General features: G+C 46.8%; 3 protein-coding genes across 5 annotated transcripts; 1 reads left to right on the top strand and 2 right to left on the bottom strand.

Annotated features, from left to right (window-relative positions):
• Positions 1-13,486: 13,486 nt before the first annotated feature.
• Positions 13,487-15,793, bottom strand: ADAT3 (adenosine deaminase tRNA specific 3). Of its 3 annotated transcripts, none has more exons than XM_083471181.1 (2): positions 15,630-15,793; positions 13,487-14,835 (listed from the first exon to the last, which is right to left on the bottom strand). In XM_083471181.1, the coding sequence occupies exons 1-2, from the start codon at positions 15,662-15,664 to the stop codon at positions 13,755-13,757; spliced, it is 1,116 nt and encodes a 371-aa protein (XP_083327307.1). In that variant the 5' UTR covers positions 15,665-15,793; the 3' UTR covers positions 13,487-13,754. The 3 variants fall into 3 exon arrangements, with proteins under 3 accessions (XP_083327307.1, XP_083327309.1, XP_083327308.1); XM_083471183.1 differs by having other exon boundaries at positions 15,578-15,660; XM_083471182.1 differs by having other exon boundaries at positions 15,564-15,647.
• Positions 15,794-15,844: 51 nt separating this feature from the next.
• On the top strand, positions 15,845-27,686 carry LOC310691380 (dnaJ homolog subfamily C member 3-like). The gene is made up of 12 exons (XM_083471158.1): positions 15,845-16,079; positions 17,632-17,742; positions 18,145-18,269; positions 19,034-19,108; positions 19,832-19,975; positions 21,266-21,447; positions 21,664-21,783; positions 22,958-23,063; positions 23,694-23,814; positions 24,331-24,463; positions 25,376-25,524; positions 26,238-27,686. The coding sequence occupies exons 1-12, from the start codon at positions 15,860-15,862 to the stop codon at positions 26,378-26,380; spliced, it is 1,629 nt and encodes a 542-aa protein (XP_083327284.1). The 5' UTR covers positions 15,845-15,859; the 3' UTR covers positions 26,381-27,686.
• Positions 27,687-28,893: 1,207 nt separating this feature from the next.
• On the bottom strand, positions 28,894-45,654 carry CLDN15 (claudin 15). Its single transcript, XM_083471264.1, has 5 exons — positions 44,864-45,654; positions 34,969-35,133; positions 33,198-33,279; positions 32,388-32,498; positions 28,894-31,209 (listed from the first exon to the last, which is right to left on the bottom strand). Exons 1-5 carry the CDS (start codon positions 45,078-45,080, stop codon positions 31,086-31,088), a joined length of 699 nt encoding a protein of 232 aa, XP_083327390.1. The 5' UTR covers positions 45,081-45,654; the 3' UTR covers positions 28,894-31,085.
• Positions 45,655-60,948: the final 15,294 nt, after the last annotated feature.

The raw sequence follows: 60,948 nt of genomic DNA, 5'->3' as shown, positions 1-60,948 counted from the left end.
CCTTTCACAGGTACTGTTGTCAAGCCAAGTGTCCCCCACCTGTGCATTTCATTTTTTCTATCCAGGTGCAGTACCTTACATTTCTCCCTATTGAACTCCATATTGTTGGTTTTGGCCCAGCTCTCTAGGCTATTCAGGTCATTTTGAATTCTGACCCTGTCCTCTGGTGTATTAGCAACCCCTCCCAGTTTGCAGTCATTTGCAAATTTGATTAGCACACCCTCTATTCCATCACCCAAATCATTTATAAAAATATTGAATAGCACCAGGCCCAGGACAGAACCTTGTGGAACCCCAGTAGTCATTTTTTTCCAGGATGAAGGTGAGCCACTGATGAGCACTCTTTGGGTTCAGCCCATCAACCAATTACAAATCCACCTAACAGTAGCTTTGTCTAGCCCACATTTTACTAGTTGTTTTGCAATAATATCATGGGGGACCTTTTCAAAGGCCTTACTGAAGTCAAGGTAAGCTGGTACAAGGGAAAGCAGGATTGTAATTACCGTAAAAATTACTGATTACTTTGGATCAGCAGTCTCAACCTAACCCGCTATGTGGGGAGAGCCACGTGTTCCTTTGGAAGGCAAGTGGAATACAGTGTGATATACTGACAGCTGTTTTAAAAGGTGTAACTGTAACTTAAAATCCAGTATCAGGGAAAAAAAACAAAAATAGATGGTCCCTGTGCGGATAGTCATGTTTGCATGATGGGGCCACCTCCAGTGACCATGTGGCCTGATATAAGAGGGTTCTAAAATCAGTCCTGAAAGTAGACTGATTGAGAATGACACACGCATAGCTTTTGCTCTGCCATTAACAAGGTGAGCTGAAGCAAATTCTTGCCTCCCTTTGGGCTTAGCAATATTTCCTACAGCATTCTTGTTGAAGGGCATTGGAGAGTTAGGTGAGGGTCACTTTTCTGTTTTTCCATCAAGCCCCCAGACAAGAATGCTACAGCATCAGCCCCAAACACTCAGTCTCATAACAAAAAATACTCAACGGAGTTAGGGCTGAGGGTAGGGGAAGTACAATTATGATCTTTCCAGTCCTCTAGAAGCTGACCCTTTTGGTCATTTTGGTCATGGAGCCAAATATCTGTTTCCAAGTTTAAAGAGTCTAAACAAGTAAAGAACAAGCATGCCCTTTACATGCAAAAGCCCTGAAATTCAGCCCATTGGGCAATGATAGGCTGGGAGGAGGGAGATAAGGACTAGCACCTTCTCTGCCCTCCACCTCCAACAGCTACACCTGAAAGTTTCATGATGGGGTTCGATTTGAGAAGCTGAATGTTTATAAAGGCACTTAGCCAATTTCTGCCACGGAAATTCTGAACAGAAACACTCTGCAGGTTCAGCCCCCAAAAGAAACTGCTCTATGGTCTCTGTGTTGGGAAATGGGAACAGATCTTGCTCATCACCAACCTTCCCTCCACAAATCAGTATCACTATGAGGCTGAACTGAACAGCTTGCTCCAGAGTTTTAAGAGATACGTTTCTGTGGTGTAGTAGTTAAGAGCGGTGGACTCTAATCTGGTGAGCTGGGTTCGCTTCCCCGCTCCTCCACATGCAGCTGCTGGGTGACCTTGGGCCAGTCACACTTCTCTCTGAACTCTCTCAGCCCCACCTACCTCACAAGGTGTCTGTTGTGGGGGTGGAAGGGAAAGGAGATTTTTAGCCACTTTGAGACTCCTTCAAGTAGAGAAAAGCAGGATATAAAAACTAACTCCATAAATAAGAATTCTATGGAAAAGGACCATCCCTGCCATGATGATGAAAACTATATGTTTGGATTTTGCTGTATTATACCAACCTGTGGAATATGACAGTTCGCAGTTTCAAAATCTATTTGGCCACAGTGGATTGACAGTCTGGACACACAAAAACCTCTGGAAGATCTTTTGAATCAATGCCTATGCGAAAGCAGTGGTACCAGTCCTTGCAGTTTCCTTCACAGTAAGCCATAGTTAGGTCACCACTGGGCCTCCTGCACCCTTCCTTCAAGAAACATAGTGACCAGCAGCCTTCAAACAAGGATATCTGAGCAATAGGTTAGTGTATCCTTCCATCCCTCTGGGCATGATCGAGACACAGTAATGTAACTCTCGTTCAAGATTTGTCTCTTCTTGGGAGGAACAGCATCAATTTCCACTTGAAAATATTTGTCTTGTCCTTCAAAATAGGTTTTCCCACAGTACTGTATTATTTCTTTTGCAATCCAGGGTCTAATGGCAGCCATATCCTTTTGTATGAACTGTAATTGGGCAGCAGAAGCAATCAGATGGGCAATGGTACATGTGAAAGGACCGTAGTCACTGGAATTACGGTACCTTGCCTGGGTATATCAGTTGGTGCAAAAAATGATCAGCCGCAAAACTAAAGGGATATTTTGAATCCATCTCATACAGACATGCTAAGAAGGATGTTATTGCATCAATCACAGAGTGGTTCAATCCATGTTTGGAATCTAGATAGAGCATGGTCTTCCTTTTAAAAATGATTACTATCAGTTTCCAGTGGACTTCTCTGTCATTTACTGGAATAATCAAAACATCTTTCTTTAGCACTCCAAATCTCAAACAGTTCTTCAGAGCTTGCACTGGCAATCTTTGACATATCTGCATGAAGTGGCAAGTACGGTAAGTGGGAAAATTTTTCCATTGTGACCTAGCTCTTTGGCCATGATCACCCTGGAGGCAAGAAAGGCATCTATTATGCGATCATTTATCCAGTTTGATCCTTTCAGTGTGTTTATGTCATAGTCATACACACAGATGTTGCCAACTGAACCAAAGTCCCATGGTTTGTAGACTGAGTGTGGGGAAGGTACAGTTGTGCCATGGGGGAACTGATGTACAAATCAGTGATTTGTCCAAACACTTCTCACTTTGTGTTGAGAATATGGGGCTGCTATCAAAATAATCAATATCGGTCACTGTCAAATCCTCTTTCCCACCTTTTGGAGTGGAGGTCATCTGAGGCTGAGTGCTTTCCAGGTGTCTCATAGTCAGCTGGTGATCTTAAGGAGTCAAACCCCTCAGCAGCCTGCACTGAATCAGATGCTGGAGCTACTGTTATCTTTTCCTGCAGTCTGGGGAACTTTCTTCCCGATCTACTCTTCTGTCTTTTATTTCACTTCAACTGTGTGAGCTGCAACTGGCAAGGCTTCCCTGGTTCTGGTGGCATGCCGATAGATTTTGTGGCAGCTATAATATGGTAACAAGTCCTAGATGATGTCCTGTACAGACTGTGCATGCATGGCTGCCCGTATGGTCGCCAGGAGAGCGGCTGCCCATACAGCCTGTACGGCCGCCGTGAGAGAAGCTGCCTGTACGGACGCTACGTGAGCAGCAGCCTGTACAGTCGCCGCGAGAGCAGCTGCCCGTATGGCCCATACGGCCACTGCGAAAGGGGCTGCCTGTACAGTTGCCGCAAGAGCGGCAGCCAGTACAGCGACCTTACTGTCACTCTCCCCCCAGCATGGCACCCTGGGGCACCATCACCCCGCTGCCCCTTCATATGCCCCTGTAGTCAATCAAATGTACTATGAACAATCTGAAGTCATGCTGGGCACAATTCACCACTAATCCTGTTCTTTTTCTAAAAACATGTGGTGGACTCCAGGAAAGCTGTCAGCAGGCAACATGATTCCCATGGGCACCACGTTGGAAACCCCCTATTTCAAAGTTTGCACTGACAAAATCTGTTCTCAAAAAAACTTGCAGTTAAACCTCCATTTATAATTACTACCCCTGCAAAGCAACCAACTTTTGTCCCAAAACCATTAGTAGCTGAATTGACGCAAGACAGGTGATTGTTTTTCATGGTTACTTTGGTGGTCTCCATCTAGTTGGTTTGATAATTTACATTCACAGGTAAGATCATCACAATCTCTGCCTTGGACATTCTTGAGGTTTAGCAGTGTCAAAAATTTCCAGGTGCAGTTCTTCACAGTGGAAGCTATGAATATGAATGTCATTTTATTTCAATGTTCTTGCTAATGCAGAACCATTTCAGATAGCGTTTGTATTTCGGTCATTCCATGGACTTTGGTGTGATCTTACAATATAATTTGGTGGAGTCCATTTAACAATCATGCCAATCCATGAGGATTAAAGTATTTAATATAGTGTTTGTTCCTTGGCTGTGCTCTGTGGTTTTTGTGGTTCGTTCTGTGGTCATATACATCATGTGTGATTTGATAGTGATTTCAGGGTGACCAAACATAAAAAAACCTAAGGATCCATGGGGATCTGTGCTTCATGAGAATCTTTTTACAGCATGGCAGTGCCCCAAAGTGATCTGGCCATGAGCAGCATAGGTGGTTGGGTAATGAATATGGGGCGACCCAGAAAACTGTGGAGCCGTAAATTTTAAATATATATATATATATATTCAATTTTATAAGGATAAGGAAGTACAGAAAGGGAAACGGGGGAGGGGATAGATAGATAGATAGATAGATAGATAGATAGATAGATAGATTAGAAATTTAAAAGACCTATAAAGATTATCAAATCCTACAAAGTACTACTACTACTACTACTACTACTACTACTACTACTACTACTACAAATATATTTGTACCCTGCCCATCTGGCTGGGTTTCCCCAGCCACTCTGGGTGGCTTCCCAAAAAATGAAATAAAAATACATTAAAAAGTCACACATTAAAAACGTCCCTAAACAGGGCTGTCGTCAGATGTCTTCTAAATGTCAGGTAGTTGTTTATCTCTTTGACATCTAATGGGAGGACATTCCACAGGGCGGGCGCCACAACCAAGAAGGCCCTCTGCCTGGTTCCTTGTCACTTTGCTTCTCACAGTGAGGGAACCACCAGAAGGCCCTTGGTGCTGGACATCAGTGTCTGGGCAGAATGATGGGCGTGGAGATGCTCCTTCAGGTATACTGCATCGAGGCCGTTTAGGGCTTTAAAGGTCAGCACCAACACTTTGAATTGTGCTCAGAAATGTACTGGGAGCCAATGTAAGTCTTTCAGGACATGTGTTATATGGTCTTGGTGGCCACTCCCAGTCACCAGACTAGCTGCTGCGTTCTGGATTAGTTGTAGTTTCTTGGTCACCTTCAAAGGTAGCCCCACGTAGAGGACATTGCAGTAGTCAAAGCGGAAGATAACAAGAGCATGCACCACTCTAGTGAGGCAGTCTCCGGGCAGGTAGGGTCTCAGCCTGTGTACCAGATGGAGCTGGTAGACAGCTGCCCTGGATACAGAATTGACCTGTGCGTCCATGGACAGCTGTGAGTCCAAAATGACTCCCAGGCTGTGCACCTGGCCCTTCAGGGGCACAGTTACCCCATTCTGGACCAGGGAGTCCTTCACACCAGCCCACCCCCTGTCCCCCAAGAACAGAACTTCATTATTGTCAGGATTCAACCTCAATCCACTAGCTGCCATCCATCCTCCAACCGCCTCCAAGCACTCACACAGGACCTTCACCACCTTCACTGGTTCTGAGTTGAAAGAGAGGTAGAGTTGGGTATCATCCGCATATTGATGGACACCAAGCCCAAACCCCCTGATGATCTCTCCCAGCAGCTTCCTGTAGATGTTAAAAAGCATGGAGGGGAGGACGGAATCCCGAGGCACCCCACAAGTAAGTCTGAACACTCATCCCCAGCCCAGGAGGAAGGAGCAGAACCACTGTATAACAGTGCCCTCAGCTCCCAGCTCCTCTAGACGGTCCAGAAGGATGTTATGATCGATTGTCGCGACCAAGGCAGTTTCAGTCCCATGAGGAGACCTGAATCCCAATCGGAAGGGATCCAAATGGTCTGCATCCTCCAGGCGTGCCTGGGGTTGTTCAGCAACCACCCGCTCAATCACCTTGCCCAAGAATGGAAGATTTGAGGCTGGGCGATAGTTGGCCATACTGGCCGGGTCTGAAGATGTTTTTTTAAGAAGCGGTTTAATGACCGCCTCTTTCAGCTGGTCTGGGAATGCCCCCTCACAGAGGGAAGCATTCACCACCCCGCAGAGCCCATTGCCCAGCCCTTCCCGGCTTGCTTTTATTAGCCAGGATGGGCAAGGATCAAGGAGACAGGTGGTTGGTTTCACGCATCCAAGCAGCCTGTCCACATTCTCGGGGGTAACGGATTGAAATTGATTCCATGCAACTTGACCAGACAGGGATCTAGCACTCTCTCGCCCCGACCCTGCTCCCACGGTGGTGTCTACCTCCTTCTGAATATGAGCAACTTTATCTGCATAAAAATTTGAAAAATCGTTGCAGGAGGTCTTGGGGTCTTTACAAGGCCCCGGTGGTAAAGGTGGTTCCATTAAATTGCAAACCACCTGAAAGAGTCTCCTGCTACTATTTTCTGTAGATGCTATAGAGGCGGTGAAGAAAGTCTTCTTCGCCATTGCTATCGCCACTTGGTAGGCTCGACATTGAGCTCTAACCTGTGTCCGGTCCAATTCAGAATGAGTTTTCTGCCACTGGCACTCGAGCCGTCTCAGCGATTGTTTCCTCACCCGCAGCTCCAAAGAAAACCACGGGGCTGTCAGGGCTCCATGCAGTCGGAGAGGGCGCTTCGGAGCCAGACAGTCGATAGCCCTGGTCAACTCCACATTCCAGCGGGCCACCAGGGAATCAGCTGAAAGGCCATCAACATGGGATAAAGCATGCCCTACCACTCTCTGGAAACCATTTGGATTCATTAAGTGGCGGGGGCAGACCATCCGCATTGGTCCCACCTCCCTGCAGAGGAGAAGGGTCACGGAGAAGTCCAGTTGCACCAGGAAGTGATCTGACCATGGCACTTATTTTGTTTCACTTTTACCTAGTGTCATATCACCCATGTCACTATTGGTGAACACTAGGTCTAAGGCATGTCCGTGACTATGAGTTGGGCCAAACTTATTCAGGGACAGCCCCATGGAGGCCATGCTTTCCACGAAGTCCCAAGCAGCCCCTTGTAAGGTCATGTTGGCATGGATGTTAAAATCCCCTAGGACAACCAAACTAGGTATCTCCAGGAGAACATCTGCGATGACCTGAAGCAGCTCGGGCAGGGAATCCTTGGTGCAGCGGGGAGGTCAGTACACCAAAAGGAATCCTGTACTGCCCCTATTGCCCAGCTTCCAGAACATGCACTCAGAGAACTGGGTCTTTCATATGCGCAGAAGCGCCAAATTGCACCAGTGCCTGTGCAGACGTGGCGCTTCAGGATGCGAATGCTGTGGGTTGCGGACGTGCCTCAGTCACGGGTTATGTCTGCAACCCGAGGTTCCACTGTACCAATTTTGTTTTAGGGCTTAATTTGCAGTAAATTTTATTCCTTTATTCATAATTGTTCTCACTGTTCTACTGTGAACTGCTCTTAAAATTTTTGCATCCATTTTGTCATATAAGGTTTTGCTTGTTCGGGCTTGGTGTCATATTTGAGTAATAGTTTATAAATTTTACCCAGAAGGTAGAACTCTGTTATGGTGGACTCAGATTCCATCTTTTCACTGATTTTCACTGTATGTTTGCCATACAGTCTTTCTTGAATCTGGATATTAGTAGACAGTATGTAAGCAGTTTCATATTTTTTCTCCTCTTTAATACTTTGGCATGTATTTGATCTGTTCTTGAAGATGAACCATATCTTGGTACAATATATACCGTATTTTTCACTCTATAGGACGCACCGAACCATAGGAGGGGGAGAACAAGGAAAAAAAAATTCCCCCCTCTCCGCTCAGCGCCCCTTCAGCGAAGCGGGATGAGAAACGGAGCCCCTTCCATTTCTCCTCCAGCTTCACTGAAGGGGCACTGCGCAGAGAGGGAAAACAGTGCAGCGCCTCTCCAGCAAAGCAAAGCCTGGAGAGCAAGAGAGATCGGTGTGCACCGACCCCTCTCGTTCTCCAGGCTTCAGGCGGCTTACCACAAGCCTTCGGAGATCAGCAGGAACTTGCGCTGTGCTCCAAAGGCTTCAGGCGGCTATCCCTGAAGCCTGGACAGCGAGAGGTTGGCCCAATGCAAAAAGCGTGAGGATCCATGAGGATCCGTGCTTCAAAACCACGTTTTTGGGCCTTGGATTGGCCAGGAAGCAGTGGATCCAAGTTTTTTGTGGTGCAGGCTGTGCCCCTGGACATGATGTGTGATTTGACGGTGAGTTTGGGGTGGCCCAATGCAAAAAGCGTGAGGATCCATGAGGATCCGTGCTTCAAAACCACGTTTTTGGGCCTTGGATTGGCCAGGAAGCCGTGGATCCGAGTTTTTTGTGGTGCAGGCTGTGCCCCTGGACATGATGTGTGATTTGACAGTGAGTTTGGGTTGGCCCAATGCAAAAAGAGTGAGGATCCATGAGGATCCGTGCTTCAAAACCACGTTTTTGGGCCACGGTATGGTCAGGAAGCCATGGATCCGAGTTTTTTGTGGTGCAGGCTGTGCCCCTGGACATGATGTGTGATTTGACGGTGAGTTTGGGGTGGCCCAATGCAAAAAGTGTGAGGATCCATGAGGATCCGTGCTTTAAAACCAGGTTTTTGGGCCATGGAGTGGCCAGGAAGCCGTGGATCCGAGTTTTTTGTGGTGCAGGCTGTGCCCCTGGGAATGATGTGTGATTTGACAGTGAGTTTGGGGTGGCCCAATGCAAAAAGCGTGAGGATCCATGAGGATCCGTGCTTCAAAACCACGTTTTTGGGCTTTGGAGTGGCCAGGAAGCCGTGGATCCGAGTTTTTTGTGGTGCAGGCTGTGCCCCTGGACATGATGTGTGATTTGACAGTGAGTTTGGGTTGGCCCAATGCAAAAAGCATTAGGACCCATGAGGATCCGTGCTTCAAAACCACATTTTTGGGCCATGGAGTGGTCAGGAAGCCGTGGATCCGTGATTTTTGTGGTGCAGGCTGTGCCCCTGGGAATGATGTGTGATTTGACGGTGAGTTTGGGTTGGCCCAATGCAAAAAGCGTGAGGATCCATGAGGATCCGTGCTTTAAAACCAGGTTTTTGGGCCATGGAGTGGCCAGGAAGCCGTGGATCCGAGTTTTTTGTGGTGCAGGCTGTGCCCCTGGGAATGATGTGTGATTTGACGGTGAGTTTGAGCTGATCTAGTGCAAAAAGCGTGAGGATCCATGAGGATCCGTGCTTTGGAACCACGTTTTTGGGCCTTGGAGTGGCCAGGAAGCCGTGGATCCGAGTTTTCTGTGGTGCAGGCGCTGCCCCTGGACATGATGTGTGATTTGACGGTGAGTTTGGGTTGGCCCAATGCAAAAAGCATGAGGACCCATGAGGATCCGTGCTTCAAAACCACGTTTTTGGGCCACGGTATGGTCAGGAAGCCGTGGATCCGTGATTTTTGTGGTGCAGGCTGTGCCTCTGGACATGATGTGTGATTTGACAGTGAGTTTGGGGTGGCCCGATGCAAAAAGAGTGAGGATCCATGAGGATCCGTGCTTCAAAACCACGTTTTTGGGCCACGGTATGGTCAGGAAGCCGTGGATCCGTGATTTTTGTAGTGCAGGCTGTGCCCCTGGCTATGATGTGTGATTTGATGGTGAGTTTGGGGTGGCCTGATGCAAAAAGCGTGAGGATCCATGAAGATCCGTTCTTGAAAACCATGTTTTTGGGCCACGGTTTCGCCAGGAAGCCGTGGATCCGTGATTTTTGTGGTGGATGCTGTGCCCATGGCCATGATGTTTGATCTGATGGTGACTTTGGGTTGATCTAGTGCAAAAATCATAAGGATTCATGAGGATCCGTGCTTCGGAACCACGTTTTTGGGCCAGGGCGTGGTCAGGCTGGCGTGGATCTGAGTTTTTTGTGGTGTAGGTTGTGCCCCTGGCTATGATGTGTGATTTGACAGTGAGTTTGGGTTGGTCCAATGCAAAAAGTGTGAGGATCCATGAGGATCTGTTCTTGAAAACCACGTTTTTGGGCCATGGTATGGCCAGGAAGCCATGGATCCGTGATTTCTGTGGTGGATGTTGTGCCCCTGGACATGATGTGTAATTTGAAAGTGAGTTTGGGCTGATCTAGTGCAAAAATCATGAGGATTCATGAGGATCCGTGTTTTTTAACCATGTTTTTGCGCCATTGCGGCACCACGAAACAGTGGATGCGTGATTTTTTTGGTTCCTCCTACAGACTAAGATGTGGTCTACAGTAGCATGGTGTTTTTATTTTGTTTCAATATAAAAATCATATGAATTCATGAGGATCCGTGCCTCGGATCTATGTTTTTATGGTACTGCAGCGCGGCAAAGTGTTGGATCCACGTTTTTTATAGTCCAGTTTGTAGGCGTGCCTTCTAGGTGTGATTTGACACTGCATTTGTTGGAATTATTTTTAAAAAAGTGGAGGATCCATGAGGATCCGTGTAGATCCGCCTTTTATGCAGACCCGACCCTGATATAACCCATTGATTGGCGTCTTCCTTTCCCTGAAGGAGAAACAGAGTTATTTAAACAAAAGACTTCTGTCTCCTGAAATCTAAACTGGAAGGTATTGCAGCTATTTGAGACTCGAATTGCCTGCATATTGATTTAAAGGAGGGATTTGTCTTCTTTCACATTGCTACCAAATAAAAATGTCACCCTAAAAAAAAAAATTAAACTTAGCAGAGGATGGTTTCGATCCATCGACCTCTGGGTTATGGGCCCAGCACGCTTCCGCTGCGCCACTCTGCTCCACGAGGGCAGATGTTGCATTACATTCCTAAATAGTCGCTGCTGTGTATTACAAAGCAATGGAAATCTACCCATTGAAATGGACCGTGGATTCGAAACGATGCGGTGCATTTTAGAGCCAGTGAATTTTGACGAGCAATTCTGGGTCTAAAAAGATATTGATTTCCTCACCTTTTCATACTGATGGGCATTGGGAGCGGGAAGGTTGTCTTCGCAATGGGGTGTGTTGAATTTTTTAACTTGCAAATTCCCAAAACTAGAGGTGCTAAAAAGTTGAAACGAGACTTGGCAATTCAAAAGATATTTTGGTTATATTAATATAATTTAAGGTTTTTTTCTTGGTAAGTAAAATGCATGTAAAATTGCATAGAAATATTTAAAAATGATTGCCCAAAATATGCAGTTATATTATATATTAATATTTTTTTTAATTTTAATTATTTAGTATTACCTGACATTTTCAGAAGTTAAAATTAAAATTCTTTGGTTCTCCAAAAGCAGTTTATATTCCTCCTCATCATTTACCCAACTAAATGCTGCCCAATAGCAGATTTGATTTCTTCACAAGCAAAAACATATTTTTAAGACCCCCTCAATGACGAAACTTGCGAAAATTAAGTTTCACCCCCTAAAATGGCATGGCCTAGGCCAGGGGTCTGCAACCTTTAAGACAAAAAGAGCCACTTGGACCCGTTTCTGAAGAAAAAAAACATGGGAGCCGCAAAACTCCTCATTATAAAAATAACTTTTATGTCACTTTTTTTTTATTTCTTTGTTTGACCTCTCAGAATTACTCCTCCTCATAGAAATAAACGTTAAATTAACAAGTTACCTTTTTGTGTGTGTGTGTTCTTCACTCCCCTTCAAAACAGTGGCCAGCGTACATGCCCCCTTTCAATGCAGTGACCAGCGTACTTGCCCCTTACAATGTAGCGGGAAGGGGAAGGTGACGTCGGGACGGTGCGTGACTAACGCACGCACCACCCCCATGCGACATCACAGCCAGTACAGTGCCCACCACAGTGGGGAGTGTTGGGGCACACAATGCGCCTCCTCCCCTCGCTAGTATCCGCCCTGGAGCCACGGTAAAGGTGTAAAAGAGCCACATGCGGCTCCGGAGCCGCGGGTTGCAGACCCCTGGCCTAGGCTCACAGTCCATTGGCACCACTCTTGAATGCAGCCGCCGTCACTGCCAGTGCTGGTTTTCTGTATCCATACAAGGCAACAGCACAGTGGCGAACTCAAAAGTGTTGGGTCCCTTCATGAGAATTGCAGCCACAGCTGTTCTAATATCATACAATAATCTTCTAATTATACATTTAATAAAAATTAGGGGTGTGTTGCAACAATCAAGGCAGATCTCCATGTGTTGCCCTTCAGCTATTTGCTGTGCGCATACATGATTTGGAGTGCTCCAGTATCTTATTTTGGAGTGACTTTAAGTTGTTTTCCGTAAATCTCCACTGCACGTAACAGATCTTGAAGTACCTTCTTCTGAAACTGAAGCACCTTGTGTGTTCCCAAATGCTTAGCTTTAGAGCATATAGTGGTTAAAAAGATCCCTTTTCATGCTGACTGGTAGGATGCTAGAGTCAGGAATACAATGAAATATGTGTAGTATTCCCCACATGAAGTGTACATTGGGGTCATCAACATGGTGGTGAATTGCCTGAATTTTCCAAGTACGAATCCCTATGTAGCAGGGGGAAAATAATCCACAAAGGAGGTATCAGCAGGCTCAATTGAAATCCCAGGTACGTAGATGTACAAAACAACTTTAGAGGAGGGGAGAGACTTCATCAGGCAAGGCCTCCTTCCACCTGCCTTGCTCCACCCTCTATTCTCTGCTTCTCAATTTGTATATTATTTCATGTACTGTGGCTTGCCATTGTTTCATTGATTATAGTTTAGAAATTATTTATTGTAACTGTTGAGTGGATTTGTGTTTAACTTTTATGTGTTGATATTATTATTTTATATTATCCTAATGATTGTTGAATGTTACTTTTGTGATGTAGGCTGCTTATTTTAAAGTTACGTTTTGTGTTGTTTTTATGGTGTTAGCCGCTCTGAGCCTGGCCTCGGCCGGGGAGGTTGAGATACAAATAAAAAATTATTATTATTTTTATTATTATTAGAAAGAAAAACTGAGGGGACCACAAAACACCAATGAAGACTAGACATGCTCAGTAGCTGTGGAAAGTTGACCAACTGCTGCAGATCAAGCGAAGGGAGGTACTAGCTGCCTAACATCCTGAACAAGGGCTTTCCGCACTGCAACATTTTCTTGCAGGTCCCACTCATGAAGCTCAAAACTGCACATAGGACCATTTATAAGCAGAGGTTTTCCCTAGTCATCATTTCTCACAATGCACAAAAAATTATCACAAGTGCCAAAAATCTGTAGAGGGTCACTGCTCAGTTTCAGGTACTCCAAATTCCCAGTTATCACAGACACATGAATGTTCTTTAAATAATGTATTTCAAAAGAAAAAAAAGAGAACAGTAAAAAGGGTAAAAATGAGAGACAACCCCCCCCACACACAAATACAGTGGTACCTCAGGTTACATACGCTTCAGGTTACATACACTTCAGGTTACAGACTCCGCTAACCCAGAAATAGTACCTTAGGTTAAGAACTTTGCTTCAGGATGAGAACAGAAATCGTGGTCCTGCGGCGCGGCGGCAGCAGGAGGCCCCATTAGCTAAAGTGGTGCTTCAAGTTAAGAACAGTTTCAGGTTAAGAACGGACCTCTGGAACAAATTAAGTACAGTGGTACCTCAGGTGAAGTACTTAATTCATTCCGGAGGTCCGTACTTAACTTGAAACTGTTCTTAACCTGAAGCACCACTTTAGCTAATGGGGCCTCCTGCTGCCGCCGCACCGCCGGAGCCTGATTTCTGTTCTCATCCTGAAGCAAAGTTCTTAACCTGAAGCACTATTTCTGGGTTAGTAGAGTCTTTAACCTGAAGCGTATGTAACCTGAGGTACCACTGTACTTAACCTGAGGTACCACTGTACACATTCCAAAGCACCGCAGACACGGTACTTCTCTTAAAATAAGACATACATAATATATATTATAAAAAGTTTAAAAGGAAGCATAACAAGAAATATCCTCCTCAAGGACTGTCTTTCCGTGATTCCCCGGGCACCGAAATATGCGCCAAGCTGCGGCACTGGTCTTCCAGAACGCCGCGGAACACCTCAAAGCGGTGGTTCAGGTCCTTGCGGCGGTGGATGTGGTAGTTGGTCCCCAGGGCGCCGTGAGCGGACGGCACACCGTAGAAAACCCGTCCGATGCGCGAGTGCACCAGAGCCATGGCGCACATCACGCACGGCTCCCGCGTCAAGTACATATCGTAGCCGGTGCAGATGTAGGGGAGCCCGTCGCCCGACGAAGAGGAATGGCCTGAGTCACCGTCCGGCTGAAGGAAGCTGCAAGCAGGGTAATCTTTATAACCGTACGCCCCACCTCCCTGGCCGCAGGCCACCAGGTCAATGCAAACCATAGCGGCGTGCAGCAGTGGGTTGAAGCCTTTCCTGCAGTCATGCGCCACCGCCAGAACTCTCCCAGAAGCTTGATCAACCACCACGGCCCCCACCGGCTCCATGCTGAGCTGCGCACCTTCTCGCGCCGCTCGGATAGCCAGCTCCATATGGCTCTGCATGGCGGCCTTTTCCGAGGGAGTGAAGAGGCAGCCGCTGAGAGCCCGGCTGATGCGCTTGTTCTCATGGAAAGAGACAGGCCAGTGCGAGGAGGCTTCCTCATACTGGGGGCGGGTCAAGGGCGGGAAGGCTGGCACCAGGGTCAGAAAAGGCTCCCCTAAGCCACGCGGGTCGACCTGGCCATCGGGGAAAAGGGCAGCAAGGGACTGCGAGCCATCCTGCTTGGGTCTGGGGCTGGCCAGGCACAGGATCATCTCCAGTGGGTGGGCGCTCTCCGCGGAGACGCAGGAACGGACGCGTTTCAAGTGCGGGTGGTCCCCCAGTGGGTAGGCGGCAGAGACCTCCCTCACCAGGCGGCAGGCCTCCTTCTTGTCCAGGATGGGTGCGGCAAAGGCGGGGATTAGAACCACACTCTGGGATTCCCTCTCTGAAAGAACAGGAAGCACGTCCCATGTGGAGGCCCCATTCAGCTCCACCGTTTTCCGGCGCTTGCAGTCTGGCTCCATTAGGATGGGCGCATCCCTGGCATGCTCTCTGGATGGCGGGGTGAAGGAAGAGGAGAGCCGGTTATCAAAAATGCACAACACAAGTCTACACCACCTGTGCATTTGCTTCAGTCTTCCCCTCCCTCTTTGCAATAAGAGGCTGCATGCCATTATCATTATTATGTATGACTTCTAAAGGGCTGTAAGTGGGAAGCCTGACCTAACTATGCCTGCGAGCTCACAATCAAATAACTAGATGACTGAAAATGAGTCTGAAGCTATTGTTCTTGAAAGATAAACATTGGGAAATATCAATGCATTGCTAGAGCTCATCGAGTTACCAAACGCTGGCACAGGCTCTCTTAGTCAAACCTGTTAAAATAACTATAAGCACAACAAGTTCTGCCCATTTCAACACACAGGCAAACACACACGCAGTGTTTTATTTTATAACCAGGCTGATACTAGGACTTCAGGTTCTCAAATGTGGTGGGAAGGATTGTGATGATTCCGCCAAGGAAATAAGTCGCTCTGCACATGCTCAGAGGTACTCTTTAGGATTGAACCGCATGAGCCAGAGCGGGGGGAGAAGCTGAGCCCATGTGCACCTCTTTTCTTGTTCCACTTCACCCACTGAAGAAATTCACAAGTGCTGAATTCAATAATTCCTAATTATTACATTTATGACAAGCAAGTATTATTATTATTATTATTATTATTATTATTATTATTATTATTAGGACGATGACGACCGGTCATCATTAGAATTTTCATTACCATCATAATCCCACCCTGCAAAAGTATCCCTCCATTATCGTATCCACACGTGCATCGGAATCTCACCCCCGGCTTGGCTCTGCAAAGACCACGAAGCCCATCCGCCCACGTGGTGCGCCGGGACTTCATCTGACGCTGATTGGCTAACTAAGTTCCACGACATCCACGATGTGGAAGCTGATTGGCCAGCAGCTCCTCTTTCCCCTTTCCCCTGTCCTTCTTCCCTTTCCCTGACGCTTTGGAGGAGTAAGGAGGCCGAGTCGGCACGTTGACGTAGCCTAGAAGAAGAGACAAGTATGAGGCTAGAGCGGCCGGAAATGGTTTTCGCCGACGAGGAAGCGGAAGTGAGTTGGGTCCGGAGCTGGGACATGGAGTCCGGGCAGCAGCCGGTGTGGCGCGGCCTGGGGCTGCTCGGCAGAGGCGGGGACAACCCCGGGCTGGGCCCTGGGGGCTGCGAGAGGCGGCTGCTGTGGGTCGCGTCCTTGCTGTGCGTTTTGCTGGACCTGCAGTTGCCAGGTAACCATGGTAACCGGGAGGCGAGGGGTCGTTTCCTCTTCGCCCTCAGGGACAGGGCTTTTTCTGGCCCCGCCCCCTGCGTAGCCGGTCGCCCCGCCCCTTTCTTCCCCCCTGCCTCCTGTGTTGCCGGCTCCTCCGCCGCAGGGTTCGCTCTGATGCCCCCAACCCACCTTCTAAGCCCCGCCCGCCACGGGCCCCGCCCTCTCACGTTGACGCGCCTTGCAGCCCCGCCCACATGCTTATAGCCCCGCCCCCTTTTCATTGCCACTCTCACTTAGCATGTTTCTAGTCCTTAGTGTTCTCCTCCATCTTCCGCAACTCATGCTTCTGATCTTTTGCATCCGCTGGAAGGTTCCTGCCGGCTGCCAGTCAATATCTTGCAGCTGAGGTAGTCGCTCCCTCCGCTCTATTCCCAGCTGTCTCCACTGGGAGTTCGCTTATTATTTACCCAAACAGAGGTAGGACTGTACAGGACCTGTCGGATAACCTAATTGAAGGGAACATTCCTTGATTATAAAACCATACGCGTGTTTTCCTAATGTATCTTTAACATTACATGCCGTACACAAGCAACGATAGCAGCTAGTATGTCGTTTCTTGTGGAAAGGCATAACGGTACAGTAGTTTGAAGTTGGAACCGTTGTTGGAATAAGTTTGTGATGCATATTGAAGTCTCTAGTCCAATAGATCGCTCCAGATGTTTCCACGGGTCTGGGGAGATTGTGTTGATTGCTCATATGGGAGACAACGATAAATGACAGGATGCAGCTGTTTTTGAGCACGATGGATTTAGTTTTAAAAATAATTTCATTGTCTGTTGAATTTATAAAAACAGCAAACCAGTTCTAGAGCTACTTGCCCTTCAAGCTTACTTCTGCAGTACACACCTTCTGGGTTTGCAGAAAGCTATGCAATGTGAACAAAACTGAGATTGGCAGGATACCTGGTTCTGGAACCAGTAACTGAATGGAGTTTCCAGAAGTGATCTTTCACATCTCATTCTACTTGATTCTCTCCCTGCCCCCTGGAAATGCTAAGGAGTTTTTAACAGAGTCACTTCAATAGCAGAGAGTCCAGAGAGAAAAGAAACTAATAATGCTTTAATGTGTGACCTGAACAAAAGCAATACATAAATATGAGGAGAAATAAACAGGTTTTTGTGTTTCGTAATTAAGGCCTTGTTCACAACAGGAAGATGTACAACTGCATGTATAAGGGGAAACTCTCAGAACTACATAGCCAGTCAGAGCAGGAGTTACTTCAGCAAGCACCATGCCCTTCTGACTGGGTGCTAGGCAAAACCTCCACCATTCTCTTGGTTAGCTGGCTAACTGTAAATAGAATTAACCCTTAGGTTGCCAACTTAATTATCCCTGCTGTTATACTTCCAACAGGCTTGACCCTAAGATCATCTTATGCAGAGCAGGTATCCTGCCATTTTGCTTGGGCCCCCCCTTTCCTTAAAACATGCATATGTCCTCTGCTCACAGCTCTCTTTCTCCTGCTCTGTTACAATGGCTATTGGTCTCACAAACCATTTCATACCTTGCAGGTTTGCTGGCTGCTGGGCAAGCTGAGATAGAAAACCACCTGGAAATGGGGCGGAAGCTATTGGCCGCTGGGCAGCTGGCTGAGGCACTATCACACTACCACTCTGCAGTGGGTGAGTAATATAGCCTGTTTTGACTGTCATCCCTGAGGCATCTAACTGACAGGTGTCTTACGGGCTTATGCTGCCCTCTTAATGTCGGTGTGTCACTCGACTTCTGAGCACTCTAAGGGTATAAGTTAGAGGGCCCTTGGAAGGTAATGGTTCCACTAACTGATCTGTTGTTCTTTGTATAATTTTAAATCATAAATATAGCTTCAGCTGGTTTAGAGAAATGCATGTGAAAGAGCTAAACCACAGCAATTCCAGTCTGTCCCTATAATTATTAGTTTATGTTGCTACTCATGAGGAGGACAGGGTGCAGATGCAGAACGTAAGCATCTCACACAGTATACGTTCTGTTAAGCATACTGACATTTATTTCTGTTTGGTTCCCCCCCCCCTCGACTCTCCTAGAAAGTGATCCCAAAAACTACCTTACCTACTACAAACGGGCAACTATCTACTTAGCCATGGGCAAGTTCAAATCGGCGCTCCCTGACCTCTCAAAGGCTATTGAGCTCAAGCCGGATTTCATGGCTGTAAGTCGTGTGTGTGTGTGTGTTCTCCCCCTCCCCCCTAAGACCTTCTTAATGGGAAAGGGTGCAGGGAGAAGGGTTTGTTTCCAGCTCAGAGAACCTGTTTGAATTATTCAAATCAGTCCCCTGCTTCCTCTTTCAGTGCCTCTTGCATGGGTGGAGAATAATTCTGAATAGCATGGGCATGCTGGCAGATGCCATTGATACAGGTTATAACTAATCTGCAGCCATTATTTGTTTTATTTTTAAAGATGTTCTATCCTGTCCTCTGATCAGCTGATTTCAGAGATAGCTTGCAACACATTAGATCCATACAGTTTTGTTATTTTAAATTGCCTATCAGCCCTTGTGTTTCTTCCCCTCAATACTGCTGTCCCAAGGCAAGTGGCACAGAGCAAGTTCCCTTTTTTTTGGCAAGGTGGCAAGCTGCAGGGAGATAGTAAGGTCCTTGCAGCTGCTCAACTTGTACTGATGTCTGAGGCCAGGCTGGTCTTCCCTTTGCTATGGTGTCCTTCTAAGGAATCAGGATGCATGAGCAGCTTCGTGCAGTGGGTATATTTGTGAAGTTCCCTGTTTTACTATATAATCGGGGCCCTGCAGATTCTTACTCTATCCTTCCTTGCGTGTGTTTGCAAATGTGCACAAGCGCAAACAGTTTGTGCACAAGCAGTTTGTGCAACCCAATGGATAAGCTTCCTGTTTCCAAGCCTACTTCCCTGTCACACTTGTCTTAAATGATCTGGGGGGGGGGGTGTTCTGTCCCACAGGCCCGATTACAGCGAGGCAACATCCTCCTGAAACAAGGCAGCATGCAGGAAGCCAAGCAGGACTTTGAAGCTGTGGTAAGCAACCTGCCCACATCCACATCACAGGGGCAGGAGCCTCATCTAGCGATGCACACTCATTTTCATGTCTGGCAATGGACCGCTGGTGAAATATATTCTCTTGCCTCCTTAGAATTCCATTTCAGGGCCATCAGAAAGACTGTGTAGCTCAGCATCAGTAGCCTGCAGCACCAGTCTCCGCTCAACACTGGCTGCGTACACACCATCCATTAAAATCTTCCCACAAAGAACTCTGGGAATTGTAGTTTAAGAGTCTAGTTTAGTTCTGGGGGGGGTAAACTACAGTTCTCAGGATTCTTTGGGCTTGCACGTTCTAGCCAGTTAGGAAGTTGCGGCAGCACACATTGCATTCAAACCTTGCAGTTATGCAAAATATTGCTTTCACTGTGTGCAAATAATACCACGTATGATGCACTGGTGGGAAATATGGGGGGGTGTAGTTCTTTGGGAAAGTTTGCTTTGTAACAAGCAGGAATGGTCCAGGAATGGTGGGATATCTGCCCAGCTGAGCACCTTGGGAAATAACCTTTCTCATAATTTCTAATCTCCAAATACATTGCAACACCGTTGTTCTTTCTGTATTGGCCCCCATCTTTTCTCCCTGTGTCAACTACATGGACATTTTCAGACCTGCTCAGAGATTTGGATCAACATCTTAAAATATTGAGTGACCTAATACATGCGTTCTGTTTTATTTTATTGAAAAAATGATCTCATCAGCTCCAAAGTAATCCGGAAAATACAGAGGCCCAAAGGCAGCTTGCGCGTGTCTCTGAGCTCGAATTTTCCATGCAAGAAGCCCGTACCGCCTTCCAGAGGAAGAACTACCTGGGAGCAATCAGTATTTTGGATCAAGCAATTGAGGTATGTTGTCGTCAGCTCTTCCTGGCTTTATATTCTTATTTGAGCAGCGCCATGGGTCAGGTTAACGGGCCTCAGGAACTTGCCTTCCTGTCCTTATAATGGGGTAGTTGGTATGAGAGTTCTATGAAGTCTACAAAAGTCATTCAGCTGTGTTGAAGTACAGTCACACAGCAAGCACCTCTTGGGCCAACATGTGGGGGTGTTTAACTCGTCAGTTGTTTGGAATGGCTGGGAAGAAGTGGTGTCTGTGTGAGCGAGAGGACAAACCCTCTTTTTAACCTGCGTTGTTAGAACATTGAGACCAGAACCTGGAAGACCAGCATTCCAAACCCCATTCAGCTGTGAAGCTCATTGCTTGACCTCGGGCCAGGCACTCTCTCTCACCCTCACACACCTCATAAGGTTGTTGTGAGGATGAAGTGGAAGAGGAGAAAAGCATGTACACCACCGTGTAGGAAAAATGGAAGTGGAATAAATAGCATGATCCTTGTCGCCTTCTGTCTCTTCCAAAGGGAGTGAGGGGTGCTGTCGTCTAAACCACTGAGCCTCTTGAGCTTGCTGATTGGAAGGTCAGCGGTTTGATGGGGTGAGCTCCCGTTGCTCTGTCCCAGTTCCTGCCAACCTAGCAGTTCGAAAGCACACCAGCACAAGTAGATAAATAGGTACCACTGTGGTGGGAAAGTAAATGGCATTTCCGTGTGCTCTGGTTTCCGTCATGGTGTTCCGTTGCGCCAGAAGCAGTTTAGTCATGCTGGCCACATGGACCTGGAAAGCTGTATGTGGACTTAACTGCCCAGAGGTCCTTTGCCTTTTTACCTTTTACCTCTGTCTCTTCCCTCATCTCCACCCACCCCGGTCACCTAAAGCTGGAAAAGAGCAGTGAAAATCTAATGGGCTTGGCACACTATCAAGTCCCGGGGAGGGGAATAATAAATAAATTTTATTTATACAGACACACAAAACTCTGAATAAATATAGCAGAAATGAGTTTTTGGGTTGGGAGGGCCATAGCTGAGCATTAGAGCACCTCCATGCAATGAGGCCCAGGTGCATGTTGGGATTCCTGCTCCTGACAGTGTAATCCCTGGCATTTCCAGGTAGGGTGGAAAGAGACTCCCTGGCTGAAACCCTTGAGAGCCAGGGTGGACAAGTCAGGGTGGACTATCCTGAGCTAGATGGACCAGCCACCCAACTCTGTGTAAGGCAACTTCCTCTGCTACCAACCAAGGTTCTAAAATAAAAACAGCACTAGGCTTTGAGGATATTAACTTCCTCTCCTCTGTGCCCCAGATCTCCCCCTGGGACCCAGAAGCAAAAGAGCTGCGTGCTGAGTGCTACCTGTACCTCGGCGACTACAACAAGGCCATCATGGACCTGAAACCCACCACCAAGCTGCGTAACGATAACAGGGCGGCCTTCCTGAAGCTCAGCAAACTCTATTACAACTTGGGGGAACATGAGGAGTCCTTAAAGTGAGTGGTGCGTGCATGCATATGATGTGCGGTGTGTTACAGACACGTGCGGGGGGCGCCATTCTATATTTTTTATCCTAGGCACTGTGTCTGGATTTAATAATAAAGCAGCTGGGGAACAGCATTGGGCAGGCAGGGAGTTTCTGCACCCCCTGGCCTTTCCAGTGTCTTGGATCCCTCCTGTTGCATCTAGACCCGGTCTCTTTTCCTCCACAGCCAAGTGCGGGAGTGCTTGAAGCTGGATCAGGACGACAAGGACTGCTTCTCCCACTACAAGCAAGTGAAGAAGCTCGCCAAGCAGCTGGAATCTGCCGAGGAGCACATCAGATCTCAGAGGTGCGCTGAGTACCTCCCTATGTCCACCCGCCTTAACCTTCCTGGGTTACTTGTTTGCATGGGTGGGTGGCTAGAAGTCGGCAGTGCACATCGAGTGCCTTCTGTGCACATCGTTACGCTCTCAGCATGTGCAAAGGGTGCACAGAGGAATGCTCTGTTCTGTGGCATTTTATGAGCTTGCGGGTTGAACCCATATGCATATATTTGTTCAGTGTGTATCATCGCTTCTGTTTCTGCTGTTCACAGACAGGGGAGGACACCTGTGCAAGACTCTGTTAAGTACATAAACAGTTTCTGAGACTTCAACAGGCGGCATATTTACAGTACATCAAGTCTAGAAAATGTAAACTGATATTCTTGAGATAAAAAAATAAGAACCAAGTTGCGGGTTCAGACCAAGGATTCATCTAGGCAGGCATCCCACATGAAACGTGTTTCTGGGAAGTTCAATCCCAAGCCATAGGTATCCTTCATGAATCTGTCTGCTCCCTTTTTTTTTAGAAGGTCACATGAAGCTGCCTTTTATCCTGAGTCAGACCGCTAGCCCAGAACTGGTTCTCTGAGGTCAGGTCAGAGGGTCTTTTCCCAGCTGTGAAGCCCATGGTTGCTTTAACTGGAGATAGACAGTACTGAAAATGGTGCTTTGCTGGCTGAGAACACCCGGCTCTCTAACAAGGCAGATTCATGTGACTTTAAAAGGGGAACTATCAGACAACTTTGTGGCAAACGGGTCTTAGCAGCTACCCATGGAGCCATCTAAGTTGGTCACCATTTCTTGTAGTAGTGAGTTTTGTAAGATAATCATGTGTTGCGAAGTGCTCCTTCACCTATTGTCCATCTTGTTTGTTTCATTTCTCCAGTGCTGTGAGAAAAGAAAGCTCTCTCTTCTGTACTATTGATAATTTAATAGATGTCTATCATGTGGTTTTGTTTGTGAAAACACAATGTTGCTGCACCCTGGGGCCCGGTAGCAATCTCTGCACTTGAGTAGAGTGATAGCAGAATAATCACAGCCTTCCTGTTACACAGATGGACCACAAAACCAGACCGATCACGTTCAGTTCTTTGGCTGCTCATTATCCCTTTGTTGATGAGAGCATTGTGCAGCCTCGAGGTTCGCATGCTCCTTTCCTTTCCATCTACAGTTGTCTTCTCTGTCATTTCCCGGGGACAGGTACGAAGATGCCATTGAGAAGTATAAAGCAGCCATGAAAACTGAGCCCAACGTGGAGATCTATACCAGTAAGGCAAAAGGACGCATCTGCCACTGTTTATCCAAGGTAAGGCAGTGTGGTCCAGGCCATCTGAGGAGATGAATAGGAACTGAAACAAACTTGGCTTTGTTTTGTTGTTTAATTAAAGGAGTAAACAATCAAATGCAACTACAAGAGTATTTGACAGAAATGAATCAAAATTCATAACACTTGTATTGCAATTTTGTCCATTTTAGAATGAACTCTGACAGCCTTAGAAGTAAGAGAGATGTCAGTTTTGAAATCTAGGGATCTGCATTTGGTTTCCTGCTCTGCCGCCGGTATCCTATCTGTGCCTGGTCATGTTCTCAGCCTTCTCATGCTTCTTCCTTCCTGTAGAAATGAAACTTGTTGGCCTACAATCAGAGTAGCCAACAGGGTGACCTCCAGTTGGTGTTGGACTCCCTAACAGCCATCAGTCCCCACCACCAGCACGGCTAATGAACAGGTTGACCGGGATCATCCATCAAGCATCTAGAGGACACCCTGTTAGCTGCAACTGGCCTGTATCTCAGGAAAGATTTGAACCGCCATCTCTCTACTCTATAACAGTGATCCACTGGATCAGAATAGATAATGGGGCAGATATGGTGGGGGGACATGATTGCTGGGAAACAAGTAGCAAAAAAATTCCCTCCCCCTTTTTGTGTGCCACAGAGCAAACAGCCTCATGAAGCTATAGACATCTGCACAGAAGCCCACCAACTCGACCCCAGGAACATCTTCATCTTGCGTGACAGAGCTGAAGCCTATATCCTGAACGAGGAGTTTGAAAAAGGTAAAAGCGTTGGTGATGCAGAGGACCATGTCAGGACCGCGGCTCAGTGGTAGAGCATCTGCTTTGCCTGCAGAATCATAGAGTTGGAAGGTACTCTGGTTCAGGGTTTTCCCATACTTGGGTCTCCAGCTGTTTTGGGACTGCAGTTCCCATCATCCCTGACCACTGGTCCTGCCAGCTAGGGATGATGGGAATTTGTAGTCCAAAAACAGAAGGAGACCCAAGTTAAGAAGCCTTGATCTAGTCCAGCCCCCCCTGCTCACTGGACCAAGCGCAGGGTCATTGCTTGAAAATTTTCCAAAATTTTCATTTTATTTTATTACACTAATAAAGGGTTAGGCATGTGGCTTCTTCTTTTTTTAAGGAATATTTTATTTTCTCTGGATTTCATGCATTTCGGTCAGATTCCAGGTGTGCAGACCTGCGAGATAATGACATTAAGAGACAAAAGTTGAAAAAAGTGGCTGCAAAAAAGTCACTTTTCCTGCTGTATTAAAGCCAACTCTTTCCTTGTAGCGGTTGAAGACTATCAAGAGGCCAAAGAGTTTGATGGTGAAAATGAGGAATTAAAAGAAGGGTTGGAGAGGGCACAGAAACTGCTGAAGCAATCGAAGAAACGGGACTATTACAAAATCCTTGGGATTCGGAGGTATGGCATGCACTTTCCATAACTCTTTCCTGGTCCAGAATTGGACCTGGAAACAAATTGTGAGACAATACAGCTGATACAGCATTGGTTTAATAGAGTCAAGAAACTGAGCTCACAACCTCCTCATTTCTTTTGAACCCATTGATGCTTGTGGACAGTTTTCAAGGGCAGCCCCATGTAGTATGCATTGCAGTAGTCTAATCCAAATGTGACCTCTATGTGTAACTGTGGTAAGTTCAGCCTGTACCAGAGAAGGCTGCAATTGAGACACACCAGCCCAAGCCAGGCAGAAGTATTTCTGACCACAGCCACCACCTATCTATTCTTGAATTCAATGGGACTTGACTTGACTGAATCAGACCTTAAGTCATAGCTTTGCCAGAGCATGGTTTTAAACTTTTCAACTCTTGCCCTCCCCACCCAGCCACCCGGTGCTCACAAAAGGATATAAATATTGGAATGACTTCAATAGTTTTAAAGACAAAGTCAGCCTGGCCAGGTTTCGGGTAAATATTTGATGCGGCAAAGTAGATGTACTGGTTGGTTGGCAGAGTGTTTTTATGAGGTGGCAATGGGGGGGAAAAACTCTCTTGCGGCTCTAATTAGGTTGCTGCAGGAATATGCAAGCCTTTGGGTTTGCACAGGAATCTCTGGTAGACGTGAAAGATTTCTGTATATCTCCAGAGCTTGCATACACTGAATGCTGAGCTCAGTTGACCAAACATAGCAAGGTTTTTTTACTTACCTACTTTGCTTCTCCTATTCTTCTGAAACCCATGGCACTGGAACCCATGTCCGAGCTCTGCAGTCTGTGGAAACTTTCATGCTTAAATTTGTTGTCATTCACGTCACTGAAGAAAATGCAGGAAAAAACTTAGTTTCTGTTTCCCCCCCCCCCGTCCCCCACTCTAGGAATGCAAATAAGCAGGAAATCATCAAAGCCTACCGGAAGCTAGCTCAGCAATGGCACCCTGACAATTTCCAGTCCGAAGATGAGAAAAAAGAGGCTGAGAAGAAATTCATTGACATTGCAGCTGCTAAAGAGGTCCTGACAGATCCAGGTAAGGCCTTCCTGATTAAATTCAGGTTTGTGTGTGCTTCACTGTAGACGATAAATTGGTTGTTTTGCACAACGAGTGCAAGAGTACATATTTGGCATGTGTTGTTCTTTGCTAAGATAGCCTGCCCCTTAACCACTATAATTTTGGGAGTATGCAATGGGTTACAACTGTACCAGTAGAATGGTGATTGCATCTAATTTCCCTGTACTTGCTAGCATTTAAACTCCAAATTTCCTCCAAGGAGCTCAGGATGCTGTGCATGGTACTTTAACCTTGCAACAGTCCTGTGTGGGCAGATCAAGCTGTGAGTTGGTGATAGTCCCATCATCACCTTTGTAACCCTGGTGAATGGGTGTGATTTGAATCTGTAACTCTCTCCTAGTCTAACCTCTGCATCTCACTGATTCACACAGACAGGGACCACGTAGGGTTGTGGGGGGTTTTGTGTCAGGAGCTTTTGTCTACACTATCTAGAACACAATAAGTATTTAAATGGGTCTAGAAACATCCACGTATGGAGGGGATGAGATCTTTCAGATTTGAAAATAACAAGGAGTGCTTGAGAGATACGAAGACCAGAGCTGGCTCCCTCCTTTTCTCCCACCCACGTGTGTCCACCTAGATAGGCCTTGCACCTCTTTTGATCCAGGGGCTGTCTCAGCAACCTCTTTCCCACCCTACGTTTTTGTTCTCTGTTTTCTTCCCCCTTCCAGAAATGCGGCAGAAGTTTGACTCCGGCGAGGACCCCCTGGACCCAGAGAACCAGCAGGGAGGGGCAGGACACCAGCACCAGTGGCCCTTCGAATTCAACCCTTTTGGTTCTGGGAACTTCCACTTCAAATTCCACTTCAATTAACTTGGAACCGAGCCTTGGAACAGGAAGGCAAAAAAAAAAAAAAAGACCCTGTGGCTAGCAAGCAGGTGCCTGGACCTCTGGGCTGTGCTTTGTCCATGCAGACACTGCAAAAGTTACCAGCCCCCATCAGAAAACAACCGCTATGCAATGGGGGTGGGTGGAGGTGGCCTCCCCGCTGCATCCAGACATCCCCGGTCCAGATGTCCAGATGCTCTTTCCGACTAGAGCTGAGGCCTGAAGAAAGATGGTGTCGTCTTGTCTCTGGTTGTGGTTCCCAAGCAATGGGGGGCTGCAAGGTGAGATGTAACCATGCATGCAGGGCCTTGCATACCTTTCTGAATATTCCTGCCTTTCATGGGAGTCCTTGCAACTCTGAGTTTATGTACGCGGCTCGACTTAGTTGGACGATGGGCTGTACCTCTCGTGTCTGCTGAGATTCATTTTTTTAAAGCTGGTGGTAAGGAAACTGATTCCTCCTTCCCTGCCCTCACTCCCATCTATTCTTAAATAAATCCTTCACTGCCATATAACTACAAACCCGTTTAAATTGTAAAAAGAAAAGAAAAGTAGGCAGGAGATTATACCTGTTGGCATGCATTTGAGTTTGCCTACCTGAGAAAATATTTGCGTAATGTGAAGTGTGGGGTAATCTCTGCTGATGGCAGAAAGCACCGCTGAGTGCTGCAACGGCCTTCCTCCGTTGCAACACCCTTAATTTTGTTGATGCAGCTATTCATCTTGAAAAGGCAGTGAGAAGCGCCTCTTTATCAACACCCATCAGGTTTTGCAGTGGTTTGGGCCACCCTATGAAGTGGCAAGATTCATCTCTTCTTTTGATGGGGTGGATTCTGGTATTGCACATTTGACTTCTCCCTTCCCCCAAATACAAAGGGAATAATGGTCAAGAACCCAGTCTGGATTTGGGGGAGAGGAGCTTAGGTCATACACCTTGCCCTAAAGTTAATACCTGTGAAATCCCCCTCCTTCCTTGCTACCGTTTGACTGTTACAGTGTGTGAATTGCGAGTCTGATATTCTACCATCTAAATGAGGGATTCTTGCCTCCCTCAATTTACTCCAGTTAGGCAAATTTTTAACTTTTCTTCCTCCTGCTCCAGGGCAAAAGGGGGAGGCACTGCTGTCCCCTTACCCCACCCACCCACCCACCCCAAGACAGCACAGTACTTCTATAAAGCCTGAACCTGCTCTAGCCGTTGCCCAGGGGCCGAGGGAAGGAACGTTAAGGAGGGGGTGTTAAACCACCACCTATTACCAAAAGTGTCAAGATTAAACGTTTGTATTGCAAAGCTCTCGCTTGTCTTTCTGTCTTGCTGCTTCAAGAAACGAGGGTTGGCCATGTCTGGAGGATCTGTCTCATCACAGCCCCACAAATTCTCTTGTACTTGGAAGCAGAAAAAGGGCGCAAAAAGAGCCCTGGTTTATCAGATCAAAGACCCATCTAATCCCATCGTCTTCTTTTCACTGTGACCAATCAGCTGCCTGTAGGAAGCTTGCAAGCATGACTTCATTTTACCCTAAATGTCTCATCTTTTGAAGCCATTCCCCCTTTGCTTGGGGGGGGGGCATATTAAGTCATACGAAAGCAAGGCTTTCTGCAACAAAGACCTTTATCTAGCATTACTGAGCTGACCTGGCCTATTAAGGGAGGAATCCTTTGTGACACCCGCACTCCCCTCCCGAAAACGATTTACTAATGCCTTCTGCACAGGTTTGCAAGGAGAGAGGTGAGTTGCATGTACAAGCCTATACGGTTCCCTAGAACTTGGTGGGGCATGCATGGCAGGATGCGGACCTGTGGCCCTCAGGTGTCAGATAAGTCTCATCCATCATCACCCGTGGTGAGGGATGATGGGAGTTGTAGTTCAACATATGGACACCCACAGGTTCTTCACCTTTGCCTTCAGTGTGTTCCATGTTAGGGAGAGCAAGCTACTTTAACCATGCCTTTCTCTGGTCTCTTTTGTGTATCAACGAACCCAGAACAACTTGCAAGGCTTTGCCAAATCCAGTATGTTATGCCTTGGGAGCAAACATAAGTGGATTCAGTACACCACGCTGCTGAAAGGACTTCTTTCCAGAGCCCCCCGGGCACTATCGGGACTGGGGCACAGGAGTCTTTTGCAAGAGGATAAATAGAGGGTTTTTCAGCCCTCCTGTAATTAGGGATGGGGAGATGAATGATAGGACCTCGCAAGGTTGTCATGACTATGGAGCTCCCTGTACCATTGTCCTTAAATGCTAAGGGCCTTTTTTGGTTAGTGTGTGTGTGTCAGTGTGTTAAGAGTTGGGGTTGTGATGAGCAGCTGCTGAATGAAAAGATCGGAGCATGGAGCATTGCCATTGAAGTCTGGTCCGAAGTCATTTCAAAGCACTTGGTTGTAGGACGTTGCCATCAGTCCTGCCTGGGTTGCCCTACTTTAGTTCTGTTTAAGAATCCTGCTTTTATTTTAGTTGGGTTCCTGCAGCTGGTTGTAAACAGCAGACACCAGTCAATTGTCATTGAAAACAATGTTCATTTTTTATATATATAATATATAAATCTGAAATGTACAAGGTAGTGCTTCTAGCGCACAGGTCATGTGCTCCCAGAGTTGTTTTTCTCAGCATTGAGTGAGCAAAGACTCGGTTCAAAGTCAAAGCAAATTTCGCGTTTTCTTATCTATAGGAGTCCAGTTGCTCCTCTTCTCAGATGGAGGGAGGCCAAGTTACCCCAGGCTGCCATGTCTCCGCGTTGAGTATCTTTGAGTAATACTTATCACAAAGAGGAGCTGTTGAACGTTCTGTACAGGTCCAGAGTCCAGGTGCTATTATTAACCTCCTTATGTGTAATTGTCAGAAGTAGAGATCCCTTTCAACCAGAGCTTTTGGAGGGCTTTCAAGTCACCAGCTTGGTGTGTCATATCCTGAAATGCAAAACTTTTCAATATGCACCTCCAGCTGCATTTGAACTTCCTGCCCGCCGGGAGGAAGGCTGACACGGCCCTTTCAGCAGAAATATCCAAACCAGCAACACTGCATGAAAGGGTGACCTCAGTTTTCTTACACACCCTGTTTCAGGAGCCAAGCCAGGAGGTGTTATTTCAGAACAAAGGCTTATCCTTGGTTGCCAACTTTTCAACCAGCCCATGTTGCTGTGCCTTTCACAGGGTGATTTGTAACTCTGCAGAGATTATAACATTGACCCCTGCTGTGGAGCCACTTTCCCTAACCTGATGGCCTTCAAATGATGCTGGACTCTCATCTCTGGTCAGCTCCAGCCATCATGGCCAGCAATCAGGGAAGATGGGAGTTGTAGTTCAACCACATTTGGAGAGCACCAGAGTGGGAGAGGCTGCTGTGGAATAAACCAGGGCATAGCAGCTAGCGCTAATCTGAAAGGTGGCAGAGGTGTGCTCTAAGCAGTAGGTAATAATTGGGGGGGGGGAGCGACTCCTAGCGGAACCAGAAAGTACCCAAAACTGTATTTTCAGCTGTGAATTGCTGGAGATAATATATACATCCAATGCCATGCTTGATGAATGATGACAAAGCACTGGATCTTTTGATCTAACTGATCCCCATCTTCAAATACAAAAGGGCAATCAAAAAACCCTAAGGCTAGTAAGAGAGGGATGAGATACAGAAGCAACGCTGGTTTGCTTTACAACAAAAGACCTGATAGTTATTGTAAAAGCTAAAATTTCTACAGGATTTCTAGGCTTTTTGACATTTTGAAGCCACTTTGCTACTTCAGGGAGTGGGAATCAGAGGTCTTCTGTCTATGGTTGGACTTCCTATTACCCCAGACCAAGCTGGCTGGGGCTGATAGGAGTGGAAGTCCAATGGGGAGGGCACCTTTAAAAAGCCACATCTTAAAAGTTTGTCTTACGAATCCCCGAAGCAATCCTATTCTGTATCAGCAAGCCTTATTCAGTACTGTCATCCTGATTCAATATCATTTCTCTCCCCCGCCCCCCATCCAGAAAACTCAATCATTGTGGGTGTTGTCGGGGTGTGCAGAGATAAGAGGTACAAAACCTACAGAAAATACTATTTTGTTGCTATTTACAAGGGAATTTGAATTCAGACTACTTCTTTCCCCATAGAGACCAATCCAAGTATTTGGCGCTTTGGGCTGTAGGAAGTAAGGATAAAAACCAGTTCTTCTGAGCACGTTCAAAATCTTTTTTGGCCTCTCTCCCGATCACCAAGCGCATATGACCTGTGCAAGTGTCTGGAACAGACGAGAAGTTATTTCTCCCAAGAGAAATGGTCTGATTTCATCCCCTGCCTCTGTCGTTTTAAGAAGCCATCTGCTCCCAACGACAGGCTAGCCAAAACCTAGCAAGCCAGGGTTAACTGACCAACAGGGAACCGTCTTCATTCAGAGGAGAAGGAAGGCAAAATCATTTCATGTAGACAGCTCTCCTCCGCATTGAAGAACTGAACACCATTCAGCATTTTCCAGGGTCGGTTGTGGATTCAGCGTCTCTGTCCAGTTCCTGTTACCACCATCATCACCAGAAATGTCCAAAGGAATTGGAGCAGAGAGTGGGATATGAGAGAGAGAAAGAGAGCCCTTCCTACCATGGCTTGCGAGCTCCGTAAAAAAAGCCTTTGGGTTCCTGTGCAACCAGGAAAGCATCTGAAAACGTCTTTTTTGGAAAAATGCAAACAGAAAGGGGTGGTCACCCCACTGCAAAGGCTTAGACGTAAGCGTTCTTCCCATACTTTCCGTTGCTGCTGGCGTTAGACTCCCTGTGGGGGCGAGGGGCTGTGTTGGTGGGGGCTGACAGGACACTCTTGGGGGCCTTGTATGGGTAAGTGTAGCTGTGAAGACACAAAAACAGATGATAAATTTGATAAATTTCGTCGTGGCTTCGGCCTTGTTTGCTTCCTCTCAGAATTGCCCCCACCCCTTTCCTTGCTGTTTTCATAACCATCCCACTTTGTAAGGGAACCTGTGGCCTTCCATAGATTTGTGAGACTACAACTGCCATCATCCCTGACCATTGGTCATGCTGGCTGGAGCTGATGGGAGTTGGAGTCCAGCAACCTCTGGACTCCCTGTCCCTGGAGAAGACAATTCTAAGCTAAATGGACAAATAGCCAAAAGGCAGGAAGTCATGACAACCTCTCATTGCCTTCCCTTTTCTTTCTGGGTAATAATAATAATAATAATAATAATAACAATAATAATTTATTACTTATACCCCATACATCTGGCCAGGCCTCCGCAGCCACTCTGGGTGGCTCCCAACAGGATATTAAAAACACAATAAAACATCAAACATTAAAAGCTTCCCTAAACAGGGCTGCCTTCAGATGTCTTCTAAAAGTCAGGTGGTTGTTTATTTCCTTGACATTTGATGGGAGGGTGTTCCACAGGGCAGGCACCACCACTGAAAAGGCCCTCTGCCTGGTTCCCTGTAACCTCACTTCATGCAGTGAGGCAACCGCCAGAAGGCCCTCAGAGCTGGACCTCGATGTCCAGGCAGAACGATGGGGGTGGAGACGCTCCTTCAGGTATACTGGGCCAAGGCCGTTTAGGGCTTTAAAGGTCAGCACCAACACTTTGAATTGTACTCGGAAACGTACTAGGAGCCAATGTAGGTCTTTTAGGACCAGTGTTATATGGTCTTGGCGCCCACTTCCAGTCACCAGTCTAGCTGCCGCATTCTGGATTAGTTGTAGTTTCCAGGTCACCTTCAAAGGTAGCCCCACGTAAACCGCATTGCAGTAGTCCAAGTGGGAGATAACTAGAGCATGCACCACTCTGGCAAGACAGTTTGCAGGCAGATAGGGTCTCAGCCTGCATACCAGATGGAGCTGGTAGACAGCTGCCCTGTACACAGAATTGACCTGCGCCTCCATGGACAGCTGTGAGTCCAAAATGACTCCCAGGCTGTGCACCTGGTCCTTCAGCTAGGACCCAGAGGGGAAAAGGGAGGAAGGCATAAGTCCCTCTACCCACCCCACGAAAAGTCTGGAGCTAGCACTGCTCTCACCTCTTGTCCTGGGACAAATGGGTCTTACACGAACTGAACAGGCATCCTCCTCCAATTATCACAAGCAGCGAGGCGCTCCAGCCCAGGTAGAGGGCAGGTCCAATTTCATACCTGTATGTTGGAAACCATCCCAAAGGAATCTTGGTTAAAATCCTTTCATCACATTTTGTCATCCAAAAGGAATTGAGTTTGCAAAAGCAAACATGAAGAAAAAAAACATGTTTGCAAAAAACATGGCATGCCAGTGATGATGCGGTTGGACTCCCTATCCCATCAGCCCCTGCGGCCAGCAAGCCCAATGGTCAGGGATGTTGGGAGTTGTAGTCCAACGCCATCTGCAGGGCAACAGGCACCTTGTGCTGAGGTCAACTAAACCACGTGGATAATAAAACTCTTTACTCTCGACTCTTACGATATGCAAAAGCAGTCAAGGGCATGTTCTGTAAAACACCGGTCAGGAACTGCAGGCCCAGGGGCCAAATGCAGCCCACCCAGTCCTCTCTAATTGGCCCATGAGACTCTCCCCAGGCCACTCCCACTCTCCCCAGGCAACGCCTCCTCTTTTCAGGCTACACCCCCTCTCTGGTTCCACCAGGCACCCTAAATGCTTTTGCCTGGGTGAAATGTGTCCTTGCTAATGCTAATTTATTTAAGTATCATATATATGACAGTAAAGTCATTGTAAAGAAAGACCCAGTCATTAAGACAGTCTAGAAAGAAGACCTGCTTCTCTTTCCCTGTTTCATTGTTGTTCGGGGTCCTTTGATCTGACACTCCACCCCCACCCCTCCTGCCGCTCGGCAGACTTACTTTGTGCCGACAAAGAGGGGGTTAAAGAAATCCCGGGTAATATTGAAGGCATACCAGGAGATGGTCACCATCCCACAGATACCTGAGCAAGGAGAAAAAGAAAGGTTGTTTAGGACAGGACGAAGCCCTGGCACATCTCTGAGTACTAAAGAGGGACACTTTTGGTAGCTCAAGCAGACTGTCAACAATCGCCAGCAGAGGAGAACAAGACTTACTTGGGAAAGAACCAGGGGTCAAATGCGGCCCTTAAGTTTCTTCAGTCCGGCCCTTGAGATTCTCCACAAGTCACAGCCTTCCTCTGCCCCCTCCTTGAATGTTTTTGCATGGCTGGAATGTGTCCCTGAACTGTGATGATGCCCAGATGGAGAGGTTTGTTTGGGTGTGGGTGTGGGTGTGTAAGCACATCCATGTATGTAGAAACTTCTGGTGTTTGTGTGGCTGGGCATATGGTCCCCACAACATTGTTTATTAAGGAGATGAGGCCCTCAGGCTGAGAAAGGTTCCTCCCCCAGTTTTATTAAATCTCCCAATGTGGCAGGAGATAAAATAATGACAACCTTCCCGGCTTGTTCTGTGTCTCCTGCACCGCTGGGAGACTCCAAGCAGGGGTGGAGAACCACTTTCAGATGGAGGGCCAGGTTCCCATCTGTCGGACCTTCCAAGAGACACATGGCAATGTTGGGTGGAGCCAGAGGGAAAAAATGGGCATGAGCAGCTGGTGTCCATTTTGCATCTAGCTTCCTACAGTTGGCTAGTTCCTCCACACACCCCTCTGTGCACACAGCACTTCTTTTGCCTTTAGAGCAGCAGTTTTAGGGAGAAAGGTTTGTAGGGTTGATAGTTAAAATGCTTCCGAGCAACAGACTCTTATGACAGAATGCCTGGTTTTAAGAAATAGTTTGGCTGTGCAATGCATTTAATTCTGTTTTATGTATTTTGTTTTTTCAGTGGCTTCAGCTACACAAATAAATAACATCTGTACATAATGTTCATACCCTCCCCTTTCTTATTCTCCATCCAAGCAAGCAAGAGGCCGTGTCAGAATTCAAGGACCCATTGCAGCCAAGCAAAAACACTCTGGGAAGGATAGGTAAGCGTCAGGGACTGAGCCGAAGAGGAATGGTGGAGACTGCCTCCCCATCCTGACCCTTCCAGGGAGGAGGAAGAGGAAGAGGAAGACAGTATAGATTTACAACAGGGGTTTGAGGGAGGTCACAGCTCAGAGGCAGAGGAGAGGAAAAGCTGGCAAATCATAGGGGAGCCAGAGCAACACCTGGCTGACATGTAGTCATTAGAAAGCATTCCAGACCCTCCCTTGACCAGAACCCAGCGAGCCTTAAAAGTAGGAGAGCAAAGAGCTCAAAGACAGAGGCACCCATAGAGAAGACGATGAGAATGACGAATGAGGAAGTGAGAGAGATTAATTTAGGACAATGACATTATCCAACAGGCTGGGTTCTATAGCCTCTCTCTGTGAAGATTGAAATAAAAAAGGATGGTAAAAAACTATTCCTTGTCTTTATACTTTCCTGGGCAACCAGCTAGGAGCCGCTGATAGCATCCTGACAGTAAGTAGGACTGCTAAGTGGGTGGGGCTTGAGGAGAGGGGTGTGTCCAGGGGGCAGAATCCCCAGTGCCAGATAAGAGAGGTTCCCCACTCCAACCAAAAGGCTTATGAACAATCTCCAGCTTTGAATCCAGGAAAATTGCTCAGCAAGTAATTTCCGTCTTGGTCAACAGTCGTTAGGCTCCCTCTTTTCGCTCCACTTACCAGCCAAGATGAACATGCATCCCGCGAGAGCTGCCATCTTTGCCTTGACGTTGGGGTTCCCCTCTGCCACCTTGGTGCACTGCAGACCCAACATGCCGCACAGGATCCCCAAGAAGCCCAGCACCAACGCACTGATCATGAGGGCTCGAGATGCCTGCAGGTAAGCTGGAGAGGAATAGCGAAAAAGCTGGTCAGGGTTGACCCAGGCAGAACTTTCCAACACAACCCTGAAATTTGAGTTCCCAACTCAGGAGCTGCCACAGAGAGCGCACACTCCAGGGCCACAGCCACCATCCAAACTTCTGAGGGTGGTGGAACAAATGAGAGGGTCACAGAATCATAGAGTTGGAAGGGACAGTGGGGTCATCAAGTCCAACCCCCTGCAATGCAGGAATCTTTTGTCCAACACGAGACTCGAACCCACAACCCTGAGATTGAGAGCCTCATGCTCCTCCAAGCTTAGGGTCTGTAGGGAAGGAGGTAGTCTCTCAAGTGATTGGGGGCCTGAGTCATTTTGAGGCATCAGGCATAAGCCTGCATTTTATTAATGTTTGATCAGGACTTGTATATTAAAGAGGGCTTAGATTTTCAAAAGTAGATTTTCAAAAGTATTCATGCCAGGCAAGAAGGCTAGCTGCTTAAGAAAACACTGGCACTGTTTTCCTAGACAAGGGGCCCCTTTTTGATTGATAGCAGAAAGCAATTCTCAAAGTCGTAAAAGCTGAAATTACAGACTAAAAGCAGGACATTGACCCTACATGTTACAGAAGATAAAAAAACAGAGATAAACATAATTAGGAATGGGCAAATAGTAAAATGATACCATGGGCCTCTCTTAAACCTTGAGCTGTATTTTCTAAGGCCAGAGGCAAATGGGAGAAAAAAGCATCTAGCTGGGAAGTCTTTTTAAAGCTGTTTCTTCCTTAAACAGATAATGGGAAAAGCAGCTTGCTGAAGGGGAGGAGGCTTCTTCTGAAACTGTTTTAAACTGAGTCCTTTTCTTTCTTTCTCTCTCTACTTTAAAAAGGCCTTATTCCTTTTAAGAGGCTATCTGTGTTGTGTATTAAATATGTTGGCTTAAATGTAATTATGCAAAGGATTTAACAAATGCTAGAAGAGTTGTATTTATCCTGGAATTAAGTCAGCCAGCAGTTTAGCCCCCCTGCCAGACAGGAAGACGCCATCAAATGTTGTCCTGATATATTAGCTGTCAGACATTTGTTTAGAAACCTTCAAATGAAGGATATCTTTCAATGTTGATGTGAAACTCAAGATCCTTGACATATGTTTAAGATAAAAATTTAAGATTAACCATTTGTTTTAGAAGGCAATAGGGCAAGGAGGGCAAGAGGTGAGCTGGTAATTAAGATTCCTTGTTGAGACACATGTAAGATATATTACTACTTATTTGTCATTTATAGATGTAACAATATATAGCTGTTTGTCTTCCATATAAGGACAGAAGGATATGGGTGTATCTTTTTGTGATTGGTTCTAGCAATCAGCCAATAGGAAATCCAACCAGGCTGATTGGACAGAGGCAGCCACAGGAGGAGCAAAGGGGGCTGGATTAAGGGAATATAAGGGCTGGCCATAATGGCAGGAGGCCAGGCCAGAGCTTGGTAACCATATACCACTGTGCCTCTCATTTATTTGTCTGACAAATAAATAATTATTTTAAATTCTCTATTGCTGCGTTGAATATTTCATTCCAGCTAAGCGTTAACCACAAGCAGGGTGCTACATTTTAGGGCTTTAAACACTAAAGTGAGCACCTTGAATTGGGCCTCACAATTGCTCAAAGTGCAGCTGTTTCAAAACAGGAATGAGTTCTAAACTTGCAAGCCCTAAACGCAGTAATCTGGCTGCTGCACTTTGGAGCAACTGAAGAGCTCTTCAAAGGCAGACCCACGCAGAGCGCATTGCAATAATCCGATCTGGAAGTTACCGGAGCGTGGAGTTCAGTGGCCAAGTCATCTCAGTCCAAAAAGGGCCATCTCCCCACCTCCTGGATGTGAGAATTCAGGTCGCCTCACACCTCTGTCTGTTTGGGATTCAATGTCCGTTGACTGACCCACATCATCACCACCTCCAAGTATTGCTCTAGCAGTTTGCAAGCATAAAATCAATTATAAAAACCCATAGGTAACTAAAATACACAATAAAGCAATTCCGGGAAAACATCGCTAATTGAAATTTGTAACACAAAACATGGCAAAACAATCCGTTATATTTTTTTCTTCCTCCCCCCACCCCCTGGACATGGTATTAGCCTCGAGTTCCGGAAAGGTAGCTTTTGGAGTAAAGCAAAGGTGTCATTTGAGGAGTTTTTCACACCTGTGGTTCTGCCCAGTAGTATAGCTCTCTCTCTCACACAGACACACTATACACACACTGAGGGCTATTGTCATATAAACAATGAAACCGAGCTGTGCATGCCAAAACCACAAATCCCTTTACCTTTTCTTTGGGGGGGGGTGTGACTGTTTGAACCCTGCTGATAATGCTTCCCACAAGCAAATAAGCCAAATCAATGGCTCTTTAAAATGCCATTTTTAACCATTTGACCTTCCGCATATCACTTTTTTGTGTGTGTGTTTTTAAGGTACACAGAGATAGAGGCCGGGTGCATGAAGTTGTCGCCCTGCGCTACTGCTTCGTTTTGCTCCATGTTAAAGCCGGCCTTGGTTTAATTATCAATTGATCTTCTTGCTTTTTGATCCTGCCTTTTTTTCCATCAGGGAAACCAAGGTGATACATTGTGCGGTTCCCTGAGCACAGACCAGACCCAGGTTCGCTTTAGTTCCAAACAAGATGGTCGCCTGATGTCCTCCCAAACCACCCCCTAGAGCAGAACTTGGAAAGTTCCTTTTTAAAAAGAACAAACTCAGGTTTATCCAAAAGGAACTAACGTTCACATTTTAAGAAGGCAAACATGGATGTAGCCTTATAAGGCAGCTGCCCCCCCCCCCAAATCAAGTAAACAAATAAAAATACTTAACTAAAGGTAAAATAAAAAAATTCCTTCCAGTAGCACCTTAAAGACCAACTAAGTTAGTTCTTGGTATGAGCTTTCGTGTGCATGCACACTTCTTCAGATACAGATATATTTGTGTATCTGAAGAAGTGTGCATGCACACGAAAGCTCATACCAAGAACTAACTTAGTTGGTCTTTAAGGTGCTACTGGAAGGAATTTTTTTATTTTGACTATGGCAGACCAACACGGCTACCTATCTGTAACCTTAACTAAAGGTAGAAATTGAGGAAGAAACATCATGGACAGAATAATTGCCACACACAAGAAGAACAAAGAGAGAGTTTGAATGCTTCACCTGTGGGACTATAAATCATTTAATGTGTTAATGCGGATGGAAGTTGTTAAAATTGCAGTTGTGGTATAAGGGTTTGTTATTCTGACTGGAGTGTAATGGAAACTTATAAGATTTTGGAGTGCAGAAATATAGTAAATCATCAAATCATCAACTCTCGCATGTGGGGGCCACCTAAATTGTATAATTTGGCTTTTGAATGATTGGCATTATTAATGGTATTATAATTTGGCAATGTTAAAATGAGCCTTTTATTGGATTATTGTAATTGAAAATTTATTTTAAAAAATATTTTCAAGGAAAAACAGAAAAAATAAAGGTGGAAATGGTACAAAGATTTTGACAGCTTTTTCTGAGCCCTTGGGTTCAAAAGAAAGTAATTGGTAACAACTGCTGCTGAGACGTTTCATTCTGAATCTGCTAGACGGAACCAGACAGAGGATGGTGACAGGAGGGTGCCCCACCCCCCACCCCCCGCACAACATAAATCCTGGCTCCTACACCCATGAAGGCAATGGCTTTTAAAAATGTGGGCAATAATTTGCAGCAGACAAGTTCCCTGCTAAAAAGCCCCCCCAGGAACAACACAGAATCTCCCTGATAAGAAAGGAACAGATGGAGCATGTGGATTCCACTACCCAAATGGCCTCAGTCCAATATATCTGAAGGAGCGTCTTCACCCCCATCGCTCTGAGGTCCAGCGCCGAGGGCCTTCTAGCAATTCCCTCACTGCGAGAAGCAAAGCTACAGGGAACCAGGCAGAGGGCCTTCTCGGTAGTGGCGCCCACCCTGTGGAACACCCTCCTACCAGATGTCAAAGAGAAGAACAACTACCAGACTTTTAGAAGACATCTGAAGGTTTAGGGAAGCTTTTAATGTTTAACAGACTATTGTATTTTAATATTTTGTTGGAAGCTGCCCAGACTGGCTGGGGAAACCCAGCCAGATGGGTGGGGTATAAATAATAAATTATTATTATTTCATTATTATTATTTGACTCTGAATCCTTGTCCAGCATTGTCATACATCTCACTCTCTCGCTATAGGAGATCTGCACTCCTCTTCCTCCATCACACTTTCTGCTTCAATTCCAGATCTTTGCTGAAGGGTGGTAGGGGAGACGGATTGTGCCAGAGGAGGTGTGTCTCGGAGAATAAACAGGGAAGTAAGAAACAGGTTCTGCCATTCCCCGCTCACATCCTTTTTGGCCCAGACTCTCCTGTCTGCCAGTCTGAGGACAGCTCTGTGGTCATCAGTCCTGCCTCCGTTCATTGTCCAGGTGTTGAAATCTCTTTCTTCCCACCTCCACCCACCCTTCTTTCCTGTGGCAAACACACTGACTCACACATAGGCCAAGTACCAATGGCTCCCGCAGCTCAATAAACTCCAGCTGAGCTGAAGAGAAAAGCCAAACTTTCCGTTTGCACCTCTCTGAATTTTGCAGTGCCGTTCTCCATCCCAGTAATGTGTACAAAATGCACCAGGGTGATGTGTACATGAAAAAAGGCATGTTGTTTATTATTAGTGGAAAGTGCTGGCAAAAATGTATATAAAGTGGTACCTTGGCTCTCAAAAGTCTTGGTTCTCAAACGCTGAAAACCTGGAAGTAAGTGTTCAGGTTTTCGAACGTTTTTTGGAAGCCGAACGTCCGATGCGACTGTCGGCTATTGTTTTCGGGGCACCTTCACCAATCAGAAGCTGCACCTTGGGTTTCAAACATTTCGGAAGTCAAACGGACTTCCAGAAAGGATTAAGTTTGGCGCTTTTGTTTTTGCTATTTATTTTGCGTTTTTGTTTCTAAGGCTTTTTCGGTTAATTTGTTTTTGTAACTATGTGGAACCCAGTTCAGCTTCTGATTGATTGATTGTGTGACTGTGGAAATAGATAAAAGCCCCCCATCCAAACAATGACTATCATCAGTGCAGGTAAGAAAAAAATAATAATTTTAATTTTTATCATCTATAATACTGCCTTATTTATTTCATAGTACAGTGCATTGATTATTGCTTTCATTTTATGGATCAATAGTCTCGTTAAATAGTAAAATTCATGTTAAATTGCTGTTTTAGGGGTTGTTTTTAAAAGTCTGGAATGGATTAATCTGTTTTGCTTTACTTTCTATGGGAAAGCACACCTTGGTTTTGGAATGCTTTGGTTTTGGAATGGACTTCTGGAACGGATTAAGTTTAAGAACTAAGGTACCACTGTAGTAGGCAAAACCACATACAAAAATGTGTATATTGGGTGGGTGGGTGGGGAATCACTGGTGATTTTTTTCATGAGACCTTTTTTTAAAAAAAGTTGGATTGAATTTAAGTTTACTTATTTATTTGCAGAGTTAAAAATTGGTAACTGATGTCAAAATGTAGAGAGCTGAACTGGAAGACTGGAAAAGTGAAACATTGGGAGAGAACAAAATTGACAGATTAGCTGTTCCCTAGCAAGGAGGATGAGAGATAAGTCTGCTGCACAGCCTGTCCTGCACTCCCTAAAAACTGTCCTGCTGTCCTCAGGTGCCCTGAAGGATGCTGTCCTCTTGCCAGTGATGAACCAATATTCAGGTACCAGGCTATTCGTCATCTTTATGTGACATGGAGGATGTTGGAGGCACAAGGAGGACCAGTTTGTCCTTTGCCCAAGGCAGCAAAATGTCTTTTGGCTGAGCCTGTTCCTGCTCATGATGGGGTGATTGATGACCCAGCAGGAATGGATCCCAGGAGAAGGAGGGATGTGGCAAAGAAGGCCTCCTCCAATTGATTGCCCCCCTCCCACTGAGCTGCACCTAAAGGTGGGAAGGGAAATTTGATCCCATTGGCATTTAAAGGGGAACCTACCTAATTCACATTTTCAAAAAGAAAAAGCAAACCAAAACACAACAGTGAGCCATACTTCAAAATTCACACTTCTGTGAGTTTGGCATTGCTGTTCTTCAGCTTAGCAATGTGTACAAAAATGCAAACACCAGAGTGAAGAATTCATTTATAAGTGAAAACAAACTATTCAAATGTACTTGTGAGCCTAACATATACTAATGCATTCTGCTGGGGAGAATTGCTCTGCAAAAATGACAGATTTCAATTTTTTTTGTACATGAAGCAAAATTGCATGCAAAAAAAGTGTTAGGATAAATTCACACTAAGAATGCTAGTGAATTTTCATGAGTTCTTTAAAAACAAACAAATCACAAGCTGGTGTAAATAACTGATTTTTAAAAAATTATTATTATTATTATTATTACTACTACATTTAGATCCTGTCTTTTCTCAAGGGGCTCAGGGTGGCGTAACAGGGCCTCTCCAATCTATCATTTACAACAACCCTCTAAGGTAGGTTGAGAGTGAGTACTGGCTTAAAGTCGCCCAGCCACTACACCACTCTGTATCTCAGTGTAAAGATTAGGGAAAAAACCGAGATGCTGAGAGAAAGCAACGTGGCCAGATTATTCCATCCCTAACCGCACAGGACCATCTACTACCAATTGCCCCCTCTCAAAGTTGCTTTTATATTAGTAAAGCACAACAAAGCGCTCCTGTTAATGGTACAAGCCAGCCAGCCATGCCCTTTTCCAAGTTACTCCATTCCATCCCTCTCTCCTTACTGTCGGTCAGCATTCTGCGGCCACCAGGTTTGCTCGGTTCTTATTGGGCAGAAGCTCTTTTTGGGGGGTGGGGACTTCTCTCCCTTAGTCCTGCCCCCCTCCTAAAGCGTTCTACATATCTGCAGACTTTAGGTTCTCCTAAGGCCGCCCGTGATGGATCCGCCTTGCGCAGGGAAGTTCCATTTCAGCTACATAACCGACGGCACTTAAAGCCTGGACATCGGAAACAGAGGGAATGGTCACAGGCAGAGCAACTGAATACACCTAGCTGACAGCAGCCTGCAGCGGTTTGGAGAGATCACAAGCATCGGTGGCAATTCGCGCACAGTACGCGCCACGCCTTGCATCGAGCTGCGGTTAAAAGCACAGCTGCGCGAGCAGTTGGCAACCTCGGTTTGCACACAGTCGCCAGCCCCCTTCAGCCCCCTGGAAAGGACGCATTTTGTTTTGGTTTTTTCCATGATGTTACCTTCCCCACGTGCCAGCAGATACACAGCTGTTCTGAACGTTTGCAGCTAGCAGAACCGTTCTGCAAACAACCTTCCAGGATGCAGACTAACACAACAACCCCGTTTGGCGTATGAGGTGACAGTTGCAGCCAAAAGGTTACATTTTCCTATCGGAGATCATTTCATTGCTCATCGCTGCCCCCTGCAGGGCCTTAGGAGAAACGCTCATAATCGGCATCTTTTTTTTCCTTCACGCCCTCTAAGACAGAAGCGCTTCTCCCAAACCCCAGATGTGTAGGGGTGCGGAGAGAGAAAAGCACTCTGCACATGCCCCAGAGCACTGCATCAAAATGGTTCAGGACTGTGTGGGGCTTTTTTGACACAGAAGTCTAATTCCATCATGGTCAATCGAACAGGTACTGTACCCGTATCGCACACCCACCCACCCCACCGCCCAACAGTGCTTAGTTGGGAAAGGGAAAGGGACAATCCCAGATTGTCTCTTCCGCAGAAATTCCACGTGGAAAACTCTTTGTAGCGCTGCCTTAGCTCGATGCTGACGGAAGCTACATCTGTTGAATTTCTGCCTGTCATGCAACTATTCAAAATCCTGGAGAATCTTGGCAGAAAGATGTAACAGAAGGTTTCAAGCCTGCATCGAAGCCAGATCTAATGGGAAAAGGAGATTGCTTTGCACATGCTCAGAGGAACTTCTGTCATGGCTTTTGCATGCTGGCTGAAAGGTCCGACTGGCCGTTGGTTATATAAGCTAGTATAATACATAGGGCATGCTGACTTGGCAGTTTATCCCGGGGCAGAGTTTAAAATTCTGGATCACCCTTTCTGGCAGCCTTCGGCGAACTCTTCTCTAGATTCGCTATACAATATGCAAACTAATAACAAAGCGCCTCTGAGCATGGGCAAAGGACTTAAATATACCCAGCTAGCACTCCTTCGGGGTGACATCCCAGCTGCCGCAGGCAGGCAGGTGGTGTAACAAGTGTGGACCCCCTTCACCCCACTTTCCAGAAACGAATTTAAAGGCGAGGCATCCAGCCTGGAGGAAAGGGGTAAAGAGAAGAAGGGATCTCTTAGGAATTTGCTGCAACAGGTTCAATGGGAAGGGACTCTGCCTGGGTGGGTTTTGCCCAGAAATACACCCTGATGCCTACTAAGAGCTGCCCAGCAGGAAAATAGACCTGTGCGTGGGTGGAAGCAGGTAGAAAAGAAACTATTTTGGGATGCCCAAACAGGAGCAAATGCAGCTGCCGTTCGGAGCCGTTTCCATGACCCCTTGGTGTCATTCCCGTGGCCACTCGGAATCATTCTCCATGGCTAAAGTGAAAGCACTTTGTTAATCTAAGGAACTCACTGCCACAGGAGGCAGCAATGGCCAACCAAGGTGGTGTAAAAAAAGGATTAGACAGAAACATGGAGGAGAGGGCTGTCGGTGGCTCCTAGGCAGGATGGTAAGCTCTGCCTCCTCTACAGCTGCAGGCAAGAATGCTTCTGAAGACCAGTCACTAGACACCATAGGAGGAGAGAATGCTGTCGTGCTTGAATCCTGCTTGCTGGTTTACCACAGGCATCTGGTTGGCCACTGGGAGAACAGGATGCTGGGCTAGACAGGCCATTGGCTTATTCCAGCAAGCCAGGCATAGACAAACTCGGCCCTCCAGATGTTTTGGGACTACAACTCCCATCATCCCTAGCTAACAGGACCAGTGGTCAGGGATGATGGGAGTTGTAGTCCCAAAACATCTGGAGGGCTGAGTTTGCCTATACCTGCAGCAAGCTCTTCTTGGGTTCGTATGTCGTATAGTGTCCTTCCCATAGACAACACATGCCATTCCCATGGCCACCTGATTCACTCCCATGTCCACCTGGTGTCATTCCCATGGACATTCACTGTCATTCCCATGGCCACCTGGTGTCATTCCCATGGACATTCACTGTCATTCCCATGGTCACCTGGTGTCATTCCCATGGTCACCTGGTGTCATTCCCATGGCCACCTGGTGTCTTTCCCATGGCCACCTGGTGCCATTCCCATGGACATTCACTGTCATTGCCATGGCCACCTGGTGTCATTCCCATGGACATTCACTGTCATTCCCATGGCCACCTGGTGTCTTTCCCATGGCCACCTGGTGTCTTTCCCATGACCACCTGGTGTCTTTCCCATGGCCACCTGGTGTCTTTCCCATGGCCACCTGGTGTCTTTCCCATGACCACCTGGTGTCTTTCCCATGGCCACCTGGTGTCTTTCCCATGACCACCTGGTGTCATTCCCATGGCCACCTGGTGTCATTCCCATGAGCATTCACTGCCCTTCCCATGGCCACCTGATTCACTCCCATGGGCATTCGCTCTCATTCCCATGGCCCATGGATGTCCTGCCAATGGTCACCCGGCTGCCACTCGCCTTCCCACTTCCCTTATGCATGGATGCCAACCTGCCTTCCTGTCCTGCGAGACCCGAGGACCCCTCCTCCGCTTCCCTCCCCCTCCGCTCACCTGGCAGCTCCAGCAGCGACTGGAACTCCCAGCAGTTGTAGACGCCGGTGGAGTCGGTGGCGCAGCTCTGCCACAGGTTCTCGAAGATGGTGGAGGTGGTGATGACGTTGCCGGAGATGGTGGAGACCCTCCAGTAGCTGTTGAAGAGCGTGATCCCCAACATCCCGCAGCCGATGGTCGCCATGAAAAAACCGACGGTCTCCAGCATCACAGACATGGTGATGGAGAGGAGGAGGAGGAGGACTACGACGACGAGAGGAGGATGGCGATGGCAAAGGCAGATTATGGGATGGCGAGAACCGGGAGCGGAGGGGTGGGTGGTCTGGCAAGCAGGCAGGCAAAAGGGAGAAGCCCCGACGGCGAAGACGCGCGGCTGCCGAAGTGACACCCTCCGACGAGGTTTCCTTTGGACTCGGAAACTGCGCGGGCTGGCAGGTAAAGGCAGAGGCAGGCAGCCCCCCCTCCAAGTGACGTCAGGATCTGGACCAAAGTCCACCCCCCTCTAAGAGGCATGGGGAGGAGGGATCAAGAAGGCAGGTGCTTTTGGGGTGGGGAGAATAGCGGGGGTGGAGCCGCAGTGAAAGTTTCCCCCCTCCCCCCCTCCCACCCACACACTTTCTCTCCAGATGTTTGAATGCGCTCGCAGGATCGGGCACGACGATCGCGTATCTGCTCGGGCAACGCTCCTTTTTGTAATGGGGGGGGGGGGAGGCGGGAGATGTCAGACGCTACGTGTGTGTCACACACTTGCACAAGCACCCAAGAACGCCCCCTGTCTTCTTTTAGGTCCGGGAAAGGCGTGGGAGGGTGATGAAGATCCGGCGCGCGGAGCGGAGCGACCCCTTGGACGCAAGAGTCCCGTTAATATTGGACAGTTTCGCTACCTGTCCTGCTAAATTTAACAACCCGAGACGGACATGAGACGGTCCTTTGTGTGTGAGACACTGGGATGAGTCAACGCTCCTGGATCCGGCCACACGCAGAGTCCGCTGTGCCGGTTGCACAATATACTGTATTGGACAATCGAATTGCATTGTATTCCACGGAGCTTCCTCCTTGGTTAGGGCGCGCAGGAGTGCGGCACGGTGCTTACTGATAACGCTAAACGCACATTTAAAGCCCTTGGGAGCAGGGGCGCCAACTTATAAAAAATATTGGGGGGGCCCATACCGGGGTCCTGCCGCTGGTTCGCTCGGGTAGCCGGGAGAACGCAGTTCGAGGTGGCGGTGTTGGGGAGAGACCCTCGCTCAGGGCGCCACGAGACTTGGCGGCCGGCGGCCTATCTGGGGGGGTTTGGAGCGTATTTCGGCGGAGCGATTGGGGAGGAGGGGGCTTGTTGCCGGATTCTTCAGCTGAGCCGGAGATCCGCTGCTGGGGGTCCCTGGGCCGAGTTGTGAGCACGGCCTGCTGAAGGGAGATCCAGCCGATTGCGCGACGGGGACGGCCGGGGGTCTCTGGCTAGGGCGCGCGGCTGGCTGGCTGGCGAGGGAGCAGGTGGGGGAGGAGGCGGGGGTCCTCACCCTCTTAGGAAACGCACCCGCACGCCCGATTGCCATGAAGTCCGAAGGGTGCGTGTGTGGAATTAAAAAGCAAAAACGAGATACGGGCAGGGCAGGCAAAGAGTTTTCCGCAAGAGGATGGAGGGCAGGTTGAAGAGAAAATCACTCAGGATGAGACAGTCAAATCAGCCATGATAAAATGGGCTCAGGATATTGGGTATAACATCATGTTTGAGGACTGGGAAAGGTTATGGACCACCGGAATGAAATTCACGGCATGTAATGCCTTGAAGGAAAATATTATGAAAATGATTTATAGGTGGTACATGACCCCAGTCAAGCTTGCAAAAATATATCACCTGTCTGATAATAAATGTTGGAAATGTAAGGAGGCTGAAGGGACATTCTTTCACCTCTGGTGCACTTGTCCAAAAGTGAAGGCCTTCTGGGAAATGATCTATAATGAGTTAAAAATGGTATTTAAGTATACCTTTCCCAAGAAACCAGAGGCCTTCCTCTTGGGCATTGTTGGCCAGAAAGTGTTAAAGAAGGATAGAACTTCCTTTATGTATGCAACTACAGCAGCAAGAATACTTATCGCAAAATATTGGAAGACACAAGATTTGCCCACACTGGAAGAGTGGCAGACGCAATTGATGGACTACATGGAACTGGCTGAAATGACTGGCAGAATCCGAGATTTGGGAGAAGAAACAACGGAAGAGGACTGGAAAAAAATTAAGGACTATTTACAAAAACAATATAAGTTGTATGAATGTTAAAAATTTAAACGATTCGGAAACTATAGCTTCAGCAATTAGATTTGGGAAACAGGAAATTATATTTTAAGTAAGAAAAGGTCAAAATCTAAGGTAATACTATGTTTAATTTAAGATATAAGTAACTGATGAAAAGTATGTTAAATTTAGAGGTATAGTATTTGAAAAGTACAAAATAAGGTATGAAACAATGTAATAATTTGCTGATATCTTTATTATAAAGAATGCAGGGTAAGGGAGATGCGAGGAAGTCCAGTTAGTTATATAAAAAATGTGTTGAATGGTTGGTTTTCTTTTCTTCTTTTTCTTTTTTTCTTTTTCTTGTTCTTTTACTTTTTTCTTCAGTGTATGTTTCTAACTTTGTATTTTTAATAAAATATTTATTAAAAAAAAGAGAAAATCCTTTCGCTTTTCTGGGGCACAGGGAAGTCTCAGAGCCGGAGGTTGGGGAAGGGACCCCCTTTGCTCTGCCCTCTTCTCCTGTCTTAGATTCGCATGGGGGTCCCCGCCCGAGCTTGCCTGGCCACCGGGCCACACAAGGGCCGCGCTCTACGCGGCGCACCTTGCTAGCCGCGCAGCTGTCCTCCGCGGCTGCGGAGCGGCCCTGCGCTGGTGCCCAGCCCCTCTGGGGGCCGCTGCGGTGCCAATGACAAGCGGGCGACGTCGCGGGCGGGGAAGGCGTCGCTTTCTTTCCCGATCCTTCATCCTCCCAGTCTTCCAGCCCTTTTTTGGGTTGGAAGCTCGTCTCGTTCGCCCTTCTCCTTTCTTCACCCTGCGCGCAATTTTCCTCCCTCGTCTCCCTCCCCATTTCTCCTTCCTTCCTGACTGACTGACTGACTGACTGACTGACGGGCTCGGGCTCGGGCTCGGGCTCCGGGTCGGGCTCAGGCTCGGGCTCGGGCTCGGGCTCGGGCAGCCACAGCGTCGGCGGTGTTGGCGATCGGCGGCGCGGGGGGATGGCCCTCCCGGGGGAGCCGGCGCTGCTCAATGGGGTTGCCAAGGAGACAGGCCGGCCGCCCCCCTCCCCCGGCCCGGCGCCCCCCGCCGCGCCGGTGCCCGTTATCGAGCTGGTGCGCGCCGGGCGCCCTATAAAAGCCGCGGATGCGCCCACCGCCGCCCGAGATTATTGGGGGGGCTGAGCCCCCCCAAACGAATTTTTGAGGGGGCTCGGGCCCCCTCAAGCCCCATGGAGTCGGCGCCTATGCTTGGGAGGGGGGGTTTCCTCAAAAGCATCCTGGGAACAGTAGCATTTTTAAGGGTGCTGGGAGCCGCGATCTACAATTCCCAGGATTCTTTGCGGGGGGAGTCATTAAATTTTGGAGCGCATCCTCGAACTCCGGTGAAGAGAATGGAGGCGAGATGTGTCCTTGCATGTATAGCCTACGGTACAAAGGTGAGAGTCACGCTTTGCCTCTGGCTCTGCCCACTTTTTTTACCTCTCATCCTGTTCGCCACTGACACGTGTCAGAGATTGGGGAGAAAGAAGGGGATCATGGTCATAGACAGGCTTTATGTTGGGGGGGGGCAGAAGCTCAGTTAGTTAAGTATTTTTATTGATTTACTTGATTTAGGGAAGCAGCTGCCCCCCTGTCCCCCTTGGCTATGCCCAAGGGGGGGGGGATTGTAGAATCTTAGAGTCAGAAGGGAGCTAAGGGTCATCTAGTCCAACCCCCTAATTTTTCCTTCTTTCACATAGTGTGTGTAGGGCTTTTATGCCAGCGTCACATGAATGGGTTCTTCATCCATCCATTTGTCAGTATTCATTGGCGGTAAGCGAGATTGGGGAGCCCAGGGCCTGGTCGCTTGCGTTGGGTTGACTGCAGTGAGTTTTGTTTGCGTGGGAGGGGGGAGGAGTTGTAGGGTCAAATTAGCCATATTGATTCGTATGCTGCTGGCGGGGTTATGTGTGCAATAAAGGGGAGCCAAACTGGAGCGAAGGCATCCTTTTCCGTTTGTCCCCGTGCTGATTTCAATTCAGCAGGGCTCTTTATGAAGTCTTTATCATCTTAACTTTGGCTGGATCAAGGCCCACATTTGCTGAATTGGAATCTCTCTCCCTCCCCACTCCTCTCATAATAAGCCTGAGCTACACATGTTGTTGGGTGACCCTGGTGTTAGAGGCTGTGTGTGTGTGTGTGTTACCATCTGCTTCCTAGCTTTCCATCCTGTGTTTGCTTTCCATATGTGCTTCCTAGAACATTTTCCTATTTGCCATGTGGTTCCCCCACCTTCCTCCCATTTATTTATTTAATATATAGTCCTCAAATAGAGGACATATCAGGTATTAAACTGATAAGAACAGATACTACACTTGATCTTATCCAAAAGGCCCAAGGGAAATGGGAGACATAGAAAGCCAGAGACAGATTTAATTGTCTTTGACGAAGACCCCCCGATGGTCCCAGCAATTCAGAAAACACCGTCGATGCCGGGAAATTGGGGAAATGCTGCAAATCAACCCCGAGAACAACAACACCGTGCATAACCTAAGAACGGTTGCATCATTTCCGAACCAGTGGGAGAGCTGATAACAATTTCCCCATCACAATGAAGCCAAGCCAGTTATGGAACGAGGAGTCTTAACTTCATCTCATGGAACATAGCGGGTTGGGCTAATAAACTAGGGGACGAGCCATTTCATGAATATATAATAGGGTTGGACATAATAATGCTGCAGGAAACTTGGGCAACTGACAACATAGTTTTCGACAGTTACGACGCCTATGAAATCAAGGCCTCTAAACCGCTCGGAAGGGGACGACCGAGGGGGGGCCTAGTAACTCTGGTTTCCACTCAATTGGCGTCACAAGTTACTGAGTGCTCAGTTTTCGAGCAGCTGGCACTGGGGATCACTTTGCATCTGGAATCCGAGAGTATCATTCTTGTTTCAGCTTATATCCCACCATATACAGTGCAAACACAGATAGAGAGTACGTGGCGTAAATTCCATAGTTCCCTTTATTCCCTACAAATTAGGCACCCTGGATCGCCTTTTTACCTAATGGGAGATATGAATGCCAGAATAGGCTCAAATGATGATAGCCTGGAAATAAAATCCCCAATATTAAGAGATCTAAAGGAAAATAGCGCCCTCTTTCTAAACCCACCCCCACGTAGATATTCGAAAGATTGCCAAATCAACTATGCCGGATTCTGCCTGGCTTTTTTACAAATAAGCCTTGACCTCATCATTGCTACTGGGGCATTCCCCGGGGACAGAGAAGGCGCGTACACATTCATAAATACAAATGGAGACAGCACAGTAGACTACTGCCTCACTAACAGAGAGGCCTTCGAATCAATTAAAAAATTCACCATAGATAATAGGACTGAAAGTGACCACCTACCTCTAATTATCTCCACTACTGGCCAAAATTCAATTCAGCGCTCTCACATAGAACATGAGGTCATAGATAAAGTAAATTATCCAGCATTGCGTAGAAAAAATTGGACACCTGAGATAGCAATTGCAGTTGAGAATAGATTGAATACACAAACTGCAATTAAGTTAAGATCAATTATAATAAACAATCTATCAATAGACTCCTCCCTGACGGCTTATGAAAATCTCATTGAGTCCTCGCAGGATGTGGTTTCGGTTAACATAAACTCAGCCGGCAAGCCACGCACTGCAAAAGGGCGCAGTTGGTTTGACCAAGAGTGCCGCACAAAGAAGGAAGCCTTAAGGAACGCTTATTTGGCCTATAGAAACGCTGGATTAAACTACTTACCTTCATCTTATTTCAAAATCAAAAAAGAGTATAAAGCCCTTTTGGCCTCAAAAAAAAGGCAGTCCGAACAAAATTCCTGGTCCCTGCTATTGAATGCCTCACTAAACAATGAAACTAAACTCTTTTGGCAACTGGTCTCCGACTCAATGAAAAATAGTTCTTCAGCCCCCAGCTGTGTCATTCCAGCTCAGGTTTGGGACAACCACTTCAGAAATATATTTATGGAAAATCCAAACCTCCCTTCCAGCTTACAGGAGGATGACAGGGCAGAATTGTCACTGCTCCCTAATTGGAGGCCGGTTACTGTGGAGGAAGTCCATACTTTAATTGGGAATCTGAAGAGTGGAAAGGCTCCGGGGAAAGACTTTATCCCAGCAGAGTTGATTACATAAAACCAGCACTGGTGGGCTCCGCTTCTGGCAGCACTCTTTACTGTAGTAAATAACTCGGGCAAGGTATCATATAGCTGGAAACATGCTATAGTAGTTCCAATCTTTAAGAGAGGCCACCCAAATGTACCTTCCAATTATAGGCCAATTAGCCTGCTCTCAATAATTGGGAAACTGTATGCCCGTTTCCTCAGTAGCACTGACAACTTTTCTAAATGAACACAATATACTATCTGAAGCCCAGGCAGCTTTCCGTGAGAACCATTCAATAATGCTGTCCTTCCTAGCTGAGAAGTATATCAGGCCTCTACAGGGTAAACTCTTCGTGGCCTTCATGGATCTGAAATCAGCATTTGACTCCATCCCCAGATTCCAGCTATGGTCCAAATTAAGTCTGATTTTGCAGGACAAACGACTCCTCTTTCTCATAAAAGCCCTGTACAATGGAACCAAACTGCAGGTCCGATGCAGTCGACAGGGACAGCTATCGAACAGCATCGAGATGAGTAGGGGGGTGAGACAGGGTTGTATTTTGGCCCCCACATTGTTTTGTCTATTCTTAAATGACCTAGAAGAGAACTTAATGGACCCAGATGGACACACTCCAAAAATAGGAATGAGAAGGACCCCTCTGTTGTTATATGCTGATGACGCGGCCATCATCTCATGTTCCAGACCGGGTTTGAATTATCTGTTGAGGAAATTTTCTGATTACTGTTCTGGAAATGATTTGTCCATTAATTATGAAAAATCTAAAATTTTAGTCTTCAAAAGAAGATTCTCCAGGGCTAAATGGGTGCTGGATGGCCACAACCTTGAACAGGTAAAATACTTCAGTTACCTAGGGCTCACATTCCATCATACAGGATCTTGGAAGCAACATTGGCAAACCTCCCTTCAAAAGGCGGAGATTACAAAGCTAGCCATACATAGATTCTTCTTCACAAAGGGCAGCAAATATGTTCCAGCAGCCTCAAGGGTTTTCAACGCAAAGCCCGTTTCCCAACTCCTGTATGCAGCAAATGTCTGGCATAATGGGGACCTGCTAAAGCTAGATGGCTTTCAGGCAAAATTTATACGATCTCTGCTGCAGGTACCTAACTGCGTCCCCAACTCCGTATGCCCAATTTCAACTAAAGCGTGGTGGGCTGCCCTAAAACATTGGCTCAGGATTTCAGTGTTTAATCTAGGGAAGGGTCTGTACCAACATCTGACCAATGAGGAGTTTGTCAGCAAATGGCAGAAAACCATGGCTAGAAAAGCCACCTCTATTGGTCTGTCTCCCCCCCCCCCAACTGTATTACCTGGGTTATGAAGGCGCCCTAAAGGTTTTAAAGCAAAGATTATGGGACAGTGCACACAGTGACTTGCGATCTCAATCACACGCAGTCTGTAGTCCGCTGGCAGCAGGAGTTCAATATGGGTATGTATTTAAGTTAACATCTTACATTAAAAACCTGACAGTACCTAACTACCAAAGGCTTTTCACCAAAGCCAGCCTAAATGTCTTCCCCTCTGCAGTGTTAGATGGTAGGTTGAGAGGAGTTCCCTACCAGGACAGACTTTGCTCGTGTGCTCAATACATCGATTCCATAAATCATATTTTGTTGTATTGTGCAAAATATGAGCAGGCCAGGGCTGAACTGATACTACCCTTGCTGGTACCTTTCCTGGGAAAATCAGAGGCTCACTATGTCAGTTACAGATAGGTAGCCGTGTTGGTCTGCCATAGTGAAAATAAAAAAAATCCTTCCAGTAGCACCTTAAAGACCAACTAAGTTAGTTCTTGGTATGAGCTTTCGTGTGCATGCACACTTCTTCAGATACACTGAAACAGAAGTTGCCAGATCCTTCTATATAGTGAGAAGGTGGGGAGGGGTATTACTTCTGAGGGGTATTACTTCTGGCTGCTCCTGTAGTCCAATCAGGTCGCTGGTTCACTTCCACTGGGAGCTGGATTGGGTGGCTCCTGCGGACCAATCAGACCTCTGCATTCTGGATCCTATTGTTCTAGGATTCAGCTCAGTACATAACAAAGATGCAGTTTGGAAAGAGGCCAGGAGCATCTGAAGTGAGAATTATGGTAGGTTTGCCATAGCTCCAAAAGTGAAAATCAGGACAGAGTTGTTGAGCTTTTATTTATTTTTTTGCCCAAAGTTGTTGAGTTCTTTTTGTTTTTGTGTTGTTTTTTATGGGAACCAAAGTTGTTGAGCTTTGTTTAGTTAAAGGTACAAGAATTTTTGAGTTTGGGAGTTTTTCTTAGGCATTTTCGGCACGATTTAACCCCTGTTGCCTGTTTCCCAGGACATTTGCGAAAAATACTCCAGGATGCCATTTTCGGAGGCGAATTCCAGGACATGTCCTGGAAAATCAGGACGTATGGCAGCCCTGCATTATGGAGATTCACAAGGGAGGGCCATGGTGACATTACCAGGGGCTCCTCCTTATGATCTATTAACTGAGCTCTCGTCCTGATTTGTTTGTGCAAAGCTTACACAGAGGTTTAGATAGTAATACCTTCCCCTGTAGAGCAGTGGCAAATTCAGAAGCACAGAGCCCCTTCGTGAGAACCACAGCCACGTCGTCTCACAGTCATGCCCCTTCTAAGATCACACAACTGTCTAAGATGATGCAATAACCTCAAGAATATACAATAATCATAATTAGGGATGCATTGCAACAGTGCAGATCTTCATGCATTGCCTTGCAGGCAGTGGCGTAGCGTGGGTTGTCAGCACCCGTGGAAGGCAAGTAATTTGCGCCCCCTAACCCGTGGATTTGCGCCCCCTAACCCCCAGATGTTGCACCCGGTGCGGCCGGCCCCCCCTGCACCCCCCACGCTACGCCACTGCTTGCAGGTGTTTTCTGTGCACATACAGGGAAGATTTGGAGCACTGCAGCGTCACCTTCTGGAATGGCTGGAGGTGTGTTTCCCAAAAAACTTACATACCATTCTCTTGAAACTGAAGCACCTTGTGTTCCTAAATGCTTAGCTTTAGATCAGGGGTCAGCAAACTTTTTCAGCAGGGGGCCAGTCCACTGTCCCTCAGACCTTGTGGGGAGCCGGACTATATTTTGAAGGGGGGGAAATGAACGAATTCCTGTGCCCCACAAATAACCCAGAGATGCGTTTTAAACAAAAGCACACATTCTACTCATGTAAAAACACCAGGCAGGCCCCACAAATAACCCAGAGATGCATTTTAAATAAAAGGACACATTCTATTCATGTAAAAACACGCTGATTTCCGGACCGTCCGTGGGCGATTGGGCCAGATCCAGCCCCCGAGCCTTAGTTTTGCCTACTAATCAGGGAATCAGGGTTATTTGTTAACTGAGCCACCTAATTCAACCCAGTTTACACATCTTCCCATTCCTCATTCATCCATTCATTCATTCATCCCAGGTGGGCAGGATTCCTGCACTGCAGGGGGTTGGACTAGATGAGATCCCTTCCAGTTCTACCATTCTAAGATTTTTTGATCTCATACTTTTCAATGCATTTCCCGGTCACTTTCCAAACCTCAAAAAGTCTGGCATATTTCCCCCTGCTCCCAAGAGCATTTCTTGTGCTAGGCTGGCGTAGCCCTTTAATCCACTTTAAACTCATGAACTTAACTGTTGTTGTTGTTTTTGCATTTATATTTCATCTGCCCTCCAATGAGCTCAAGGAGGTGGCATACTTAGTTCTCCCCCTCCCCAATTTATCCTCACAACAAGGGAGATTAGGTTGAGAGAGAATGGACTGGCCTAAGTCCGGTGAGCTTCTTGGCTGACTGGGGATTTGAGTCTTCTTCTTCCAGATCCTAGCCTGGCCACTATTGCCACACCACCTCTCCTGGTGCACTTGAATCACTCTTGGAAAATACCGGCAGACTGCAGGTACCCTTGGTGTGTGACAGCAGAGTGGTGATAGGAAAAAGCCATCTTCCGTCATTTCGCCTCCACATTTATTTTTTTTTGGCTGCCTTGCTATGCACACGTCCATCTCTCAAGCCCTGAAGATGGGATCGCCTGCCTTTTCAAGTTGGCACCGATCACGCTCTGCAAACACATCATTTCCTGCCGACAATCTACAGGCGGAAGGCTGGATGCCACCCCTGGAGGGATTGCTGGCTTCGTTCCCCTCTCCTCTTGGGATGTGGCAGATGAACGGTGGGTTCTGATGCCAGACTTCTCCCCAGGCACCCGCCTTCTCTGCAGGAAGGCATCGGGAGGGCTGGAAGAGCATTGCACAACCTAAAGGGCATTATTAGCAATGTTTATTTTAAGAGAAGAGGAAGAAAGGGCTTGAGGAGGGGGAGGAGGAGAAGGGCCTGGGCAGGAAGTGGGTTTCGAACAATAAGGGAGCTGTTCAAGCGCCACAAGACTTGTCTGTTGTCCGTGTGTGTGTGTGTGTGTGTGTGTGTGTGTGTGCAGTTGTCGCGTTGTCCCTTGGGAGCACGCTGATAACTTCCCTCTTGTTTCACAGTGACCCTGTTCTGGATCCAATCCTCTTGGCACTCACCATCTGAGTTCAGTATTAGAAGGTCCATGAGACCAAGAGAGCTGTTAGACAGCATGGACAACTTCCCATGGACTCTTAGGTTTTCTAATATGTAAGTCAATACACGGAGCACGGGGTTAAATGCATCTCATTCCTGAATGGGGATGGGCAATTCTGTCAGTTTTGGTTTCTCTCCGTTTCTCATTTTTGCAATCTATGGTTCAGTTCTCCACGTCTGCATATCAGTTTGCTGCCATTTATTATTATTATTATTATTATTATTATTATTATTATTATTATTATTATTATTTACACATTTTCCATAAAGTACATGCTTTTGCACAAAGCTTTGTCTCATTTACACACTCTTGCATCTCTATTTTTGTATGCTTTAGTTGCTGGCCTGCGCCTTTATACATGCACACTTTATCCTAGTATATGCATTTTTGCACACATGACTTGGCTGGAGAACTGCACTGCAAGATTCAAGAAAGCGTGGATTTCAAAGGATGGCCTGAGCTTCAGTCTGCATGTTCTTTCACAAAGTAGGAATTAGGTAGGTTCCCCTTTAAACTACATTGAACTCTCTCCCACCTCTCTTCCTAAAATGCATTTCTGGATACCGTGCAAGCAAAACATTAGCATGCCACCGGAAGAAGGTTTGCAGAAATTAGGGGAATTTATTTAACTCCTCTGTATATGAGCCCATCTTCATGGTCAGGAGCATGAATAAGGCAAGCAGCAGACCCAATGCATTGCATTCATATATAGGAAACAACCTACTTCATAGAATCATAGAATTGTAGAGTTGGAGCCTTGAGGATCATCTAGTCCAACCCTCTGCAATATGCAGCTGTCCCATACGGGGATCGAACCTGCAATCTTGGTGTCGTCAGCACCATGCTCTAACCAACTGAGCTAATGCTGCATCAAATAATTTACTGTGATATATACACTCATTGGTGTAGTCAGCTTCTCCCTTGCCTCTACTTAGAACCATTCAGTACAACCTGATGGCTTGTAGATTTCAACAAGTAAGGCCTGCAACAAAATGTTGCAGTACATTCTGACATCCTCCTGCTCAGAGTTTAAGCTACCCAACAACCCATGCATGCCATCCTCCCTCAGGCTATTCTATTCTCCTCCCAGCCATTTTCTTTTCCGAATGCTAGTCAACCTTCCAGCTCAAGTGATTCAACGGTCCAGAGTCAGGAGGAACAAAGACCCATTATTATTTCTACAGCAGGGTCCCCTTCGGGGGTCTCTCTCTTCAGCACCATACAGCTGCCCAGTCAGCACAAAAGGGGGGCTATTTAGGAACTGTGTGCTCCAAAGCCTGTTGTTCTTGTCCATGGAGTTTTCTTGGCAGGGATACTGATGTATGGAAGTGAGAGCTGGACCATAAAGAAGGCTGATCGCTGAAGAATTGATGCTTTTGAATTATGGTCCTGGGGGAGACTCTTGAGAGTCCCATGGACTGCAAGAAGATCAAACCTATCCATTCTGAAGGAAATCAGCCCTGAGTTCTCACTGGAAAGACAGATCCTGAAGCTGAGGCTCCAATACTTTGGCCACCTCATGAGAAGAGAAGACTCCCTGGAAAAGACCCTGATGTTGAGAAAGATGGAGGGCACAAGGAGAAGAGGATGAGATGGCTGGACAATGTTCTCAAAACTACAAAAAAGGCCAAAATGGCCTCGGCCCAGTATACCTGAACAGTGGCGTAGCGTGGGGGGTGCAGGGGGGGCCGGCCGCACCGGGCGCAACATCTGGGGGTTAGGGTTAGTGGGCGCAAATCCACGGGTTAGGGGGCGCAAATTACTTGCCTTGCCCCGGGTGCTGACAACCCACGCTACGCCACTGTACCTGAAGGAGCGTCTCCACCCTCATCATTCTGCCCGTACGCTGAGGTCCAGCACTGAGGGCCTTCTGGCGGTTCCCTCATTGTGAGAAGCAAAGCTACAGGGAACCAGGCAGAGGGCCTTCTCGGTAGTGGTGCCCGCCCTGTGGAAGCCCTCCCATCAGATGTCAAAGAGATAAACAACTACCTGACATTCAGAAGACATCCTAAGGCATGGAAGTTTTTAATGTATGACATATTAGTGTATTTTTGGTCTTTGTGGAAGCCACCCAGAGCAGCTGGGGAAACCCAGCCAGATGGGGGGGGGTACAAATAAATTATTATACCAACATGAATTTGACAGGATGCAGTGGAAGACAGGAGTCCCTGGTGTGCTCTGGTCCATGGGGTCACGAAGAGTCGGACACGACTAAACAACAACAACAACATGCTCCAAAGCTAAGCATTTGGGAACAATGAAAACAGGAGGTGCTTCAGTTCCAAGTCAACGGAGAACAAGTTCTGTTGCGTACAATGGAGCATCGCAGAAGACACCACTTAAGTCACAAATAAAATATCAGAGCACTCCAAATCATTTGCCCAAGAACACACAGAGAAAATGGTAGATCTAGCTGCAAGCAAACATGTTGGAGATCTTCACTGATTGTTGCAATGCATCCCTAATTATTATTATTCTATCATTATAAGATTATTGTATAATTAGAATGTATACTCTTAGGAGGTTATATAATCTAAGAAGGGGTGTGGCTGTGGCTTCCATGAAGGGACCACGTCCTTCTGAATTTTCCCATACACTACTGCCCTAGTTTATCCTGACACATTATCCCTCAACGACACTCAATGAGTTTTGTGGCTGAGTGGGAATTTGAACCCAAATCTCACAGAGCCTCATCCAACCATCTAACCACTGCATCACACTGGCATATATTTTCTTTTGCATCAAGGGAATACTTTCCCCTTCAAAAGGCTGGTTTCTTTGCTTTTTAACATGCTTACTATTATCAAGACATCCCAATGAAGTTAATGATGGATTGCATTTAATGGCAAAATATCCCAAGGTTAATCAAAAAAAGGATCCAATTTTTCTCTGGTTCTCTTCCCCCCCCCCACCTCCTGATTCAGGAGGGACGCAAATGTTGGGAAATGTGCAGGGAAACAAAACTTCAGTGTTTGGAGCAGCTTTGTAAAGTAGGAAAGTTTGAAAAACTGGCTGGATAAACAAGAAGACTTTTTATTTGTCCCCAGGTAATAATGCGTTTGATGTTGGCACGGCATGGATTTGGCACATGCAGGGGAGAAAACTCAGCTAAACATTGTGCGTGCCAACAGTGCCGGATTTACGTAGAAGCTAAACAAGCTATAGCTTAGGGCCCCACTCTCTTTGGGGCCCCCCAAAAAAATTAAAGGGGGGGAAAACTGGATGCACATTTCCAAACTATAAGATAAAAAGCAAATAAAACAAAACCTATATACAGCAACAGTGTTTGTGTTGTGTAGGCTCCTGTTAGGTTCATAAATTACCATATAGCATATACAGTGGTGCCTCACAAGACGAAATTAATTCGTTCTGCGAGTTTTTTTGTCTTGCGAATTTTTCGTCTTGCGAAGCACGGTTTCCCATAGCACGGTTTCCTCAAAAACCTCAAAAAAGGCTACCACACCGCATGCTATGAGTTGCTCCTCGAAGTCAAGTCGCAACTGCACCTCTTCAAGCAATGCACCCTGGGTATTAACGGTTTTAAGAAAAAGGAAACAAACTTGCAAGACGTTTTCATCTTGCGAAGCAAGCCCATAGGGAAATTCGTATTGCGAAGCAACTCAAAATACGAAAAACTCTTTCGTCTTGCGAGTTTTTTGTCTTCCAAGGCATTCGTCTTGCGAGGTACCACTGTATTTAACACAAAAAACAGTGACAATTTGTTGTTGACAGAGGATAGCTGGACATAAAAAGGGCCCCATTACCTTCAGTCGTTTAGGGCCTCATCAAACCTAAATACGACCCTGAGTGCCAGCGTAACCTTTGGGGAAAAGATTTCTTCCAAACCTCTTGAGTAAGCGACTGCTTCACTGGCCGATTCAAAAAGTTGCCAACTGATGACAGGAAGCTGCCTTGTGCAGAGCCAGGCCATTGGGTCTATCTTGATCAATCTTCTCTACAGGGGCAGCGACTTTCCAAGGCTTCAGACAGGAGTCCCTCAAACTTGCCTGCACCTGTTCCTTTAACAGGACTTGGGATAAATATTACCCCAACCTCAAGTCTGTCGAACAAACTGCCATTAAAAGCACAGGAGCAGGGTTGGGCAGGAAAAGTTGGCAACCAGTCACAGTTAGAACATGACTGTTTTATTTTAATGCTTTACATTTGTACTTAAAATTGTTTGCGTGCCTCTGGGGGCAGGTGCTCTTTAAACAGGATTTTTGGGCAATACATGACTGGCTCCTGTGTATATAATATCTATACAGCTCTTCTGTCACACAGCTTTCAAAGGCTGTAGCCATGCCTGCCTTCCAAGGTATTCCAACTCCACCACTGAACTTGTGGTTTTCTTTTTAAAGGAAAAAATGTGCCTGCTTACAGTGTTCTACCCAACCCTGATTTCTGGTGTTCTAAGCCAAATACATCAGATAATGGTTTATAGACGGATACACTGTATTTGGTTAATATATAATATCAATACAAGGGCAAAATTTTAAGCCCGTCTGGCTAAATAAACAACAGCAATATTTGAACCAGGGTCTTCCAAGGAACTTGACATTCTAGCCACTTCCCCACGCTACCCCTGAAACAGAATTAGCTCTCTCTGCCCAGTGGGCGGTATTCAACATTACACACACTCAAGAGTAGACCTACCGAAATTGATGGAGAGGACTTTGTCCTTTAATTCCGATGAGACTACTTGCAGTAGAACTTAGTCAGCTGCTACCCAGTGGTGTCCCTTTTGGACCCATATAAATGATCAGTTGCCATTCCTAAGAAAAGTCTAAACAACACTCTCCGCTCCTGTGGTTTCCAGCAACTTGTATTCAGAAGCATACTGCCTGAAAGTGGAGCCAGAACACAGCTCTGTATCTTCCTCTCATTCATTCATCATAAAAGCATAGAATTGTAGAGTTGGAAGGGACCTCAGGCAAAAATAATAATGAATGCCTAAGGCCAGCCCCAGGGAAAAGCCCAGTCTACGGCTACTGGAGCTGGGGCTCTTGTTCTTTCTAAACTAATGCTGTTTGGCATATTCCCTCAGAAAAAGACTGCAAACCTATCTGCCTAAGTGAGGCTCAGGGGTTGACTGGATTGGTTGTTGAAGCTTTTATTTATTTATTGAATTTATATACCGCCCTA

Source organism: Podarcis liolepis, assembly GCF_965112155.1.
Source record: "Podarcis liolepis genome assembly, chromosome: 13".
Taxonomy (NCBI): Eukaryota; Metazoa; Chordata; class Lepidosauria; order Squamata; family Lacertidae; genus Podarcis; species Podarcis liolepis.
Note: the sequence above shows the minus strand (reverse complement) of the source record. Positions and strands in the feature narration are given on the sequence as shown.

Coding starts and splice junctions, on each gene's coding strand:
- ADAT3 (XM_083471181.1), bottom strand. CDS start 15,664: ATGGGCTTCGTGGTCTTTGCAGAGCCAAGCCGGGG. Junction 14,836..15,629: donor TTTGCAGAGCCAAGCCGGGG/GTGAGATTCCGA, acceptor CCCGCCATCCAG/AGAGCATGCCAGGGATGCGC.
- LOC310691380 (XM_083471158.1), top strand. CDS start 15,860: ATGAGGCTAGAGCGGCCGGAAATGGTTTTCGCCGACGAGGAAGCGGAA. Junction 16,080..17,631: donor GCTGGACCTGCAGTTGCCAG/GTAACCATGGTA, acceptor CATACCTTGCAG/GTTTGCTGGCTGCTGGGCAA. Junction 21,448..21,663: donor GAACATGAGGAGTCCTTAAA/GTGAGTGGTGCG, acceptor TTTCCTCCACAG/CCAAGTGCGGGAGTGCTTGA.
- CLDN15 (XM_083471264.1), bottom strand. CDS start 45,080: ATGTCTGTGATGCTGGAGACCGTCGGTTTTTTCATGGCGACCATCGGC. Junction 33,280..34,968: donor ATGCATGTTCATCTTGGCTG/GTAAGTGGAGCG, acceptor CTCCTTGCTCAG/GTATCTGTGGGATGGTGACC. Junction 32,499..33,197: donor CCCCTCTTTGTCGGCACAAA/GTAAGTCTGCCG, acceptor TCCAACATACAG/GTATGAAATTGGACCTGCCC.